General features: G+C 52.3%; 1 protein-coding gene across 5 annotated transcripts; it reads right to left on the bottom strand.

Moving 5' to 3' along the window:
- Nucleotides 1–2502: 2502 nt before the first annotated feature.
- FLT4 (fms related receptor tyrosine kinase 4) lies at nucleotides 2503–41089 on the bottom strand. Of its 5 annotated transcripts, none has more exons than XM_044262326.1 (30): nucleotides 41019–41089; nucleotides 27068–27164; nucleotides 26413–26657; nucleotides 26133–26245; nucleotides 25838–26000; nucleotides 25538–25680; nucleotides 25036–25204; nucleotides 24639–24756; nucleotides 21849–22003; nucleotides 21566–21728; nucleotides 20215–20341; nucleotides 19074–19182; nucleotides 17736–18098; nucleotides 17309–17455; nucleotides 17079–17210; nucleotides 16788–16894; nucleotides 16391–16526; nucleotides 15852–15956; nucleotides 15385–15498; nucleotides 15152–15240; nucleotides 14871–15021; nucleotides 14262–14356; nucleotides 13763–13885; nucleotides 12579–12690; nucleotides 11413–11512; nucleotides 11000–11105; nucleotides 10307–10452; nucleotides 9196–9316; nucleotides 8234–8295; nucleotides 2503–4294 (listed from the first exon to the last, which is right to left on the bottom strand). In XM_044262326.1, the coding sequence occupies exons 1-30, from the start codon at nucleotides 41083–41085 to the stop codon at nucleotides 4093–4095; spliced, it is 4080 nt and encodes a 1359-aa protein (XP_044118261.1). In that variant the 5' UTR covers nucleotides 41086–41089; the 3' UTR covers nucleotides 2503–4092. The 5 variants fall into 5 exon arrangements, with proteins under 5 accessions (XP_044118261.1, XP_044118282.1, XP_044118274.1 ...); XM_044262347.1 differs by having other exon boundaries at nucleotides 2503–4291; XM_044262339.1 differs by having other exon boundaries at nucleotides 10307–10449.
- Nucleotides 41090–60948: the final 19859 nt, after the last annotated feature.

The raw sequence follows: 60948 nt of genomic DNA, 5'->3' as shown, positions 1-60948 counted from the left end.
GTGAGTGGCTGGAGCCCTTCCTACTCCCCCAAAGGCCATGGCTGCCTGTCTCCTCCCAGAAAGGTTCTCCTGGGCCAGGACAGCCACGCCAGCTGATAGAAGATCCCCCACTCTCCTGTCCTGCGTCGTCACCACGAGGGCAGTTGGTCCTGGCCGGGGCTCCTCTGGGAGCTGAGATGCAACCATCCCAGTGGGGCCTTGGAGTGGCTTGAAGGCAAGTAGGCTGGGAGCGGGGTGCTGGCCTCAGCTGCCAGGACCAGAGCTGGGGTGTCGTGCCCAGGGACAGCAGCAGGAACACCACCTCACCCTGGAGTTTCTTCCTCTTCCTCATAACTTGGTTATCCAGGCCCTGGGGTCCTGTGGCTCTGGGAATTGTCTCTGTCTCTGTGGGGCCTTTGCTTGGGTCAATATTGATCTGGCTTCTTTGAGTACTTCCCTCTTTCTGCCTCTTCCCTGATGGAGGCCCCGTCCCCGTAGAGCCCTGCTGCAGGGAGGCTGGGCAGGGTCAGTCGCCGGCCATATGGCTTTGGCTGTGTGGGTTGGAGGCTTTAGTGAACGTGGCGGAAAAGCTGGCCTGCACGAAAGTTCCGGGTCCCTGGATGGCTGTCTGCCCCAGGCCTGGGGCCGCAGCACCAAGCTGCCCACCATGACGCGTGGCTGCGGGGGGCCTGTTCCACAAGGTTCCCTGGGTCCCTCCACTCCGAGTGCTGTGGTGACCCCGCAGGTGGCCTGAGCCATGTCCTGTATACACGTAGATCCCGTTTTCCTGTTTCAGCCTGGGCTTGAGTGGGGCCCTAGCCTCCTGGGACCCAAGGTGCTGCCAGCCGTAGTTCCCTAAATGGAATGGTGTGGGGTGAGAGCATGCCGGCCTTTCCTCCTCACCTCGCCCTACCCCCTTGGGCCCTCTTTCCTTTTGAACTGATCCTTGGCTACAAATCTTTCTCCTGCTTACGTGTCACTCCTTACGGCAGGGACTCTGGGTTATGAGTTCTGTGGGGATTGGGGCTCTGCCGTGTCCCATGGCGTAGGATAACGGGTTGTTCCCTGGTGTGGCCCCTCAGCCTGCAGGGATGATGTCAGGATGGAATCGGGGCACCAAGGGACATGCCAGCGTGCCCTCGGCCTGATGCCTCCTAGAGAAGGTGAGTCACGGCTGATAGGAGTGTGGGCCTGGGGCAGAGCGGGAGATGGGGTGAGGGACCCCAAGGTGGGAAAACACTGCTGGGACGCCCCCAATGGCCCCTTGCTGGCTGGGTTCTCATTCACACCTGGAGACCTTGGTGCTCTGGGGAGTGAGGTCCTGGGACCTTGGGACAGTGAGTGCGGCCCTGGGTGTCCAGCCCAGGTAGGACCCAAGAAGCCCGGCAGTGTGAGCGCAGCCCTACCCGGACCCGCCTGTGGGCATGCATTGTGCTGGCAGCCGACCGATGGCTGACACCTGGCTTGAGGTATCCAGGGAGAGAGGCTACCTCCAACCAAAGAAATTGTCACGTTAAAATGTCCAAACTTAGAGGCGGTTTGTGTCTTTCTGTGTTCACAGATTTATTATAGAAGTAAAAGCAACAATAAACCCATAATTACCAGCTGCCTTTGTGGGGAGGGGCTCTTCCCACTAGAGTTGAAAATGAGGCCAGGACAGTGGGCCTCACAGCCCAAGGAGGGGTTGGGCACCCAGAAGGTCCCCAGCCTGGGAGAGGCCTGGATAAGGATGGCCTCTGGCTCCTGACCCTGGCTAGGCTCCATCCTATCTGCTCCCCTGGGTGTGGTGTCCCCTGGGTGCAGCCCAAATCCAGGTCTAGGGGTCGCCTTTGCGCTCCCTGCCCTGAACCCCTGGGGCTGTGGCCAGGTCACATCCACAGGGCCAGCGTCCTGTCCCCATCTGCAGCTGCCTCTATGCCAGGCACTCCTGTGTGCAGGGAAATCACACGAACATGACAGAGTTTGTGGGGGGCCCTGCTGCCCTTGCCTGGCTGGTCTCCCTGGGGAAGGGGGCGGTGATTGAGGCTGGGGTCCCAGCTCAGACCTCCCTGATCTCAGAGTCCAGACACACACTTAACCAGTGAGGTGACCCCGGTGCTCCCTACATCCCTCTGGGCCCGTCCCACCCTCCCTCGGGGTGTGGATGGGGGTGGTTGGTCAAGGGCACCTGCTGGGCCCAGTGAGACAGGCCCCTGGGTTCCTGTACTCAGGGCCGGAGGCATTTGGCTCTAGGAGGCGGGGACAGAGCTGTGTCACTTTCCCCATCAAGTGAGAAGAGAGCGGGTTTGCCCAAGGCCAGGCTGGGCGCTTCCCATCTGAGGAGGTCTGGCCTCCTGTGCTTCCTGAGTGTCCTCTGCTGGTGGCCCTGGGGAACTGCAAGCCAGCTGGGGTGGGGACCCAGAGCCCCAGTCCGTTGGGGTCCCTCCTGTGGCCTGCCCAGTGGCCTGGTGGGGCTGACGATCCCACGGGAGGACGGCTGGAACCCAACCTTCAAAGACAGGACTGAGCTGAGAACCCATTCACTGTAACTCAAAGACTGGCATCAAATTTATTATTATCTTTTGTTAAATATTTTAGATCTTTTCAGAACACGTGGTCTACAAGGCCATGGTGGGTTTTCTTCCCAGTACATTTTTGTGTATGTAGTTAAGTGATGGGGGAGAGGTGACGTAAACAGGTGGTATGCATGGAGGGAGGGCCCTGGGGGGCCGCCCCTGTCCTTGCCTCAGGAGCCTAGCTCCTCTCGGGGAGAACGGCCTCTGGGCTTCCACCAGCTAAACCTGAGACCCAGGTCTCCTGGTCCGGTGACATCAGAGGAGGAGGGCCACTGGGGACCGTGAGGGTTACAGTCACACATGTGTTCAACATGTCTTAAAGGCACAGTACACAGGGGGTGGGGGGGTGTTCTGCTGGGCCAGCCCCTGCTTGCTGCACGGCCGCCTGTCCTGCAAGCGTCTCGTGGGGGGGCTTAGGGGGGGTGATGTCCTTCTCCATGGTGCTAACTGGAGAAGGGTTTCTCCGGCCAGGGGCAGTGGGTGCTGGAATGGGGGGGGTTGCTGGGCAGAACAGCTCCAGCCTCCAGAGGGCCCTGGGCCACTCCCCTGGGAGGGCAGAGGCAGAACATCAGGCCCAGACTAGGGGGAAACACACACTCTGGGCCAGCACCAAAGACCTTCCTCAATGGGTCCCGCGGTGTTTGCTCTTTAAAGGGCCATTCACAGCTTGGAAGGTGTTTGGGTGGCAGATCCAGGCCCCCGAGGGAAAAACCAGCCATTTCTCACACTAGGCCACTTGGGACCATCCGTGGATTCTTCCTGTTTTGGGCCAGGAAGGTGGGGCCGCAGCAGCCTGGGCTATGTCGGCACCTGACTGGAGGTCAGAGGTAAGAACCGTCTAGATTCACAAAGACCTTCCCTGGGCTCCCCTCAGACTAAAGTTTTGAAAAATACATTCTTCACAGCAGCTCAGAGTCTCTAAAGTTCTAATGAAAAACCATCTGTTGGATAGTTGTCAACACCCAAGGGAAGGTACACTGTGATGCTTGGCCCAGCAGAGACCATGGCCCCTGGAGGGCAAGCTGTTTGGCCGGGCTCAGGAGAGAACACCCCACCCCCCAACTTCTCGTTCATCGTTTGAGATGGAAATATGGCGCCTTCTCTCAGCCTTGGAGAGCCAAGAAAGCCATTCCCACGGGAATGAGTGGAGTGGACAGTGGGGCAGGACCTGGGGTCTGCAGCTCAAGTCTGGTTCCATGTCCGTCACTGTGACTCTCAGACCCTCAGAGTCCTTCTCAGAAAATGGGGATCTAGCCCCCACCCACCATGGTGGGAGGAGGCAATCAGGACTGTCCCCATGGGTATGGGGCTGAACGGAATCTGAATCTTGAGGGAAGAAAGTCTCAGGGGATCTGCAGGGTGGCCTAGGGAGGCAGGTGCAGTGATGGAGTCTGGGGGAGCCCTGGAGCCTGGGTCTTGCCCTTCCTAACTAGGGAGGAGGAAACATCTCCTATCCAAGCTGAGGGAGAAGAGTTCCTAGCCCTCTGGTTGCCTCTGGGCACGGCCCCCACCAGCTGTCACACCCGGGGTCTTGGCGGCCTTGCCCGGGGCAAGTAACTCAGTAACTATCATCTGCGAAGAAGGGGGCGCGGGCAGACGGGGGGCGGTCGCCCTCATCCTGGGGCCCCGCCAGCTCCCCGTACTCGCTGTTGTAGAACACCTGCCCTCCCCGTGTCCCCCGGTCTGGCCGCCGCCGCCGCCCTTGGATATCAGGGTGAGCCCTGGTCACGTCCACGTTCCGGCCCGGTCCTTTACAGCTGCTGAGACAGGGAAGGTGTTGGTCAGTGAGACAAAAAGAGAAGAGGGACAGGACCCTGATCGGGGTCCGGCTGGAGTCACCAAAGACAGCACTGGAGGGCTAAGCGAGCCCAGAGCCCTCAGAGACACAGACTTGACTCACACAAAGAACAGGACTGATGGGAGTGCTGGCAAACCCTGGAGCTTTCTCCGTACCCCACCTGGGTGCGGGGGACAACGGGAAAGGCCCACTTCATGCCCGCAACCTGTTTCTCTCCTACACTCACCCACCCATCCCTATAACGTACCGACTCTGTGGCTCAGGCCCCTGGGCATCCTCCTTGCTCTTCCCTTTCCCCAAACCCCTCACACCCAGTCCATACAGAAGTCTTGTCTGTGCTGACTCCGGAATGTGCTGGGCTGCTCTCTGCGTGCCCTCCTGCTCCAGGCGAGCGCCCACCTCCGATGTTCCCCTGGCCCCTGTCTCTTCTCCCAGCCCTCCTTCAGAGATCCTTTCTGCCGGAGACCATCCTTCTCCCCATAGATCCCCGTTAGGGCTCTTAGGTACTCTCAGAATGAGCACCGGGCTTCTCACCCTGGGAGAAGAACGAGCCCCTCCCCCTGCCTCCTCCCTGAAGGCCCTAGGACGCTCCCTGCTTACCTCTCACGGTCTCCAAGATTTAAAACTCTATGTATTTATGTATTTGAGAGGGAGAAAGAGCACTAGCAGGGAGAGAGGCAGAGGGAGAGAATCCTCAAGCAGACTCCTGGCCGAGCACAGGGCTTGATCCCAAAATACCGAGATCATGACCTGAGCCGAAACCAAGAGTCAGACGCCTACCAGACTGCGCCCCACCCTACACCCACCAGGCGCCCCATTCTTGGAGATTTTTGAAGACCTTGCTTCCTTTCTTCTGATGTTGTTTTTGCCATGTCTGGTGTTCAGCCTGATTTTTTTTTCTTTCTTTCTTTCTTTTTTTTTTTTCTTCGTAAATGACTCAGCCTTTTTTTGCCTGAATTCCCAGAAGGTTTACCTTGAAAATCTAACAGCTAGATTCAGACATGCAGCCGTCTGCAGTCCTGGGGCACTTTCTCCAGGCCCTCTTCTGCTGTGTCAACTCAGTTCTTTCATTTGAGAGGGTCCCTTGAATTAAAGTTCAAAATATCAGTTCTGTCCCACCACCGGCATCATTTCCCTCGGAAACTCCAAATCTTACATGTATTGGGTCATGTCCCCTCAACCGCTGCACTTACCAACTTTCTCTATGCTCTTCTTTACCTCTTTATTTATTTTGGTTTTCTTTTCTTTTGTCTTTTCTGGTCCATCTTCTGTGTCCTTCCCCGTAAGGGAGCATCGATCATATCTGTTGATCCCTGCCCCCCTCCACATGCCCCCGCCACCCAGTCTTCATTTTGGAGGGGGAGATCTGTCTTTTATTTCAATTTCTTTCCTGAATATAGCCAGCCACCACTCAACACCTTTGCACTGTTCATTTCCGTTCTGAGTGTTTGAATTTCCAACTCCTGGTACAGCTTGTCATTTCTATCTTTTTTATGGATAGTGTATGGATTTATTTTTATTTTTTAAATATATTTTATATATTTGTCAGAGAGGGCATGAGCTGGGGGAGGGGCAGAGGGAGAAGCAGACCCCCTGCCGGAAAGGGAGCCTACATGCGGGACAGGATCCCAGGACTCTGGGATCCCGACCTGAGCGGAAGGAAGACGCTTAACCGACTGAGACACCCAGGCGTCCCATGCTTATTTTTTCTGTTTGTGATTATTCGTGCTGGGATTTCTGGGACTAGAAATACCTGGTTATCCTATGGAAGTGGCTTGGGACATGGCCGATTTGGGAAGCTTCCTCATTTAGGCAGCATTACACCCACATCTTCGGTATCACCTTGAATTCCTTCAAGGGCATCCCTCTTTGCAAAGGCTCCAGTCCTGTTATGATGTGGTATTGCCACCAAGAACCAACCAGTTGCTTTGTCCGGTAGTGCTGGGTTCCCTCTCGGTGGCTGTCGTGCAGCCATGCCAACCTGCCACAAGCCGAGGGCTTCCAGACCTTCCTCTTGCCTACACACTTGGAGGAGACACCCTCCCCGCAGGGTGTAGACTGGGCATTCTGCGTGGCCTGGAGGTGAGGAGCCCATGGAGGGTGCTGATCAGCAGTTCGCAGGAGACAGGAAAGGACTGGCAGAGGGACTCTCTCCCCCTCCTCCCTCACGGAGCTGTCCAAGGCACCTTCTGTCCTCGCACCTGTTTGGAGAACGTTCCACATGCCAAGGGAATGCAGGGGCCCCTCTAGATGCTGGTCTGGATGTGTTGCCAAGGGAACTCATGTGGACAAGAGGGCTTCGTGTCGCTGCTATTGCGAGGTACAATTTCTGTAATAAATGGTTCCCTTGGGTGTGGATGTGTCTTCTGGGTTCTTGCTTCTGGAGACTCTGCTGTGACTTTCTTCTTCCTTCAGCACTAAGCACTGTGTCCCGTTCACGGGCCACGCAGAAGCAGTGCCTTCTCCAGATGGCTCCCCTTAGAGCCTCCCACTTGCCCTGGAGCCTCCTCCATCAGACCTCTGCCTCCTCCCTCATCTCCCTGGCTGGTCCCAAGGACCACAAAACACTCCTCTCTTTGGGTGCGGGGCCCATCATCCTCTCCCTCCACCGTGACTCAGGTATGGCTCTGCTGGTCCCAGCACGGAGTTTCCTACTCACCCATAAACCCGAGTCTCTCTCTCCTGCCTATGGCACAGGCATGATCTCAGGGGCTGTTTTTATGAAGATGTGTGGAGATTATAACAGAAGTAACAACCGTCCTCTGGCTTACCCTCTTAATGAATTACGTTTTTTTTTGGAGGGGGGATATAAAATACTGTTGGGTAAAGAAACGTTATCCAGACACTACTTCCAATAATGCAATCAGCGTTCATTTCCCCAAAACTAGGTTCCTAATGGAGATCACCCGATAAAATCCATAGAAACAAAAGAAGGGACCAAGATGCATGGAACAGACAGTAAATTCGGTTGGACATGTGAGCCCTCAAACCACCAGCACCCACAGTGCCACAAACACACCCTTTGTAGGCTGCTGGGAAAATCACCGCTAAGGGGTTCAGCTGCAGAGATGGTAAAGACACCTGCCAGAATAGTGGAGCCTCACCACAACTGTCCTAACGCGATACAAATAAATGTTTGCAGTCTCGGGGGAAAAAACTCAGTGACATCGTCATACATCGATTAAAAAATGGCACAGGCAGAGGCTAGGATTTGTTCCCGAAAACCATGTCAGACGAACCCAGAAGGGGGCTCCGAACAAAGACATAGATCAAAGGTCCCCTGCTTTACCAATGGAGCCCGCCAGGCACCCGCCTCCCCCATAGGTCCTGTCCTTTAAACAGCTGTATGCAAGTCCACTACTAGAGTAAGTAGGTAGATATTTAACTATCTCATCTACACCCTTAAAAGATGAAACATTCAGGGACTTTTTTGGGGGGGGAGGGGTTCTTGCGTTCTTATCAAGCTAGGACACCAGCCAACTCCAGGTCACATGATCTGTCTGGTTCTGGGGCAACTGGATCGTAAATGTGGGGGGCCCTGGGGGTAGTGGTGGCTCTTCTGGCTGCAGGAGGGATGTGTAGGCACAGTGGGCATGCTGGATCTTACTCATTTCATGGAGAGGGTGCGTTTGAGCACCTGTCAGATGGAAGAGAGATGGGGGGACCAGCCCCATCTGGGTGTGCTGGGCCAGGATGCTGGTGGGAGAGGGGGCTTCTCCAGTGGCCAAAGGCCTTGAGTCCCAGAGCAGCGTGCTTTGAACACCCAAAAAAGCAATAGGGAGCCGTGGTAGGTCTCAGGTGAGTTAGTGAAAGGCATGCCCAGGCCTGGCTTCCCCCTCCTGGCTCCTTGCAGGGAAAGAGGCTCTGGAAGCCCTACCTGAGCCCACTTTCTTGTCTGTACCTGCTCTCCAGCTGCTCAAACTCCTCGGAGGCCAGCACCATCCCACTGTCTGTCTGGTTATCCTGCGGGGAGAGAATAAGCCCGTCTGCAGGCAGCCCCCCCACCCCAAGCCAGGACAACACGGCACGGACCTCCACGGCTGGTCTGACACCTGCCCTGTGGAAACAGATCAGAAAGCAGGTGTCCATTCCTTGCTGGAGCATGCAGGTGAGGGTCACACACCCCTGCCAGAGAGGGAGAAACTGAGGCTCAGGCTGCCGGCAGAGCAGGAACACAAGGAGAACCAGGGAGCCTCTCGAAAGAATCTGGCAGCTTATGGTGTAAAAAAAAAAAAAATGGTCCTCATGGAGACACACCCCACATTTAATGGGGCTCTGTCGACCTTTGATGGTGTGTGACTTGGCTCCTGTCAGGGCTGGGAGACCCCAACGTATCCATCTGGCCCTGGGGGACATGAATCGGGGGCTAGCACTTGCTGACCAGGCCTGTCTGGAGAAAGGCCTGGGCAGGAAGGTTTCCGGCTGTGGACACTCGTACCAGGCTGAGTCTGTACTTTTGCAAAATAGGCCCATGGGCTCCAGCCTCCCAGTGCCCGAGAGGCCCATTCTGCTTGAGCAGATCTGAGAACAACGCTGTATCCCGTGCCCCGTATCCCGGCCTCCTTCTCAAGGGTCACCATCCCCTTCTCTTGGGCCACATGGCTTGGTGGCCACCAAAGGGAAGCTAATCCAACAACAACCATCTAGAAGGAGAAACTGTCTTTCCACTGGGTTTCTCCGCTGTGCAGAGGGGAGACCAGTAATGAGTGAGGAGGGCACGGGGAAAGCAGCCGGGACCCCAGCATGCCCATGTGCAATTCAGACTTGACATTTCAGTGTGGCACCCTTTCCTGAGCTGGGCCTGGACCTCCTCCCAGCTGGGAAAGCCTGTTCTGTGTGCACAGTCCTGCCTGCCCCACTTACCACGGAGGCCTTGTAGATCGTCGGGGTCATGGGAAATTCTTCGAACGTCTTCATCCTGGAGGAGTCCTGCATCTGAGTCCCTCTGGCCAGGCACCCGGGAAAGGACACACAGTTATAGTATCTGTGGGGGGAAAACAGCCTGCTGAAGGAGCATGCCCCAGAAAGCCCTCCTTACCTCTCCTTCTGGCCCCTCTCCTCCCAGAAGGACCCCAGGCCTGGGCTGTGAGTTGTGGGGCCTAGATCTGAGTGCTGGTCTGAGTTCTTCCCGGGGTGGTGGGGAGGAAACCCGCAGCCCTCCAGCACCCCCCTCCCCCGCCCCATGCTGAACTGTCTCCTCTCCTATGCAAGAGAAGAACACCTCCTGGGAAGGGCGTGGGAGGTGAGTGGAGTGCACCCAACCTGGGTGTGGCATGAGGGTTGGTGAGATGGGGGGGGACCCCTCTGTGCCAGCCACCCCCCGCCTGTGTGTGTGCATCTGTGTGCCTTGGGTGGCTGGTGGAAGAAGGCTGGTGGGCACCTGCTAGCTGGCTGTTCCTGTCCCCCAGGCCCAGCCCTGCCCCCTCCACTGTGGCACAAGGGGAAGTGGGTCTCAGAGCCCTTCTCTCGGCAACCCCAGTGGGAACACAAGCAGCCTTCCCGAAGTGTAGACAGCTGTGGGCAAGAGACGTCCAGATCTCTGAAAACTCAGGCTAAGTTCTAAATCCTGAATGCGGGTGGGTGGCTGGCCCATCCTCCTCCTGGGATCCCAAATGTCAAAGGGGGGAAGGGTTTTTGGGAGCCAAGAGTGCCAGACGCAGGGGAGGCTGCAGGGCCAAGAGAAGGTCTGAGGGGCCGCAGAGGAAGGCAAAGTCGCAGACTACATGGCCTTGGACGGGGGCCCCAAGGCTCGCCAGGCCCTCCAGGGAGCCCCAGAACCCAGTATATCCTTTAAAATCACTATGCTCTTTCCATTGGGGTACAAAGATCTCTCAAGGCCTTGTAGTTTGCTGTTCCTTGATGACTGGCGGCAATCAACTATGCTGCATCCAACCTGCTTTCTCCCTGTCCTGGTGGGGTTGGGGGTTGGGGGGTGGGGGCGCAGGATCCGGGAACCCCCGCGAGGGCGGCTGACCTGGCGGCCAGGCTGTGCCGGTGCAGGCTCGATGGGCTGTCCTCAGGGTCTGCCTCGGCCACGTGCAGGGCAGTGGTGGATGCTTGCAAGAAGCTGCCCTCATCCAAGCTCTGAGAGCCACAGGGGGCCATGCAGTCCTCCTCCTGCTGGCAGGAATGGCAGAGGCCCTGGGGGTCAGAGACCACTGTGCCCCTTTGCCCCCACCCCTGAGCTCAGGATTGCCGGTGGGGGTTGGGGGGGGGCTCCTGACTGAGGAAGTTCTGCATTCCAAGGTGCTCTGGGGACTCAGTGAGTCCGTCCAGCAAATTCTCCCAACACGCGCCCATTTACAAGCAGCAGGGTGCAGCAGGGGTCATCCCGATCCAGGGGCTCCCCTTCTGGCTCCTCCAGCTCCCAGGGCACCAGGTCAGCCCTGAGCTGTCTTTGCTCCCTGTGCCCCCAGTCACCCCAGGTGGAGGAGACAGAAGTCAATGGTGGGAAGGGTGGGTGCGGGGGACAGGACTGCAGGAAGCAGGAGGTGGAGGAACACATCAGCCTTCTCCCAGAGACAGGGGCTCCTTGCAAACTACCCCTCGACACAAAGACCACCCGGGGCTCCTCATGGCCAAAGATGGGCCCTGGCCAGTTGCTCAAGGGCCCTGGGGCTGCTGGCCAGAGGTTGTTGCAGCTAGACAGGGCGGGCAGAGGACTTACCTGTCGGCCCCCACCCTGCAGCAGGTCCCCCAGGATCTCCACCAGCTCTGAGAACGCAGGCCTCTCTTTGGGGTCCCCTGACCAGCAGCTTAGCATGATGGTGCGTCTACGGGTAAAGCTGGCTGCTGGCCTGTGGTCTGAGCACGCCCGCACCCTGCACCAGCAGATCCCAGCTCCCCTGCCTAAACCCCATCCCCCGCCCCCCCAACATCTGCCCACGCTGTGGCAGAGGGGCAAGGTGGAGGAGAGCTGTCCGTGGACCAGTGGGTGGGTCAGGGGTGAAGTAAGACACTTCATCTGCAGGTCTCTACCCCAACCCTGAGCCTGCACCCCCTCCCCACCCCGCCCCCTGCCTGTGTACAAGACCCCTCACCCATGGCAACCTTCCCCTCCATCTCCCTAGAGAAACTCACATGGCAGGAGTGGCTAACTCTGGGGCTCGCATCCTTGTGCCCTCCTTTAGCCGCTGGCAGAACTCCTCGTTGATCTGCACCCCTGGGTAGGGGGAGGCCCCTGAACAGGATGAGATAGGGGTGTGTGGGGGGGAGAGGGCACTTGCTCTTAGCCCAGCAGCCCCCCTCAAACTGCTTCTCTCCTGCCCCCTATGGCAGGGGCTGGTCCTGCTGCTCCCAGCACAGGACTAGGATGGGGTGGGGGCCCACCAAGGCACTTCTGTCCCCCAATGATAGTTCTTCATTTGGTTAAAAGGGCCCCCTAGGGCAAGCCCCACAGGATCAGGACAATCCTCTGTTCTTTCCCTTGCTCCTAGCTCTGAGTGGCTCTCCAGGGACTCAGGGTACAGGTCCTCACCCAGGCCAGCTCACAGGGGTTGCAGGGACCCCCCCTTCCTCCCCTGTTGCACCTCCCGACGCCCCTTGCCCACAACTGGCCCACCTCCAACACGTGGGGACCAGGAGCCTGGCTGTCCCCTCACCCTGACCTGCTGTCTTCTCCAGGTCGCCCGCCCTCCCTGAGCCCCTTCCTCAGCTGGGCGCTCCCCTCTGGGTCACACATAGCCCTGTCCTCCCCGTGCCCTCCAGGCCCTGGCATCTGTACTGACAGCATTCATGGTGCTGCTTTAATTTCTCCGTTTGCTCCCTGCCTAGCTCTGTCTTAGATGGGCTAAGCACCAGGCCTGCTTAGCACCAGGCTTCCTCCTGGTCCCCATGGGGCCCTGGGGCCCACGTGGAGCTCTCATAAGTAGGTACACCTGTGAGTGAGCACCAGGCCCTTGAAGGCAGGAGCAGCCTTGCCATTGACAAGCTGAGGGGTGGGGGGGCTCATCCAGGGAGGTGAACATCTGGGGACCGTGGTGATCCCGGCGACTGCCTGATAAACACAGGCTGGGCCCTGTCCCGTGTCCGATGCCAGAGCCCACCACCCTGCAGAGGTGGCTTCCGGAAGGGGGGCGGTGTGGGGGCACATGCTGGAGGTAGAGGGGAGAGGTGGAGCTCTTGGACCACTTGCCATAGAAAGACCACCTGCTGCAGGTGCAGCCCCCTGCTTCGAAAGCCTGGTGCTCTGACCCCCGGCCTGGGATCCCACCTCTCCCCTCCCCTACAGCCTGCCCCACACTTACCCAGGGAGAAGATCTCCCAGAGCAGCACCCCAAAGGACCATACATCACTCTGTGTGGTGTACACCTTGTCAAAGATGCTCTCGGGGGCCATCCACTTCAGGGGCAGCCGGGCCTGGGGGAGACGGAAGGAAGCATGTCTCCATGAGGGAGGGAAGAGAGGAAGAAGGACAGACATGTTGGTAGCTCCCTTGTACCCCCAGACTGTCCAGAACTCTTGAGGCCCAAGAAAGGCCTTGGGCCATATCTGCCCCTCGTGCCTTCAGAAGACTCACATTCCGCCCCGTCCGTGAAGGCTTCTGCCCCATTGCTGTTCTCCTGGGTCTGTCTGGGCCCCTTTCTTCCTGTGTGCTCTTTCGGGGGCACACTCGGAAAGCCTCCCCCTCCAGACTCCAGACCCAGCCTCTGGAGGAATTGGGACCCTGCACCCCCTCACCGTTCCCACCTCAGCGACTCACTTGGTCTGCACACAAGCTAGACGTCACTCCTGACTGCTCGTCCTGGGGCTCATGACGTGTCTTCCCCATTGCCTGTCTCTCTACCTCTTGGGCCCTCTACTTGGGAGCCCTGAGGGCCCTGGCCCCTACTGACCGGCCTCTGCCTTCCCCACCACACCCAGCACACCCTCTCGTCCTTTCTCGAAGCCTGCAGAGGGGGCTTCTGGAAGGCGCACCTGACTCTTCCATCTACCTACCTCCACTCACCTGTGAGATATAATGAAGTTCTAGGCTGGCAGGGTGGCCCACCTCATCCTAGACCCATCCTGCCCATTGCCCATCTCCCAAGCCTCTTCCTTCCTCCTCCGGGGCACAAACCCCCAATTAGCTTTGTGAGCTCATTCAAGTGCCTGCTTGACCATCTCTGAGCACCCTGCTCCCAGTACGCACATGCTTTTCTGTACCCACATGTCCCATGCGGGGTCTGCCTCTGATACCCAGCCCCTGTAGGGTAGGCATGCAGGGTAGGCATGCGGGGTCAGTCAGCATCCGCCTCATAGACAAAGCTCCAGCTAAAGCATCAGGGTCTTTGCTTGTTGGCTCCTGTCCCTACTCCCCCTGCCCCCATGTGCCCTGGTGGGGCCGCTCAGGTCCCTGTAGGTGTGGGCTCTCTGACCTTCCATGGAGATAGCTCTTGGATAGGAGGTCCATGCCCCCATCCCCAGCCCTCCCTCCATGGCCTGCACTCACACTGCCCTTGCGCACGTAGTCGGGGTCTTTGTAGATGTCACGAGCCAGGCCGAAGTCACAGATCTTCACTACGTCGCATTCTGACAACAAGATGTTCCGAGCAGCCAGGTCCCTGTGGATGCACTGGGGGGACGGTGGTGGTGGTGGTGTGAGGGGGGAGGGAGCACAGGTCCCTGGGGCCCACCCATGCCTGAACTCTGCTCTGTCACAGAGAGATTTCTATGCTCCCCCAGGACTCTCCGTGGTAAAGGTTCATGAAACAATGGGGACAGCAGAGGAGGCCATGGGGTGGGACAGATGCCAAAGTCCCCTCTGCCACTGACTAGCTAGATATCTCAGGGAATCACTTCCACACTCTGGGCTTTGTTTCTACCTCTGCAAAGTGGGAGAAACACGTGCTAACCACGGAATCACTCGAGGGTGAGCTAGGATAGGGCTTGCCTTGATATGCTGGTGGTCTGTACCCTCTCCCCTCCGAGGTGCCTGCTGGGGCAGTCACCTTGCGGGAGGCCAGAAACTCCATCCCTCGGGCCACCTGGAAGCTGTAGCAGATGAGGTCCTCCATGGTCAGTGGGCTCAGCCACAGGTCCTGGGCTGCACAAAGGAGCAAGGGAGGCTCAGGGGAGGTCAGCGGTGGGGGAGGTGAGAGGGAGGCTCTTCCATGGCTCCCATCTTCTACCCTTCCCCAAAGGGAGCATTTGTTCACCACCCCTGGCGTACCCTCCTGGTGGGGCCCCTGAAGCCCCTGGAATTAGTTAACAAGCCTGTGGACCCCCTCTCCTGCTCCTCAGTATTGGGCCTCTGCAACACCCACTAACCACGCCCAGTGCCAGGAATCTTGTTGTGTCATTGGACCTTTGCACCTGCTGGTTCCGCCTGTCTGCTCCCACCCTCCTCCGGAAGACAAATGCCTAGATAGCCAGTGATGCCCAATCCAACGCCAAACACCTCCGTGGAAACTGTCCCTGTGGTGTCCTCCCTTCCAGAGGAAAAGCCCATTGCACGCTCTCCCAGGTAAGCCCCTCCAGGAGGGTCCCAGGCCAGCTTCTCCCCCAGTCTCCTGATCAGCCAGACCTCTTTGGGAGAGGGGAAACCAGGCTCTTCTTACCTTCTTGGGCCGGAGGGGCCCGTCCAGCCCCGCCCTTGCCCATCAGGAGCCGGGAGAGGAGGGCCCGCTCGCTGCTTCCCGGCCTCCGCCGGTCCGCTTTGGCACCTTCTACCATGGCTCGAAAGCGCCTTCGCTGCTCAGGGGACTTCTCCTGCCAAGGCAAAAGTGGGTCTGAGGGGGGCTCCGCCACCCACAGCAGAGGCACCCCCGCCTCCCCAGCCCACCCTGGCGAACTGCGGGCTCCCGGCAGAGCTCGGGCCAGTCGCAGGGCCGCCACTTACCGCATAGGGGCTGAAGGCCTCCCGCTTGGCGCGCAAGAAGTTGGAGAGATTGCCATACTTGCAGAACTCCACGATCACCATGAGGGGGCCTGGGGCGGGGAAAGAGCCATGGGCTTGGGGACCGAGGCCAGGCGGGAGGGCCGGCACCGCAGTAACGCCCCGCCCCCGGCCCCGCCCCCACACAGCCCAACAGGCCCCTCCCGCCGGGGAGCCGGGGGCCGCGAACTCCGTACCATTCGGCTTGGTGCACGCTCCCAGGAGGTTGACTACATTGAGGTGGTTACCGATGTGGATTAGGATCTTGAGCTCCGACATCAAGGCTCGATGTTCGCTAGCTGTGGCACCCTCTGGAGGGGACATGGGTGCTTCGCGTGGGGCTGGGCCCGCCGCGCGCAGCCCCCCACCCCCGTCCCTGCGCGTCCCTCCTCCCGGCCACCGACTCTGCTAAGAGGCAGCTAGAGCTCATGCCCGTGGGAGCGTAGGGTCCCCAGCTCGTCCTGCTCGCCTCTTTGAGGCTGGGGTTTCAGGTGGAATTGGGAAGAATTCCCCAGAAATGAGCCCAGGGCCTCCATGAAGAATTCTCCATGAAGAATTCTGCTCTGACCGTCAGTTTCCCCTCCCGAAGCACAGCCCCGCCAGGCCACCCACAGTCCCTGCCCCTGCCACTCCCACCGCCCCCTCCACCCGCTGACCCCCACACCTTTCAGCATTTTCACAGCCACAGTGTCGCAGCTGCTGCCCTTGTGGATTCCAAAAGCAGAGGCTTCCACCACCTTACCGAAGGCTCCATGGCCAAGGACTCTCCCTGTGGGGGCAGGGACCCGGGTCCAGGTGAGCTGTGTAAGGGCGAGGGTGAAGAGGGACGGGCAGCAGGGGCCACCCGCGCCAACGGCCAGGAAGGAAGGCCCAGGAGGGGGAGGAAACTCGGGGGCCTCTCTGCCAAACAGGAAGAGCAGGGAGAGCAGGAGCGGGCATTGAGGGAGAGGAGAAGCAGACAGGAAGGCCTGCATCCTCTCCCAGCAGGTGTGATGGGCCCGCCCTGCTCCGAGCAGCAGGAAGTGACCCCGGGGGGCCTGAGAACTTGATTCTGGCTCCAGTTCTTGGGATGCATGCCCAGATGGGCAGGGCAGGCCAGGTGGGAGCCAGGCCTGACTTTCTGGCCTGGGATGGAGGGATTTCAGCACTTCGGAGGGAAGCCGTCTCTGCAGGCGGGTGGGGCGGGCTGGGTGATGGCCTCACCAAGATGCAGCCGCTCCCGGGGGAACTCCCACTGGCTGGCGTCATAGGACAGGTATTCACACTGCTCCTCCAGAGGCACCTCCCCGGGGTCCATGATGATGGACAGGTAGCCGGTCTTGATGTCTGCGTGGGCTGGCTGGGATGGGGGGTGGGGCAACTAATTGATGGGGCCATACCACCGTCTTGGGTAAGACTTCCCCAAAGTCTTAAAGACTTTCTCAAAGTCTCAGTCCTTTGGGACTCTCTGGCAAGGAGGGGACCGACAGACTGACCACCTCTAGTCATGTAAGAGCACAGCACAGAGGGGTCAGAAAGGCTTCCCAGGTGAGCTTTCCAGGTGAGCCAGGGCATACAGAGACCCCACAAGGAGAGGCTCAGTTGGGGGAGGAGCACTCACCCTCCTCATGTTACAGAAGATGAGGAGGAGGAGGACCCAGAAGAAGACAGCGATGACACCAGTGCCAATGAGGATCACGATCTCCATGCTGCCTTTATCCTCGGAGCCTGAGTGGACAGAAAGGGGCGAGCCTGTGTGTGTGTGCACGTGTTAGGGGCATGAGGGTGCGCTCTGCGTTGAGCTCCCCTTCTGGTGGGCACCACTTGGGGGAGGTGGCTATGAGAAGGTGCCAAGTGCAGGGGTGGGGTGGGGAGGGCAGGTGGGTGGAAGGGCGCCTGGGAGAGGCCGGACCTTCCACAGCCACGCTGGCAGAGGAGTTGACGCAGCCCTTGGCGTTGCACACGCTGCACAGATAGCGGCCCGCGTCCTCCTCACGCACACGCTGTATGCTCAGCTTCTGGTTCGAGTCCACCAGGTCTATTCCTGTAGGGAATGGCGTGTCACTTGGAGTTCAGATGGGTCTGGAGCCTTGACCCGGCCAGCCTCCGCACCCTGCCCTTCGCCCGGGTCCACCACCCTACCAGACTCTTCCTCCAGCAGCCTCTCATCTTTGTACCACAAGATGCTGGGCACGTGTGCCCCGGCCACTGGGCACCGCATCTCCAGGGAGTCGCTCACGTTCACCAGCAGGTCCGTCAAGTTCTGCGTGAGACGCGGGGCTTCCAGGGCTGGGGGTGGCAGCAGACAGGGAGCTAAGGGGAGTTGCAGAAAGCAGGGGGACATCCCTCCAGGGCTGGGAGCACAGTGGGGAGGGATTGCGCCAAGCTCTAGGAAGGATCGGGTTTGAGCGCAGGGCTGGGAGGGCTGTGGACCAACACAGCGTGGGTGGGGAGTGGGTAGGACCCTCCTGCAAGTTCAGGCTCCAGGAGTGGCAGCCCAGGTGAGCTCTGGGAGGGGAGAAAGTTTCCTTTCTCGTGAAGCGCCGCCAGCCCTCCCCTGCCGCCTCACCCTGCACTGACAGGTACTTCTTGTGGCAGTGCTTGTCGTGGCTGCGGCGGTCCTGCACCTCGCATACATAGTCGCCCTCATGTTCAGGCGCCACGCTGGGGATGGTCAAGGTGAGCGTGGCGTGGCGCGCGTCTGGCTCTGCCTCCTCCAGGTGGGCGGCCAGAGGCGTAGCGAAGAGGTGCACGTTCTTGCAGTCAAGCAGCAGCGGGTTCCCGTGGGCGTCGTGCAGTGTGGACAGGTTGAGGCGGTACCAGCGCATTTGCTCGTAGGTGTAGTTGTCAGACCGGCAGCTCAGGCGCACCTCCTGGCCCTCCAGGGGCTCCTCCGATGGCTCGGATTTTATGCTGAAGCCATCGGGGATGTCTGGGGATGGAGGGCAGGCGAGGGAGGAGGCGGCTCTGTACTGCCCCCCCCCCCCCCGATATTGCTCACCTCCCTGCCTGCCGTTTGGCTTGCTCTCCCATGCCCGACTGCCTTTGGACTCACTCTGCTCTCAACCAGAGCATGCATCACGTGTACCTGGGCTGGGTACCCTCCTCTAAGGAGCCCTCTTCACCCCTGTTCTCCCCAACACTGACCAATGGGGCCAACTCCCTACAGTCAGCTCCCTACAGTCGCCCCACGGACTCCTCCAGTCTCACCTTCTAGCCCTCTACAGGACATGCCCCATATCCTCCCCGGAGCCCAGACGATCAGTGCAGTCCCGGTCAGCACATTTGGTGCGGTCCTGTCCCGCCCTCCCTTGCTGCTGACCACACTCCACCATTGTCCTCTCTGGAATATAATCTTATCCTTCCATTAGTTTGTGGCAATGCCTCGCTCCTGATTTCCTTTTGTCCATCTGATCACACTCCCTGCTGGGCTCCTGTGGAGTCCTCTCCCCGCTGCCTCTGTCCCCATGTCTCATCTATGCTCCTGGGCCCAGTGACTGCCCTTTAATGGGCTTCTTAGCTTTCCTGGGGTCACTAAAACATTTGAACATCGGAAGAAGCTCTGGGCCTTTTCCCCAGGAAAAGTGTACCTGTGTGTCAGTTGCTGTGTTGGAAAGGGAGTGGGTGGGAGATGGAACCACAGGGAGTGGAAGGGCACCAGTGGGGATGTACCTCCAGGGCTAGGGGCAGAGTGTGCCCCTCTATCCCATTGCACCAGCACCCTGGTCCATGTGCTAATGACCTCCAAATCTATCCCTCCCTCTGAGACTAAGGAGACAAGTGTCCCACATCTTCGGAAACTCAGTGGGCCCAACCTGACCTCACGGTCGTCTCCCAGGCCTTCTCTCTGGCCTCCTGCTCCCACCGGTTTCCGACCTCCACCCCCCGCCCCTGCCCGGTCACTCACTGGTCACATAGAAGTAGATGAGCCGCTCATCCTGGCCCACTTTGTTGAAGACCACACACTTGTACATGGCAGACACATTGGCGTTCTGGATCACTAGCTTGCTCACCGTCTGCGCAAAGCATGAGCACAGGGCTCCATTTCCTGCCCAAGCTCCTCCCACCCTGACCATCCTTCCTTTCTGCAGGGAGGAGTGGGGCTAACTGAGGCCTCCAGCTGAAGAGGACCAAAGCTCAGAGACAGGACCAGGGGCAGTGAGTTTGGGCGCAGAAGGGGAAGGCCTTGTACAGTAGGGGGGCTCTCTGGAAACATCAGGGACATGGCTAGTAACAGCAGGCTTAAGCTGTGGCTGAGGTCAGAGGGCAACGTCAGGCAGGCGTCTGGGTATGGACGGGCTTGGGCTGTGGCCGCGTTGAGCAGGGGACAGGCCCAGTCTATAAATGGGGCAGTCCAAGCCAGGTTTAAGATTCGGGGTTTGGAGTAAAGGCTGGTCATTCACCCAAGGCACATTCACCCCAGGGCGGCTCACGGCCCCTCTCTCAAGGCCCTGGGTTCTGGCCAGGAAATGGGATGGGTTGCAGGTCTCCCGAAGGATTCTGGCCTGGGGAGTAGGACTCTTGGAGGCAGGGGGGAGGAGAGAGGGCCACAGGCCCTGCCTACCACCAAACAACCCCCCCCCACCCGATTCCAAGCTGGGCACTTCCTGGCCAGGCCTGGAACAGGAAGAGGCTCTGGAGGTGTGTAGGAAAACAGGAAGTGACTTTAGGAAGTGGGTGCCTTTGTTCAGTCCCCTCCCCCGCCTGGCCTCCTCTAGGCATTGCCCCCAGGCTGCACCCAGCAGCTCCGTTGCCTTCGGAGGGGACCTGGCTGGCCCCAGGCCTGACCTTCCCAGCCCTGGGGCCTGTGGGTAGCTGGGGCCCGGGGCCTGGCCAGGCTCCCTTCAATCTAAGCTTCCCAGTCTGGGAAGCAGCTGGAGATCGGGCCCTCTGCATCCACATGCAGGAAGGGGAGCTGAGGCCCAGGACACTGCAGAAAGACCACCAACTCTCAGAGCTCTGCAGCCTGGTCGAGATGGAGACAGCCAGGAGAGGGCCCCTTCCTGCCTCCATTCTGCTTCCCCGTCAGTGGCACGGCTGGTGCCTACCTTATTCTTCCCTTCCACAAACTCGGTCCACGTGTCCAGGCTTTCAATGGGATTCACGGCATCCTGCGTGGTCACTTCTCTCCAGTCCCGACACTGTGGCATGTGGTCTCTCTGCTGCCGCCGGCTGCTGGGAACAGCATGTCGGTTGATGGCTGCCGGACACAGCCTTCCCCAGTAGGCAGGAGCTCACACCTGTGGCTCTGCGGTTCCCCTCTGGACTCACGATGTGCCCCTTCCTGCAAAGTCCACCTAGATCTCCCAGGGGCAGCGGAGTCACCTCTCCTGTTCCAGAAGCCCTCTCTCTCCTCCTCCCAGGCTGCAGCCCCTTCTTGGGGTGGGTGTGACCCCTGCACTTTTGGTCTCTTGTTGGGCCATGGGTCTGGGGTTCCCAGGGAGACTCTTGTCTGCCCCCAGCAGAGCAGTGCAGGACCCCAGAGTTCTGTCCGTTGGCACAGAGCATAAAGGTAGAGCATCAGAGGGAAGCCAATTTGGAAGTGTCCGGTGGTCTAGAAGAATCTCTTACGAACCTTAGGTGTAACAGGCCAGCCCTACAGAGCCTCTTCCTCTTCTGTGATGGGGCTACGGCCCGTCTCCGGTTGTAGCTGTCTGTCTCCTCCTTGGGTCCTGAGCATCCATCCTTGCCCAGGCTGTGCCCCTCTACCCAGCCCACAAGGTTCTCTAGCTGAACAGCAAATGCAACCCTCCCACTCCCTCAACTCAGTGCCCTTCACTGCTCCTAATGCCCTCCAGATCTCTAGCCACCTTGGCACCCTCCTCTCCCATCCCCTGCTGGCCAAGCTGTCCCTGCTCGGAGCATACTCCTGGGCCTGTCTGTCCTGGTGGCACCCAGCTCAGCACAGGGGAGCACGGTCCAGCAGGCCCAGCGGTGGGGCAGGTTCTGCAGCTTACAGCTGTGACCTGGGGAAAGGCAGGTCCCCGCTCCGACCCTCCGTTGCCTCCTCTATGAGCTATCATTGTAAACAGGGCTCAGGAAAAGCTAACTGGGCATGGGTGGTGTGTCACCGGGCTCAGTACAAGCCTCATAAAACTAGCTCAGGTCCACCCACTTGGACCCCCATTCCTGTGGTCCCCCTGGACGATGCAATTATGTGTCCTGGGGGCTTAACTTTAAAGCGGTGGTTGGGTGGGGGCCGCACCATGCCCAGTGTCCAGCCCAGCCTGACCCATGCTAGGGGGAGGTGAGGCGAGGTCAGGGATGGGCTCTTGTTGAATTGCCGTAGGTTCCAGCTTAGAGCAGGGCTCTGGGAAGGAGTGGGGGCTGGGAGTGGGGCTCTTGGCCAAGGTTGGGGATGGGGCCGGAAGCGAGAAGGAACAGGCTGGAGCCACTCACAGGCTGCGCTGGGTGAAGGCCTTGCAGGGAGTCCACGGTCGCCAGTGCCACTGGACGCTGAGAGGAGGGGGGACCCCGTAGGCGGTGCAGGTGAGGGCCTGGCGACTGTGGCGGGAGTAGGTGCTGGGGGAGGAGGCCTCCTTCTCATGGATGTGGGGTGGCACTGGGGGCACAGGCAGACAGCAGGTCAGCAGGCCCCTGCGTACCACCCGCCACCCCCTGGCGTCCCCTCTTCCAGCCTGCTCTTCTTTTCCCTCCCCTCCATCCCCCTTCCCCCCCTTACCGTTTACCACTAGCTCCAGGCTGATGTTGCGCCTCAGGCCGGCCGCGGAGTTCCACAGGGCCAGGGTGTAGGTGCCCGCACTGGCCTCCGTCACCTCCTTGAGTACCAGGGCATGCGGACTCTGGCGCCCGGACACTGACTTTCTGTCCTTGTACCTGGCGCAGGAAGGGAGTTCAGTGGACTGCATGGACCAGGCTCCTGCCCCATCCTGGCGTGCCTTCCCTGCCACAGCCAGGCCCCAACCAGGGCAGCGACCATGCTGTCAGGGGAGGCAGGAGGAGGCTGCGAGTCCCCATGGGCCTAGCTCCAGTGAGCGGCCCCTCCTGCACCAGACTAGGCAAGGGTTGGGGCTGGGGCAGCTGGATCCGGACTGGAGAGCTATGGGGATGGGATGGTCTGCAGGCCTGCCCTGGTTTCACCATGCCTGCAGGCTCAGGACTGGCTACCCTGCCCAGTACGCCCCGTCTCTCACTGTGGTGCGTGTGGGAAGGATTGGAGGTGCAGTCCCCCTGCAGCATGGTCCAGACCCTTACCCCATGGGGGCGGGCCCTGCCTCACTTTCTGAGCCCAGCTCTGCCCTTCCTGGAGCTTTTCAGATACAGGAACTTCTTGCTGTCCTCACACCTGGGGCCTGGGCACTCGCTGTCCCCTCCTCGCTTGGATGCCCAGTCCTCTAGACACCTGTATGGCTCCCTCTCTCCTATATGGAGAGCAATGTTAGAGCAGCGTTTCCCTACCGCCCTAGGAACCAGCTCCTGCCCTCTGCCCTTCTTCTACCTGCCTGCCCACGAGCACCCTGGTTTTCATGCATGTGTCTGCAGACCATTTGTCTCCCCTAAGGAGTGGTGCAGAGACCGTCCCTGTACTGCCCTTGCCTACACAGCAGTACCTGCAGTGCCTACCCATATGTAAACAAATGCACGTGCAAATACATGGATGCCTTATACCCCAAACCCGGGCCTGAGCTGGGGGGCACAGCACAGCCATTCTACAGCCTGGGCTCCACCTGGAAATGGTCCTCCCTCAGACAGGGGTCTTCCCCCGCATTCAGCCAGGAAGCCGCGGGAGAGGCACACCCTTGGTCAGAGACCAACAGGGAGATGTCAGGGAGAGACCTGACTCATCCGAGGTCCCACAAAGGGCAGGTCAGAGCAGGCCTGGGGCTGTGGAGTCCGCAGGGCTCTGCTGCAGACTTCTGAGTCCACCACCTGCTGTGTCAGTGATCCTATGCCAACCCCTTCATGGCCCCGAGCCCCCAGGGTCCTCTTCTGAAGACTGGGGAAGCAAAACGAACTTTCTTGCTGGGGTCGTGAGGTTTAACTGAGCATTTAGTGTGAGCCCTGCTCCAGCTACAAGCTCTAGCAGCGGAGGACCAGCCTGGCTAGTGTCCAATAGCTCTCCATCCGTTCACTTATAACCATCACACACTTGACTTGAAGAGAGCCCTGTGGGGCTGTGGGGGCCAGTGTCTCAGTGGACAGTGACCTGGCCGAGTGCATCTTGGAGGTCGGTGTTGGTCGAGGGAGAGGAGAAAAGCCAGAGGCAGTGGGAATGGTGAGAAGGCCCCAGCTGCTTGAGCATCAGGCCTGGGTCAGACCCCAGATGCAGCAGAGCTGGGGAAAACAGAGCCTCCCAGAGCAGCTGAGTCCTGCTGGCCTTGGAGGGCAGGAGACAGAGTCCCAGGGGTCTCCAGGAGGCTGACATGCAAGGGAGGGTCCAGGCTGCTCCCGGCCCCCCAAATGTTGGTTCTGTATCAGGTACCTCCAATGGACCCCAAAGCCTGTGGCCTCAGAGGGAGGTTTTTTCCAGGCCAGGCCTGGGGCATCCTGAGGTCCTCCCAGGAGGCAAGCCAGCACAGTGAGACTGAGAATATCTGGGCCTCTGCTTGCTCAGCCCTAGGCTTTTTGAAAAGGTCATCCTGCCTGGAGGGATATACCCCAGGCTGGGAAGGGCAGGGCTCCTCCAGCCAGCGCAGCAGGGAAATGATGAGGCAGACCCCTAGCAGGGGGCTTGGAAAGCCCTCTCCCCTCCCCCACCTCTCTTTCCTTGTCTGCACCATGGGGGTCAGGCTAGAGTGTGACAGCCCAGCACTGGGCCACACTGAGGGCTCCAATGACCTGAGGGTGTGTGTGGGGTGCTATGCCAACCCGAGCTCTTAGAGAGCTCTCGGGGAGCACCTAGCAAGCGTGGAGCCACCACGAAGGGATCCCCCTTCACTGGCCCTTGGTACACCCCGTAGGGGAAATCTTACTGTCAGGTCACAGGCCAGAGCTGGGGCCCTAGAGCCTGCGGGCCTCCTGGAAAGTCTTGCTTTCTGCCACACAGCTCAGGCTCAGCCCTGAGCCTGACTCTACAACACTTTGTGGAACCTGTGGCATCTCCGAACTTCGGGGTAGGAGGGCCCTGGTGGGGGGCGGGCAGCAACGTGTTCAGAGGGAGCCTGAGGAGCCCAAAGCTGCTGCTGCAGGCTGGGCCAGAGCCCCAGGACATCCTCCTGCTGGTGGGGCCCTCTGAGATACTCAGCAGGAGCAGGGATGGGTTAGAGGAAGTCCTGCAGAGCGTCCAGCACGCCCTCACACGATGCCAGCTTGCACAGTGTCATAGCAAGATAACTTTCCCTCTGGCTTAAATGCTGTATCAGGTGCACATTCCTTAGAGTGTCTTCAGGGGTCTCAGGACATGGACCCTCGTAGCGGGGGAGGCTGCCCTTCCCGCCCTGTGGTCTGTTCTCATTCTGGGCCTCGGGCGGGGGGGGAGTCTTGCGAGAGGGGCAGGGGCCAGGGCTGGTACCATTGGAACTCTGGTGGGGGGTACGCCGCTAGCTTCACGGGCAGCTTCACCAGTTCGTCTCCTGCTGTGGCCTCCAGGACCGGACCCTTGAGCCACTCGACGCTGATGAAGGGCTTTTCTGCCGGATGGGAGGCATCCGTGTAAGGCCGGGCCTGGAGTCACTGACCTACCCTTGCCCAGGGACTCCCAGCCACGGTCCAGCAGCCCCAGGCACCAGACAATTTGCAGACCCGGCTTGCCCTGACCTCTGGGGGCCCAGTCATTGCCCTCCCTTCCCTCTGGCTGGACTCCACCCTGCTCAGGGGCACCCTGCGCTCTGACCCCCCCACCCACAGTGCACAGGGACCCTTGTTCCCAGGGCCTGATGACGGACGCCCCGCCCAGCCCCAGGCGGTACCGTGCACAATGACCTCGGTGCTCTCCCGGAATCGCTGGATGCCGTTGTTGGCCTCGCACACGTATGGGCCCAGATCGTGCTGGCTGACGTTGTGGATGGTCAGGATGCTGGAGAGCTCTGTGTGAGTCTGCTGGGAGCGCCGCTCTGGCACCCACTTACCCCGCTCTGCCTACCCACACCCAGGGAAGCCCAGGGTCAGAGCAGGCGGGCTCTGGAAAAAATAGCACCAAGGGCACATACCCCAGCCCAGCTGTGGCTCTGGAAGCCTTGGACCCGGACCCAGAAAGTTCCTTGGGGTAACCCCTTTCATCCGACAGGGGCTCTTTGGGAAGGACTGGGTCCACACCTCTTCTATTCAGAGGCCGTGTGCACCAAGCAGGTGGGAGGTGCGTGGGCAGTGAGGGGGACTCCTGCAGAGAGTGTGGGCATAGGACAGGTGTAGGCAGGGATGAGGCCTCTGGGGGTGGTTCCAGTGTGGCCCTGCAGGGGCTGTCGGCTTCACCTGCTTCCCTGGATAGTCCCAGTCGAAGGTGACGCCCGAGTTGAACTCGGCCCACACGGTGCAGTTCAGGACCAGCTTTTCTCCGACCAGCAGCTCCAGCGACTTCTTGGGGAACAGCTGGATGTCATAGAGCTCATTGCCTGCTGACACAAGCACAGTGACCCCTGGGCCCCTCACGGGATGGTGGGCACACAGAGCGCAGGGCACAGGGTGCCCGCAGAGGCCAGCTGCGGCTCCGATGGCCCCATCCCTGGGATTTGGGGGACGCCCCATCATCCCCCTGCTCCGGGCAGCTCGTACCTGTGATGTGCACGAGGAAGGGGTTGGATAGGAAGTCTTGGCCACCCCAGGTGGTCTCACACTGCAGGTAGAGGGCGTCCCGCAGCAGCGGTGTGGGCACGCGCATTCCCCTGCGGTCATCCCAGACCACCTCCTGCCCGTCGGGCCGCAGCACTGAGCTTTGCTGCTGGGACATGGTGGCTCTCAGGGCCCTTTCTCCTGGCCAGAGCCACGGCCACCTTTCCCAGGGACAGGACGGGATGGGAGGGACTGGAGCCTGGGGCGGGAGTTGGGAGGAGGAGGAGGAGGACCGTACCGATCGCAGCGTGACATTGAGGCCAGGGATGGACACCAAGCAGGGCACCCACATGGAGTCCTTCCTGTTGACCAGGAACGTATCTGGCTTGTTGATGAACGGCTGCTCCACGTCTGAGGGGAGGGGGGCAGGTTGTGGGAGGGGAAGGCGGGGCTTGGGGGGGTCCTCCGCTCAGGGGAGGGGCAGCCCCCAACCCTTCCCCAACCCGGGTCTGCAGGCTGGGGGTGGGGGTTGCAGGTGCCTGGTGCCTGTGCCTCACGGGCAGCCACGGGGCCCTCACCTCTCACGAACACGTAGGTGCTGGCGGCCGTGGTGCCCTCGATGCGGGCTTTGATGTACTTGTAGTAGCAGCGGTAGCTGCCCGTGTCGTTGGCCCGGGCCTCCTGCAGCAGCAGTATCTTGCAGTAGGGCCTGGTGTCTGTGCCTTCGCAGTCTCGCACCACCCCTGTGTCCTCGCCGTCCTTCTCCCCTGTGGCTGGTGCCTCCTGAGCCCCTGGCCAGGACCACTCAAGGGGGTGCTGCCCTCTGGCAGAGGACATGAGAACTCAAGCCCAAGCCGCAGCCCCCAGGGCACAAGCTTTGCCCATAGCTTGTCTCACCCCGAGGTTGGAACAGCCCCAATTTGGGGCACATGCCATGGCTGACAGTGGGTGTAGGGGACCAGGGGTCCATGCAGGGTAACTTGAGAGGTGGGCATGGACTGGCCTGGGGTCAGCGTGGAGTGACACAGGGCTGGGGTGGGTGCCAGGTGTCTGCAGGGCCGGGGACAGACCATGCTTCCACGCACGCACACTCAGGTGCCCAGGGATCCCCACTAAGCCTTGAGGTTGCTCTGCCCTCACAGAGAGGGGGCGGCTCCTGGATTCTCCTCTATCATCTCCTGCCTTGGCCTGGGGGCATTCAGGCCCCTGTCCCCTTGGCTGAGGACTGCATACCTGCAGGAGATGGACAGGCTGTCACTGGCGTCAATGATGTGTGTCTCCTCTGTGATGTTTAGGGTTGGGGGGGTCATGGAGTAGCCCTTCGCCAGGCCTGGGTGGAACACAGGGTTAGTATGGCGCTGAGTCGTGAGTTCACACAGTGACGTCAGTCTGGTCCTGATGGGCCTTCCCTCCCCCTAAGAGCACACTCCTCCCCAGGGCCGGGGCTGCTCTAGCTCTTGGCCCTGGGTGTACCTGCAAGGCCCCAAGACAATGAGAAATCTATAGCTCAGGCGCCCCTGGCGCTTGTCCCTGGCAGCAGTCTGGTCCCACCCCCAATGACCCCTGATAAGGGAACCCCAATCTCTCGCCCCAAATACACTGAGCTCCAGCATGAATTCAAAGGGGGGAGCCCGCAGGTCTCATCCTACACTGAGGGACACCTGGAAGGTGCGACCCTCACCGTCTGTCTCTGACATGTTGATGTGTGTGTGCCCGTGGGCTTGTGTGTGCATGTGTGTGCATGTGTGCGTGTGCATGTGAGATCCCGGTGGGGGTGGGAGCAGGCCTTGGGAGAGGTCTGGACCTGGAACTCTGGCAGATGCATCCTGCCAGGACCATCCTGAGACAACAGGAAGAGAGGACTGTGTGGCTGGAGGCCCAGGGCCGTGTCCTGTCCCTCCCCCTGTGTCCCTGTCCTCCTGGGAGGCATAGCCCACTATTGGTCCCAGCCTGCAGCCCTCTCCAGTCCCACAGATCCAGCCTCCCCGTCCTCCCCAATCCAGCCCTCTGTTGCCCAGTGTCCCATACTGGCAGGTAACTGTGGCACGTGGATCCCAGGGGCCCCCCACCGTAGTTTGCTTTATACCACCCTGACCCTGACGGCCCTAGGAAACAGTCCCAGGGCACATTCTGGACACCAAGATCTCATTTCAGCATCCTAGGGACAAGGCAGCCACTAGCCAGGGCCTAGTTCACCCCTCCTTTCCGTGCCTCCTGCTGGCCAAAACTTTCCAGGCACCACACCATTGTAGGCCAGAGGCAGAAACTCCTCACTGTGCATCTAGTCCCATTGTATAGACAGGGAAATGGAGGCCTTCCTGCTGGAGGGCACTCTCACTTTCAGATGAAGTAGGGGCACACCAGGACTCTGCCCACTGCCTTCTCTCCAGCTTCATCTCCTGACACATCTCTGAGATGCACAGAGCTCTCACCATTGGGACCAAAGTGCCAGGCTTTTCATATCTTTTTATTTTTAAAGATTTAATTAATTTATTTGAGAGGAAGAGAGAGAGAGAGAGTATTACAAGCATGGGGAGGGGTAGAGGGAGAGGGAGAAGCAGACTCCCCACAGAGCAGGGAGCCAGATGTGGCGCTAGATCCCAGGATCCTGGGATCATGACCTGAGTTGAAGGCAGATGCTTAACTGACTGAGCCACCCAGGAACCCTCAGGCTTTTCCCATCTTGAAGTCTTTTTCTTCACCTGTCTTTTTGCCCTGGACATTTGTACTTCCTTTCCTCCTGAGGATCCCCCTCTTTAGGGCCTTGTTCACTTATCCCTTCCCTGTGGTGGGGCAATCAGTGTTACTCAGGCAGCTTCCGCCTACTGGGCCCCTGGTGTTAAGAATATGTCTCAAGCTGAACTGTGGTTTTCTGGTCACATCTGAAGAGAGGCTGTATTTTCTTCACCTTCCTAGGTTCAGTACAAAGGAGAGGCACACTGAAGGTGGGGGGCATGGATTCAGTAATGGTAGGATGGGTGATGGATGATCAGATAAATAAGTAAATGGATGGGTGCTTGGATAGTTGGGAGGGTGGATGGGTGGATGGATAGTTGGATGGGTTGATGGTGGGTAGATGGATAGTGGATGGATGGAATGATGAATGAGTGATGGGTGGGTGGGCGGACAGTGGATGGGTAGATGAATGGGTGGTGAATGGATGAGTGGATTGTGGGAGGATGGGTGGATGGCTGGTTTGGTGAACGGACGGTGGATGGGTGGTTGATTGTGGGAGGATGAGAGGATGGGGGTGGATGGTTGGATTGTGGGTAGATGGGAGTAGATGGGTGGATGGGGATGGACGGGTGGATGGGTATGTGGATTGTGGGTGGAAGGGTGGGTGCTGGAGTGGGTTGATGGCTGGTGAATGGGGCTTGTAGGATCTTCCTCCCTAGAGGACACCATATCACCAAAGGAAGAATACACATCACTGTACTAAACAGGCAGACCGTCTATTGTCTTTGCCACCCTTTCATCCATCTGTGCAAGTCTCTCCCTTGTTGCTCCCCCGCGCCGTCTTCACTCACTTCCACCCAGCCCTGAATGATCAGCAGACTGTGCTGTAGACCTCACTGTCTTCCTCCATCCCTCCTGCCTTAACTGAAACCTGAAACCTTCTGAAGCACCGCTTTCCCTGAGGTAGTAGCGCTTTCCATGGTACCTGCCTGGCAGTGGAGGGCTTCCTGTTGTCATCTCCCTTCTCTGATGGTATCACCTGCTCCCCGCTAAAGCTGTCATCAGCTGGCATCCTGGTTATTTCCCCTCATTCTTTGCTCCTGGCTCTCCAGCTCCCATCAGGCCAATCCTCATGGTTTCAACATCCACACAGATGACTCACCAGTGTCCTGGCCTTTGTGGTCCTCATCTCCACTGTCCTTCCTCCTCCTCTCAGCCACTTACTTCCTGGACACACCCTGGACCTGGTCCTTACCAGAACCTACACCATCACCGAGTTCCTGCCTCCTGTCCTGCTCTCCTCATCTCCCCTGCCTCTTGCTAGATGCCCTTGTCCCACCACCGCTAAGTCCTTCAGCCTCACCAAAACTCCCAGTCCAGGGACCCCTCCTCAGATAGCCCCTCCTGGCCTCATCCCTGTCCTGGCTCAGTGGGGACCTTAGCCCATCATTTGTATTCTTTCCTTGCCTCTCACCTTCCACCCCAACCCTGCAGCACCATCATGACCCCCAGTGGCTCAGCATTCAGTACAAAGCCAGAGCTCTGTGCTGCTACCCCCTACTTTCTTATCCTGTAGGCAGAACCTAAATGGGCCCTTGGACTGAAGTTCATGGTGTTCTCTTCTCCTTCACTCTCAGCATTAATGAAGTAAAGCCATTAGATGGAGATCACCTTCTGACATCCAAACTCCTCACTCCCTGCCTGGGTCCTGGAAACCTTCTGACACTCCCCCTCCCAAGGCCAAGCCTTCTATCTCCCATCCTATAAACAACCTACCCCTGCCAAACTCCTTCATCCTCTATTTCTTTCCAGGCCTGCCCCCTTTCCTATTTCCCTTCACAGCAAAAACTCTGCTTGCTATCCCTTCCTTTCACATTGGCTCATCCCCACTCTGGGTGTAGATGTCACCCCTGTTTTATGGAGCCATCGGTCAAGGCATCCCATAATCTCCATGCTGCAGGAACCGTGGTCACTTCAGGCAGGGAGCAGGCCTATCTCCTCCTCTGTCACCTTCTGTGAGCTCACTGTCTCCTTGTCTTCCTCTTTCCCCTTCTGCCCAGCATCACATGTATCGCTCCTCACTCTCTTCCTTATAGATCTCTCCCCTAAGTGTCCAGATACCTCCAGAGTTTCTTCCACCTCCTGTCCTTCTCTCAACTCCAATCTGAAGTATCCAGTTGCCATAGCGCTTGGCCATCTTACAGACACCCCAGGTCCCACATTTCTGATGTTGAACTCCAGACTCATACATTTTTCACTCTTGCTGAGGATTCTCCTTGATAGTTCCCATATCCCCTGTGGGAGAAGCAATGGATGAGATTCTACTCACCCTGTGCAATCCACCACCAAAGCATCCCAGAGCCAGGCCCTGCTCTAATACCGGGGCCTGCTCGACAGCATTCAGCCCCAAAGTGGGTACCTGGGCCTACTCTTACCTTTCTTCAGTCTTGCACATAGTTGTTAGTTAAGAAACAGAAAGGAGCCATATCATGCTCATGCTTCAACCCCATCAGTGATTTCCCACTGCATTTTCAGGAAAATCCAAACTCGTGGCTGGACCACTGACCCCCTTTCCATACCCTTTTGGGCCACTCTCACCTTGTGTTCATGTCCTTCAGCCATCTTGACCTTCTGACTGTCCCATAACATGCATGTTCCTTCCTGTCCCAGGGCCTTTGCACATATTTCTCTTGATTTGCCCCCTCTCACATGCCCTGCATAGGCTGGCTTCTTCTCACCCTCAAATCTTAGCTTAGTCATGACTTCTCACCCCATCCAAAACCTAAGTCACCTTTTAGTATCTATTTTAACCTCCTGGTTACTTCATCCTTCTTGTTGCGATTTGTAACTAACTTATTTATTTATTTGTCTGTTCAATTTACATTCTTTTTAAAAAAAGATTTTATTTATTTATATGAGAGAGAGTCGGAGAGAGCACAAGTATGGGGGAGTGGCAGACAGAGGGACAGGAGAATCAGAGTCCCTGCTGAGCAGGCAGCCCCATGTGGGGCTCGATCCCAGGATCATGGCCTGAGCTGAAGGCAGCCACTTAACTGACTGAGCCACCTAGGTGCCCCTCAACTTATGTTTTTCCATTTCTTCTACTAGACAGTAAATTTCAGTGGGGGTAAATTTCAAAGGACCAGGACAGTCTCCTTTTTTACCCCACCCCACCTCTGGCACAGCATCTGGCACAGAATCAAGACTCTTTAAACACCTGTTGAATGAATAAATGGGTGAGTAGATGGATGGATGGATGGATGGATGGATGAATAAATGAGTGAATGGATGGGAATATGGGTGGATGGATGGAGAGATGGCTAGCTGGATTGTCTGGTGGACAGAGAGATGAATAGAAGGACAAATAGATGAGTTCAAGGATGAATGGTTGGTTGAAACAAAGGATGGCTAGGTGGAAGAACAGATGTACAGACAAATGGATAGAAGGATGGATGACGGAAGGATGGTTGATGGAAGGATGGATAGGTGAATGGATGAAAGGATGGAAGAAGGATGGCTAGATAGAAGGATAGATGGATAGATGGACAGATGAATAGAAGGATGGATAGATGGGTGGAAGGTTGGATGGATGGTTGGATGGACAGATGGATAGATAGAAGGACAGATGGATAGATGGCCAGATGGATAGAAGGATGGGTGGATAGATACATGAATGGATAGATACATGGATGGATGGGTGGATGGATGGAGAGGTGGATGGATGGATGGGTGAGTGGATGGATGCCTGGATGCATGGATGTATGCATGGATAGATACATGGATGGATGTGTGGATAGATGGAGAGGTGGATGGCTGACTGGCTGGCTAAACAGGCCTCAGGTTTTCTTTTGGGTTGGAACTATGGTCAGAACCTTTCATTCCTCTGCAAAATATATTTCCAATCTTAAAGACCAAGCTCCCTGGTGACCAGGCATACCCTAGAATGTTCAGTAGCTAAGACAGATCTGACTCAATGACTGTCTTGCCCAGAGGTTCCATGCTGCCCAGCCCCCACCTGCAAACCCAGCGAAGATGCATCCTTCCTGCCGGGCTGTTGTCTGTCCCCAATGTCCTTCCCTTCCCACAGCAGGAAGCGCTGTCATCCTGGCCTCTGCTGCACTCCCCCTGCCTTCCTGTTCCTGGCCCAGGAACTGGCTTCTTCCTTCCCCTGGCCTACAGCCCTGGCCCCCCAGCTCACTACAGAGCAGTCGGGGCAGGCGCCGGGCTGAGGTCAGGGAGGCCAGAGTGCACACCTCCTCTTCTCTGTGCTGTCAGCAGCCTTGGGCAGTGGGGACCCTGCCGTCAGCCACAGGCAGCCGGCTGTGGGAGCATCACACTGGGATCCTGGGTGAGGGGCGAGTGGCAGGAGGCGGGGGTGTGGGCAGTCCTCCACGTTAGGCACTAACCATGGCCTTGCAGTTGTTGGCTCCTTTGATCCTCACACGACCCGGGAGGAAGGGAAGAATCACAAGTCCAGTCGGCAACAAGGAAACTGAGGCTCTAGGACCCACAGAGGCAGCCGTGCAGGCGCCCAGGTCTGGCCAGATCCAGGCCTGTCCCTCCCCAGTTCCCAGTCCTCACATCTCTCTGTCTCCTTCTCTCCCAGCACGACCCTGAGTGCCTGCCTCTCTACTCTCCAGCAGTCTCCTTTCTGGCTTCCAATCTGTCGCTCAGCCTAGAGGGCTGTCGTGGTCTGGGGACACCCTCACTGGCTGCTTGTGGCCTTCCGGAGCTGTGCATGCTCTTGGCCTGGCCTCCAGGGTGAAGCCCATCCCAACAGGCCCTGTCCTCCTGGCCAGCTTCACCTCCCAGTGCTGCTGCCACCTCCAGCATCCACCAGGTCCTTGCCCACCTCCCTGCGGGCCTCAGGTGGTGTCCTTTGTTCTTTCCTGTTCTCTGTGCTTGGAGAATCGCTGCTCCTACTCCAAGACCCATGACTGAGCGCATGGTCTCTCCCCTGACCCTGTCCTTAGTCATGGCTCTGTCCTCAGGTGCAGCATAGCCAACCCAGGGATGCAGTCCAGATGGTCTGTGAGCTCAGGGGTGCCCTTCCAAGCACTGACAATTTCTTACTGCAGATGCTGTCGCGGTCACTCTGTGGACAGGGGGGACTAGGTGGAAGTCCTGCTAGTCTGATCCACAATCTCCTTAGCAGCTGTGCCCAGGACAACAGAGGCAGCTAGGGGCCAGGCTGCAGACTGAAGGCAAGCTGAAGGAGAAACATGGGGGACAGCTGGCCGGGGAGGCCGCGCTTGGGGTCTCTACGCATGTGTCCTACAGGTGGGTGGATTTGGGGAGACCTGCTCAAGGTCCCTCTCCCTTCACTCTTGGAGGGGAGGCACAAGGGTGTTCGGTCCTAGAGCATCCCCCCACCTCCAAACCCCTCACACCTGGCTGGTAACCTCTGTGCCTCCAGAGGCCAAGGCTGAAAGTCAAGAGGCCACAGTCCCCTGACCCTACAAGACTGAGATGGCTGGGATAAGAGGGGCTGTTCCCAGAGTGTGCTTGGAGACCCCCGAGCCTGGCTATGTGCCCCACAATGCCAATCTCTAGCTGTGTGGCCTCCAGGAGGGCCCCTCCTCTTTGCAAGCCGCAGTTTTCCCACTTGCAAAATGAGAATTGTCCCTAGGAAGATAGGGAAGCACACCTAACATGATAGCACGTCACAACCCACTGCAAGAACAAACTGTTGCTGGCTCATGAGCGCCCAGCCCGTGGCTGTCACCGCCTGCTGAGTGTTTTGCACACCACAGCTATGGTGGTGGTGGTGGTGGGTCAGAGAAGGCCCTACTGATAGGAGGGGGTGAGATGAAACGTGCTTTGTAGAATGAGTAGGAGCTGGCTGGTCCAGGAGAACACACAGGGCAGAGTGAGGCTGGAATATGGGTGACCTTGGGCTGCCAGGTAGATGGGACAGATGTGGGGCAAGGAGGCCACAGGAAAGTGTTGTTGGCCTTGCTTACTGGTGTATTCTCTCCTCCTGGTGATGGCACCCTGCAAGGCTCCAAGTCTACCTTTGAGCTGTTCCACCCATCCCGGCAGCTTTCCTGAGTGCCTGACATCGGTGGGGAGGGAAGGGAGGACTTTCTTCCAAAATGTCTCCGGCAGGGCACCCCACCCAACCCCTCAGACCAGACCATACCCACTGTGGGGCAGGACAACTAGAACCATAGGGCGCATGACCCCCCAAACCACAAGATGAGCACATGTTTAAAAGGTAGAGAATTCCCAGTATTGGCAAGGTTGTAGGCAAACAGGCAAATAGGGACTCAGCACTAAAGGAAGGTTCATACTCATTGACCTTCCCACCCCCACCCCATTCTGCTTACCCCAGACATCCTGTTAGGGTAATAATAGCAAACACGGATTTAGCACTTTCTGTGTGCCAGGCCCAGCCCGTGCACCTGCACACCTGCTCCCCCCCCACATGCCTTCTGAGGTGGGCTCTGTTCTTGTCATTTTGCAGTTGGGAAAACTAAAGGTACAGGGGTTAACATGCTGCTCAGAGATTATCTCTGGGGGACAGGATCGCAGGAAGCTACTCCTTACTCTGTACAAGAATAGTCTGTATTCTTGGGGTTTCTGCAGCTCAAACTATCTTTTCTGCAACAGCCCTAGAAGCATGGCTCTCCCTTCCACTATAGTTTGCCCTCCTTGTGGCTGTCACCTGTCAGGCATTTCTAACTCCACTCAGCCCCCACAGCCAACTGGTCATGAAGTCATGTCCATCCTCAGAGGCAGCACCAAAGTTGATGGTGGGGGTTCCCAAACCTGGGAGCTCCAGGTTTGCCCCTCTCCTCTTCCTGCCTGCCCCCCTCCCCAGCAAAGTGCTTCATGCTTAGACACCAAGCAGGGAACACCTTGTGCCCAGAAAGCCAGATCCTGGGACAGCCCCCGTCCAGTCCCCCACCCCTCAAACCCACTGTCCAGCCGGCCTCAACGTCCATCCTCTGGCTTGCCATGCCAGTGTTTCCCCACTGGTCTAGAGTTACCCAGTGGCTAGATTCTTTTTCTAGAACACAAGTCCTTCTCCTACCTAAAATCACTATGTTACTTCGGGGCAGAAGCTGTGTTCTTCCCACGGCCTTACAGGTGACTGCTGCTCCCTCCAATCCTAGAGCCACATGTTGAGGCCCTCTCCTTGGGTCCCTGCTGCATGTTTCTGCGGCTCCATGCAGCAGTCGGCCCATTGCATTTGACAGCTGCTCAGTGCAAGGAGGAGGGGGCTTATGCTTATGCTTGTCTTTCATGGCGGGTTCCCCAGCACGTGACTTGGCCTGTGACTGCTCCAACTCCCTGAAGGTCTGGGGAGCAAAGGGACAGCAAAGAGTGGGTGGGCAGGTGTGGAGGTGAGTGATGGAGGTGGAGATGTCCTGCAGTGAGGTAGGCACGCTGGCCAAGGGTAGACTTGGCAGAAAGGCAAGGTGTCTGCGGGGCATATGCTCCTTTTGAAAAGTCTCTGGGACAATCAAGATAAAAATGTCCAAGAGATGGTCAGAAATTTAGGCCCCCACCTGCCCACCCCACCAGACCCTTCACTGGGAAATGCGGACAACCATCTGCCCCTTCTGATCCCTTGGCCCCCGTGCCGTCTGGGACCAGATCCCCGACTCCCAACACTCCTTCAAAGCCTTGTGAGCCATCCCCACCCCCGGCCTTAACTCCTGATCTCCAAGACGGACCCAGTAAGCCGTGACACAAAGCTAAAACCTTCACATACTCTGGTGTAAAGCAGTCTGATGAACTGTTTACACTGACGTGAGGCCCCACTTCTAGATACTCCAAAGGCACACCTCTGCGCCCCTGTGTGCTGCTTTATACGGATGAATCTCCATTCAGCAGAATTTGGGGTAGCTTTGAGGATGACGCTTTAGGTTGGGTGAACAGAGCTTCTTCCCCTAAACCCACCTGAAAGCCCTCGTTCGAATGCTCTGGGGGGCACACAGCGTGTGGGAATGAAACACCCCCGCCCTGGAAACCCACCCACTCAGAGCAGTCCCATCCTCTGCCTGGAGTTCTTGGCAGCCCCTCTGAAGGCAGGGTGTATCTAGAGCAGGAGAAAGGTCATGTGCTGGGAGCTGGGGTGTGCGGTGGGTGCAGGCTAGGCAGACATGGAGTTAGGGATGCCCTTGGGACCCCGGCAGGAAGGGTTTGGACCACTGGCTCAAGAAGTTGGGCTTATCGCTGGCTGGGGGTGCTGCGGAAAGCTCCGATCTGTGTTTTAGAAAGGTCCCAGCTGGGGCACCTTTCTGGAAGCAGGGACGGAGGTGAGGCTGAGTGGGACCAGGAGCCACTAGACTACCCCCGAGGGTGGGGGGGAGGGACACCCTGGCAGAGGCTGAGCTCCCTGCAGCTGTGGGTGCAGTCTGCTGTGCCAGGCAGTTGCCGTGGCCTGCCTGGGATCAGGACTCTGCTCCACAGCAGCAGGACGGGCGGTGTTATCAGACAGCCCAGCTGGCTCAGAGGTGGCCCCCCAGCGCTGCTAAATCGGGGCCGTGGGCTCCTGCCGCAGGAAGAGGGAAACGCAGGCAGGATGTCCTCTCCTGTGGCCGACAAGTCCTTTCCCATGAACCCCTGCTGACCTCGCTGGCCACGTGGCGGGACTCCCCCACTCGCCACCGTGACCTGTGCCTGCTTGCCGGGCTCCCACACCCTGGCCTGGCTCAGGGCAGAGATGGGGGGAGCGTGGGGGCCCCTGAGGCACAGGAGACCCGGCCTGGGGACGTGCCCGCTGCTGCTGCACCCAAGCCCAGCCCTGCCAGCCCCAAATGCCCGCACCTTCCTGCTCCCAGACTTCTCCCTTTGGCGTAACCGGAAAACTGAGATCCCAGAGGAAGCCAGTGTCTGAAAAGGATCGAAACTCAGGAATCCCTGGCTCCAGCTGGACATGTTGTCGGCTGCCTTTGGCTCCAAAGTCAGTGCAGGGAGTGTGAGGGGCTCTCCACACCCCTCCCTTGGCCCACCTCCCTCACAGAGAGGACTCTCAGAGATTCTTGGGGGACAGGGAAGCCCTGGTGGGCAGAAACCTGCCCTGTGGGGGAAAGTGTCCAAACCACAGTCTGAGGAGTGTAAATCAGACACTCCCTCCTGGCTAAGACCCCAATTAATTTTCCTGGGTTCCCTGATTGCCCTCTGCCCTATTATAGTCAAGTGCCCCAAGTTTCCTCCTTCCTTATCTGACCCAGCTGTATCAACTGGGAACTCCCACCGGCAGCCCTTCATCTTGCCCCACCTGCACTCCTCCTCGCGGGGTCCCTACCTGGTTAACCACCTTCATGACCCATTCTGTGTTTTAAGCCAGAGACTAACTAGTATGCATCCCTCTCCCCCCTTCTCTCCCAGCTGCCTCTTCCCCTGCCATAGCCTCCTCGCTGTGGGCTCCCACCTTGTTTTGCCCAGAACCTCCCTTTTGCAGGTGTGCTGCTGGCTCCTGCCACCTCCAACTGCCTCACTTCCCCCACCCTACTCTGGCCCCCTGGAGACTCTAGTCTTATCTGACTACCCACAGGTCCCCATACACCAACTGGACTCTCCTACCTCTGAGCCTTGGAGGGGTTCTTGTACCTCCTTGGAATTCCCTTCCCTGGAGTCTGGAGATCTCTTCAAGAAACCCCAAGCTAGAAGCGATGCCCCCTTCCTCTGCAGCCCATGGCTACCAGTTGGGCCTCATGGGGTTCCTGAGCACTTCTGTCCCTACAATAGAGATGTCTGATACCATGTCCGTGTCCCAGCCAGGCTGGCACTCAGAAAAACTCCTGCAGGATGGGGTGGTCCAAACCCTCCCTGAGCCACTCTGAGCAGGCACCGCATCTTGTGACTTGCATAGAACTGCAGTCTCCTTCCCTGGGTCGGGGTCCCACTGCCTGGGGCAGCATGGGGGTGGCAGAGTGGGGAGCTGGCCAGATAATCCTCCTTACAGTTCATTCTCAGTCTAGTGTCTGGTCGTGTGCGCTCTGTGCTCTGAGGAGGAAGAGAGCCCTTCAGCCACAGTGACTGAGCTGGGACCAGTGGCCCACAGAACCGAGTAAGGTGGCCCAGCCCCCCACATCCTGTCTGACTGGCATGCCCTGTCCCTCCCCCACTGCCCTGTCCACATCTGGGTCTGGCTCAGGCCTGAGGAGCAGGGACAGCGGAGATCTGAATGGCTGGCCACATGAGACTCAGCCCACAGCAGGGGCCAACGTCCTCAGGCCAGGGCAACCTAGCTGCCCGGCTGTTCCTTAGCAGATCGCCCACCATCCAGTGGTATAGACAGCCACTCCCAGACTAAAGCCAAAAAGCAAAGGCCTGTCCTCTGCGACCTGCCCTCTCCCCAGAGTCACTGCCAACGAACTGCTTTTGGAACTAGACTGGGACCCCCCACCCATAAAGTCCAGCCTCATACAGCCCCTGAAATGCTTGCCCAGTACACTGCTATGCATGGGGGAAACTGAGGTGCGGGGAGAAGATGTTGCAGCCCAGACAACACAGCCAGGGATTTAGGGACCGATCTGAGACAAGAATCTGGATCCATGGCTAGCCGCGTACTTTGGAGGAGTCAGCTTCAGCATCCATGAGATTCTCACCTGCCGCTACCTGGCCACCCACCCCGTCTGTCCTAACACTTGGCTGCAACTTAAGTGTTTATGCTTCTGCTCCCGCATCCCATCCTGGGTCAGGCTGGCAGCTCCTCAGAGCAAATGCAGGGCGTATTTCCCAGCAGCTGTGCAGGGAGGGGGGCGTCTATCTGAGCCACCCTCCTCCATGGGCCCCTTCAGCTAACATCCTCTCCCTTCCTTGTCACTGCCTGACTTTGGTACAAACCACCTGGGCTCCCCATAGGATCGGCCTCATCCCTCATTCCTCCTCCATCTCCAGAGCACCCAACCCCAGGCGCTCCTGGTTCTCACACCTTGCAGAACATTCCCTGCCTCCCTGGAAGCCTCTGGCTCCCTCCCTCCCACATTCCTGTGGAGGAATCCCATCCTGGACTCTGCTCTGCTCCCTCTCCAGCTCCCCAGCCCAGACTCTCTTGAGCTTCAGACACCTCACCCAACGGCCAGCCGGATGTCTCCTCAAGGTGGGGTCTCCCACTCCTCAGCCTGACACATTTCACTTCTCTCACCACACTCATTCAGTCACTCGACAAACACGCTAGGTATCTGTGAGAGCCTGGCCCTGGGCTGGATGCAGGGGAGCAAGGAAGGGCAAAGGGGCAGCCCCTCTTCTCTGGGCTGCCCCAACTCAGAGTCGTCCTCCATCCTGCCTCTAGATTCATCCACACCTTCTTCCTCTCCCCTGTCCCCTGTCCCTCAGCCTGTGAAGGCATAGAGAACAGGTCTCTGTTATCCCACAGATCTGGGCGGACCATTTCCCTTACTGCTGGCCTTTGGAAACCTTGCAGAAGTTACAGATGTCCTTGTTCTATGCTCCCTCCTCTGTAAAATGGGTTTTTACACTCCTTGGGAGGATTGTTAAGAGACGAAGTGTTCAATATCTGCCATATTCAAAAGTAGCAAGGGCCCCCTCCAGCCCTTCCAGCACGTTCCCCTCAACCACTGCGGTCCTGTGACCCTCTCTCTACCCTCTGACTGTCTGGGTCACTAGATCTTGTGTAGACATCCAGCTCATTCTCACCCCTCCTCTGACATCTCTGTACAACGACACTTCCCTGTTTCTTTGCTAATCTCCCACACTCCCTCTTCTCCAGCCACACGGGGGCAACTTCTGGTCATACTCCTATCACAGACCATACCCCGCGTGTTTAAGACCCTTCCGTGGGTGCTCCTGCCTTAGAGTCCGAGCTCTTGAGTTTGGCCTCCAAAGTCTCACACCCCGTCAAATGCGGGGAGGGCTGGCATTCTACCTCTTCTGCCCCGTCGATCTCTCCTGGGTTGTCAAGTCAAGATTCTCAAGTTCCCCTGTGCACCTGCGCCCAATCCGCCCGACGGCGCGAGTCTCTGGTGGTCCCGGAACCCCTGCCTCCGTAATCTCTGGCCGGGGAAGGTGGACACCTGCCCCGAGCGCCCTCTGGGGGACCGATCTCGGGAGCAGCTGGGAGACGTCGGGAAGTGCGCACCCAGGTCTGCGGCCCGGCGGGGATCGCCGGGTACGGTCCCGGTTGCGCGGAGGGGAGCCTAGCGCGGTGCAGCGCCGGGACTCCTCCCGGTAGCTGATAAGCAAGGGCAGGATCCTCGCTGAGGATGCGGTGCGATGCGGCCAGGCTCCAGAGGAGCCGAGCCACCCACAGTGGACGGTGATCGAGGACCCCGAGCACCATCCCGGCACTGCGGTGCAGACGACGCCCGGTGTCTGACCCGCCTGCAGTCTCCGTCCACCCATCCCTCAGCTTGGCTGGCCCCGGCCGGGTCTGCCGGGCTCCATCCCGCGTCCGTATCCCCGGGCTCCCAGTGCCCTCTCCCCTGATGCCCCAGGCTCCCAGGGGTCCAATGCCCCGCCCGTCCCTGCCGCCCCGGGAAATCGTCCCCACTCGCGGCCAGCCGCGCACTCCTGAGGGCGGAGGGCTCACCGCGCTCGCCGTCGAGCAGTCCGAGGCAGAGCCACAGGCGCAGGCACAGCGCGGCTCCCCGCTGCATCTCCGGCCGCTGAGGCGCGGGTCCGACCTGCGCGGCCGCCGCTCGGGGCTCGGAGTGTGCGCGCACCAAGCGAGCGCGGGCGGGGTCGGGGCCCGGCGCTGCCGAGGCTGGGCCGGGCCGGGCCGGGGCGGGGCCGGGACCCTCCCCCGAGGGCGGGGCAAGGCCCGTCGGACCGCCTCTCGCACCTATCGGTCCAGCCCCCTCCCCAGCCCGGGTGGCTTGCCGGCGAGGTCAGAGCGAACGCGTCTCGCTCGGTCGCTAGAGGCTGGTTAGGGTCCCACTTCCGAAGCCTGCGGGCCGCTCCGGGTGGACGGAGAACGCAGGGAACGCACCAGTCCTCCCCTGCGCGCTAAGAAGGCGACGAACCCCGTCCCGGTCAAGACTGGAATGTCTTAGCCGCTGAAATGTGTCAGCGCCTACTTTTCTGTAATTTCCTTTCATCCATAGTGTTCAAAGTAAGAAAAAAAAAAAAAAAAAAAAGCAATGGGTACAACTTAGAGATATCGGTATGTGAGATCTCTGGGAATGTTCTGCAAGCTTCATCTTACCACCTGCGCGGTGTAGATGGGGGCTGTACGTTCGCGGGCGGCATCCAGTAGAACCACTCCCCACCCCCACCCCCAACCCCGACGCATGGCCTCTTCCTTAGATCTCCCCCGAATAGTTTTACTCTGAGCTCATTCATAAGTCCTTGTATCAGGTGACACTCTACTGTCAGACTTGGCAACCCTCTCACAGACTTCCTTTCTCTTTTCAGTTCTGTCTCTAGAATTTTCCTATTTAAGAATAAATCCCCTGATGATGACTATAGCGGCCTCCCTCCCCGGCCCCACCCTGTACGCTAAAGTCCGTTGGTCTTGGCCGAAGACCAGGACCGGATTGTTGATAACAACCATGACCAACTCTCAAACTGCGAGTATTAAGTATGATGTAAGGTTGGAACCACAAATCGGTGGGGGATAGTTCAGATGATGTAAAAAAATAATGTTGGAGGAACTGGACAACCAAACAAATGAAGGTAGACTTTTTCTCTGCCGTGTGTTGATGGTCTTCCAATAGTTTTAGTTTTAAAGTAAAAACTTACTGTAAGGTGTAACACACATACGGAAAGAAGGATATGTCAATGTGTTACGAATGGAAATTTAAAATCTGTTTCCGCTGCCCAGATCAGGGAATACAGAAGGGCATCAGCATTCCAAAAGTCTCCAATCTTTCCCATCACAAATGCCTCCCTGACTTCCAAATCCCGGCTTTATCAATTACCCTGCTTTTCTTTATCTTTTTTTTTTTTAACCCAAATATGTGTTTTGTTTTTTAACTTTTATTTAAATTGGTTCATCCCACATATATCTTTTTGCCCAGCATCTTTTGTGAGATTCATCTACCAGTATGACGAACCATGCTCTCCTCATTTTCATAGCTATGTGATAATCACAATTTATTTGTCCATTTATTGTTGATAAAAGTTTGAGTTGTTATCAGTTTCCACTTTTTGCTGCTAAGAACATGCTTATATATATTTCTTGGTGTACATGTGACCTGTTTTCTAGGTGTGTGTCCAGGAGTGAAACTGCTAGGTCAGAGAATGTGTATCTTCAACTTCTGTAGACAGTGCCAACTACTTTTTTTTTTCTTTTTGCTACTATTTTGGACTCCGCAGCAGTGTAACTAGTTCCCTATACTCTGCATCTTCACAGACATCAGTTCTGATTTTTTAAATTTAGCCATTCTGTGACATCTCATTATAACTCTCATTAGCTTTCCCCTAATTACTGTTGAGGTTGAGCACATTTTTATTTTATTTTTTTAAAGATTTTAATTATTTACTTGAGAGAGAGAGAGAGAGAGAGCCAGCGCATAAGCAGGGGCACCAGTAGAGGGAGAGGGAGAAGCAGGCTCCCTTCTTAGCAGGGATCCTGATGCTGGGCTCATCCCAGGACCCTGGGATCATGACCCGAGCTGAAGGCAGATGCTTAACCATCTGAGCCACCCAGGCGTCCCAGCACATATTTTAAAAGATTTATTTTTTTATTTGAGAGAGAGCGAGCCAGCGCCAGTGTGTGAGTGGGAGGAGGGGCAGAGAGAAAGGGAGAGAATCCCAAGCAGACTCCCTGTGCAGTGTGGAGCCCCATTTGGTGCTCCATCTCAGGACGCTGAGATCATGACCTTGACTGAGATCATGACCTGAGCTGAAATCAAGAGTAGGTCACTGAACCCACTGAGCCACCTAGACAATCCTGTCTTAACTATTTTTAGGTCCAGCTTCTTTAACACTCACATTGTTGTGCCATCATCAGCACAATCCATCTCCAGAACTCTTTTTATCTTGCAAAACCCCAACTCTGTACCCATTAAACAATAACTCCCCCCTCCCCTAAACCCCTGGAAACCATCGCGGTACTTTTCATCCATATAAATTTGACAACTCTTAGGTACTTCTTACAATTGGAATCATAGAGTGTTAGTCCTTTCACAACCGACTTATTTCACTTAGCACAGTTTTCTCAGTGTTCATCAATGTTGTAGCGTGTGTCAATTTCCTTTCTTTCTTTTTTTTTTTTTTTTTTTAAGATTTTATTTATTAATTTGACAGAGAGAAATCACAAGTAGATGGAGAGGCAGGCAGAGAGAGAGAGAGGGAAGCAGGCTCCCTGCCGAGAGAGCCCGATGCGGGACTCGATCCCAGGACCCTGAGATCATGACCTGAGCCGAAGGCAGCGGCTTAACCCACCGAGCCACCCAGGTGGACTATTATTCCATTGTATGCATATACCACATTTTGTTTATCTTTTCATCTGTCAATGTACACTTGGGTTGCTTCTACTTTCTGTCTATCGTGAGTGATGCTGTTATGAACACCAGTGTGCAAATATCTTTTTGAATCCCTGAGTTGCATGAGGGTTCTTTTCCCTTCACATCCTTGTCAATACTTGTTATATCTTGTCTTTTTTGATAATAGCCATTCTAACAGGTGTGAAGTGATATCTCATTGTGGTTTTGATTTGTATTTCCCTGATGATGAATAATGTTTGAGCATGTTTTTGTGTAACTCTTAGCCATCTGTGTATCTTCTTTGGAAAATCATCTATTCAGATCTTCTGCCCATTTTTAAATCAAGTTGTTTATTTTTTTCCTGTTGAGTTGTGTGAATTCTTTTAATACTTTGGGTATATGATTTCCAAATATTTTCTCTCATTCTGTAGGCTGCCTTCTCATTTTGCAGGTAGTTTCCTTCACTTGTTTATTTTTGTTTTTGTTGTTTTTGCTTTTGGTGTCACACTCAAAAAGTCATTGCCAGGACAAATGTCAAAGAGTTTATTGTTTATATTTTTTTTCTAGTTTTATGGTTTCAGGTTTTTTACTTGTTCTTGTTCAAGTCTTTACTTGATTTTGAGTTAATTTTTAAAATTGAGGTATAATTAACATACAGAGTTATATTAATTTCAGGTGTAGAACATGATTCAACAATTCTATACATTGTTCAGTGCTTATCAGGTAAGTGTACTCCTGGGGCATATGGGTGGCTCAGCTGATTGATCATCTGACTCTTGGTTTTGGTTCAGGTCATGATCTCAGTGTTGTGAGATCAAGCCCTGGGTCAGGCTCTGTGCTAAGCGGGGAGTCTGCTTGAAGATTCTATCCTTCTGTCTCTTACCTGCATGTTTGCTCTCTCTCTCTCATATAAATAAATAAATCTTAAAAAAAAACAAGTGTACTCTTAATCCCTTTGTTTATCTCACCCATTCCCCTCCCCACTGTCCCTATGTCAACCACCAGTTTATTCTCTGTATTTAAGTCTCATTTTTGTGTTGTTTGTCTCTCTTTCTTCTTTATCTGCTCATTTGTTTTGTTTCTTAAATTCTACATATGAGTGAAATCATGCACTTGTTTTTCTCTGACTGACTTACTTCACTTAGTGTTGGAGCTCTGGGTTCATCCATGTTGCAAATGGCAAGATGTCATTCTTTTCAATTGTCCAGTCATATTCTATTGTATATATATATACACCACATCTTCTTTATCCATTCACTTATGGATCGACACTTGTGTTACTGCCATATCTTGGCTGTGGTAAGTAATTAGCCTTTGCATTATTTTAATGCTGTTTTTGATAAATGGAAGTTGTTATTTCTAATATAGTCCATCTTACAATCTTTTCCTTGTGTATAACCTTCTATTGTATTCTATTCCAAAAATTTTCTGCTTACTCCAAAGTCATAAAAATATTTTCCTCCACATTTTTTGCTCAATATGTTAGTGTTCCCTTCTCACAGCTAAATTGGCAGTTCAGGGGCACCTGGGTGGCTCAGTCATTAAGGGTCTGTCTGCCTTTGGCTCAGGTCATAATCCCTGGGTCCTGGGATTGAGCCCTGCATTGCCCAGTGCTTTTCTGCTCTACGTGAAACCTGCTTCTCCTTTTCCCACTCTCCCTGCTTGTGTTTCCTCTCTTGCTGTGTCTCTCTCTGTCAAATAAATGAATAAAATCTTTAAAAAAGAGAGAGAGAAAGAAAAAAATCAATTTCCAGTCCATTTAGAATTGATTTCTGTATATGGTGTAAGGTAGGAGTCAATATTCATTTTTTTATATTATTATTTAATTGGCTTAGGATAATTTATTGAAATAACTAGCCTTTCTACCCTGAATTGTAGAGGCATATTTGTCATAAACAATGTTACTTACATGGAGAGGTCTGTTTCTGGACTGTTATGTTTCATTTGTGTTGTGTACTTGCATATTCTTGTCCCAATACCAAACAGTTGTAATTGCCGTGATTTTGTAACAAATTTTAATATGTGATATTGTTAGTGCTTAAAATTCTTGCTTCTTTTTCCAGAGTGTCTTACCTTTTTATTGGTTCTTTGCATTTCCATATTCTAAAATGAACCAGCTTGTCCATTTTCGGAAATGAAAAATATGCCAGAAATTTAATCAGAATTCCATTGAATAGATTTGGGAGAATTACTGTCTTAATCATTTTCAATCATGAATACACTATGTCCATCTATTCGTCTAATCTTTTATTTCTATCCCTAATGTTTTGTAGTTTTGATTTGCTATCTTTATTATAATTCAGATCACAACATTTTTAAATTTCCAGTATGATTTCTTCTGTGAATTATGAGCTACTTTGAAAGAAATTATTTAATTCATAAATATTTGGGGATTTTTTTAGTCAGCTTTGATTTTTAGTTTAGTTTGTCTTTGATCAGAGAGTGTATTCTCAGTGAGTTCAATCCAGTGAAATTTACTGAAACTTCCTTTTAGGCTCAGGATGTGGTCTATCTTGGTAAACATTCCATATGTACTTGGAAATAATATGTTTTAAGAGGTTGTTTAGTGTAGCATGGCACTACACATAGCATCTAAACCAAATTGGTTAATTAAGTTATGCAGAGCTCCTGTATCTTTAACTTTTGTTTTTTTTTTTTTTCCTTTTTTCCTGTTCTATCAGTTAGTGAAATGGGTATGTTAAAATTCTACCCAGAATTTGGGTTTGTCAGTTTTCTTTTTAGTTTGGTTAATTTTTGCCTTATGTGATTTGAATGTATATTACTATGTATTTACTTACTTATTTCCTATGGGCTAATAAAGTGTTTTTATCCTTTTTAATAGACTAATCAGGTATTTTTTTATCATTAGACTTTTTTCTTGTATTAATGTAGAGGATTGCAAAGATGGCCACCATTCTTTATTTCTCTCTGTGTCCATGCCTTTTACAATGTGATTGACAGGTCCTTCCATGTATTCTGAGGGAATATTTTTGGAGGCATGTAAATTTTCATTTGTCAGTTTTCTTTTTAGTTTGGTTAGTTTTTGCTTTATGTGATTTGAATGTATATTATTATATATTTACATATTTATTTTCTATGGGCTAATAAGGTGTTTTTATCCTTTTTAATAGACTAATCAAGTATTTTTTATTATTACATTTCTTTTTAAATTAATGTGGTAGATTGTAAAGATGGCCACCATTCTTTATTTCTCTCTGTGTCCATGCCTTTTACAATGTGATTGGAAGGTCCTCCTTTCATGTAATGTGAGGAAATATTTTGGGAGGCATGTAAATTTAAGATTGTTATAACTTCCTGTTAAATTGACATTTTGAGTTGTATATGATGTCTGTTTTTTTGTTTTGTTTTGTTTTTAAGTAAGCTCCACACCCAGCATGGGGCTTGAACTCATGACCTGGAAATTAAGAGTCGCATGCTCTACCAGCTGAGCCAGGCCAGGGCCCCTTTATGTAATACTTGTACCTTTTATCTCCTGTAATACATTTTAATGTAAAGTCTACTTGGTCTGACATTATTACAGGCACACCAGCTTTCTGTTTACTAGAAGGTGTTGGTCTATCTTTCACTATCCTTTTTCTCCCAACTTACAGTCAATTCTCCTCTAATGCATTGCTAAAAATCATCAGACTATGCAAATCCCACAACAAAACCACAGTGTAGTGGGGAAATGGGACCAGGAGCATAATACTCAAAAACGTCATGAGAACTCATTTAAAAAAGAAAAAGATAAGAACCTAGTAAAAATGGTAGCAGAGGCTCTACTTTTGGCATAGCAGCGTTAGGAGTCTGTGGACACTGGTGAAAATTATCGTAAAACAATCATTTAAAGTCTCTGGAAATGGTCCTAGAATAGAAATAGAATAGAAAATAAAGGAACATTTATTCAAGAAGACCTATAAAAATTCGGCAAAAACAGTGACAGTCTCTGGCCACTGAAGTACAGCTTGCCTCCTTCCTCCCCTTCCCGAGCTCAGAGTGATGGACATTCCACTCCAGACCTGTGTACCTGAGAGTACAGGGTAGCCTCCCTTCTAGCTCTCAATTGGAAGCCCATGGTTTCTTTCCTGGATGGGCAGGACATCAGTGTTTCTCATCCTGTCCCTTGGCTACCCATTGCAGAGGTTATGTTTTGGGTGAGTGTAGGTAGCCAAGAGGAGAGGCCCCCATCTTCTGCCCAGCTCCCATTCATAAGACAGAGGGTCTGCCTCAGCTATGGTGCACTGAGAATCCAGGTCCCTGATTACCCTCACTCTAGCTAGTTTGTCAAGTGGGGATACTATGATAGGAGAGGCTATAAAGTTTTAAAAGTGTATTTCATTTGTAATAGGGATGAAATATGTATAACTATAATGCCACAGAAAAGGGGGAAAGGAACTGGAGCTATATAGCAGTAACATTCCTATATTCTACTGGAATTACATTAGTATAAATGTGAGTAGATTCTGATAGGTCGAGATGTATGTGTAAGCCCAAGAGCAACCACTAAGTTTAGTTTGAAAAATTGTTAAAGAAAAGAAATGTGACATAAGAAAATATTCACTTAGGGTGGCACAGTTAGCTAAGTGTCCTACTCTTGGTTTTGGTTCAGGTCAGGAACTCAGGGTCGTGAGATCAAGCCCCAAGTTGGGTTCTGCGCTCAGCAGAGTTTGCTTTGGATGCTATCCCTCTGTCCCTCCCACTCATGATTGATCTTTCTTTCTTTAAAAATAAATAAATAAATAAATAAACCTTAAATAATAGGCACTTATTGTAAAAGAGAATAGAAGAGCAATAGATGAGGAAAATAGAATAACAAAAAAATATGAGACATATAGAAAACAGGAAAATGAGATGGTAAATATAAACCCATCATATCAATGATAACATTAAATGTGAGTGAATTAAATAATCCAATCTAAATGTACAGATGATCAGACTGTACAAAATACAAAAACAAGATGCAACAATAGGCTCTCTACAGGATACACACTTTAGATTCAAAGATACAAATGGATTGAAAGTAAAAGGAGAGAAGAAGATACATCATGCAAACAGCAGTCACACAAAAATTGGAGTGGCTAGGATAATAGCAGACAAAGTAGTCTTCAAAACTAATGATGTTATTAGATATAAAGAGGAACATTTTATAATGATAAAGGGATCAATCCATCCTGAAAATATAGCAATTATAGACAAATATGCTGACAATTATAGACAAATTGTCTTTTAACTTTTTTTTTTTAAACACAGAGCTTGAACTCATGATCCTGAGATCAAGACCTGAGCTGAGATCAGGAGTCAGACACTCACCCAACTAAGCCACCCAGTCACCCCTAATCCCTACTTTTAACAATGGATAGACCAAGTAGGCACAAGATCAACAAGGAAACAGAAGACCTGATTGATACTATAAACCACTTGGATCCATAGAACCTACAGGACACTCAACCTCCCAACAGCAGAAACATACATTCTTCTCAAGTGCACAAGCAAGAGTCACCTGAGGAAACCAGGTGCTCAGCGATAAAGAAAATGCTGATAAATGTAAAACAATTGAAATTAGATAAAGCATATTCTCTTACAACAGTAGATTGAGATGAAAAATTGATCATAGAGAGAAATTTGAGAAACTCAGAAACATGCAGAATTAAACAACATATTTCTAAATACCCAGTGGTCAAAGAAGGAATCAAAAAGGGAATTAGAAAACAATTTGAGGTGAATGAGGGGTGCCTGAGTAGCTCAGTTGGTTAAGGATCAGACTGTAATTTTGGCTCAGGTCATAATCTCAGGGTTATGAGATTGAGCCCCACATTGAGCTCTGTAGTGAAAATGGAGTCTGCTTAAGATTCTCTCCCTCTCCCTTTGTCCTCCCAACCCCCAGATCATGCACTCTCTCTTCTTCTCTCTCTGTAAGATAACGAAACAAAACAGAATAAACCTGAGGGGCTGAATGCCATGAATTTTTAGGATCACTGGGACTTAGGGCCTCATCTTTAAAAGTCAACTGACCCAGTACTTGGTGACCAGGTAGAGTGAGTGATAGCTGGGTTGCCACACTTAAAGAGACAGCAGCCTGCACATAGAGGCAATATAAAAATGGAAGTTGACATAATGCCAGGGCAAATGGAAGACAGATCTGACATAGAACTAGGGGGCCCAATACAAATTTTGCTAACACTGCTGCTCTGCTCCCAAGTTCCCTGGTATACATGTCCCCTCAGAGCTGGCCTGCATGGGTCCCACTAATACCACAGAGAGCAAGTATAGCACACACAGGCAAAAAGTCAGTAAGACAACTGTACTGAAAGGAAAAGTGACTCAGATATGGCAGCATGGTGTAAGCAACACACATAGGGTACTCTCCTGAAGTGCTAGGTTCTCAGTGGACACTGCACACCAGAGCATTCTAGGACCTTCTCTTCATAAAATCACTATGTTCAAGAGCAGAAGACATATATGACTTTCCTAACACACAGAAACAGGTAGAGTGAAAAAAAAAAGAGAGAGAGAGAAATTTATCCCAAATGGAAGAACAAGACAAAACCACAGCCAGAGATGTAAGCAAAACAGATAAGTAACATGACTGATACAGAATTTAAAGGAATGATCATAAAGATACTTACTGGACTTAAGAAAAGAGTGGAGTACATCAGTGAGACCCTTAACACAGAGATAAGGAATAACCTAGTAGAGATAAAGATTTTGATGAATGAAATGAGAAACATTCTGGATGGAATGAAGAGCAGGATGGGGCAAGAAGAGGAAAGAATTAGTGAACTAGAAGACTGAGTAGCAGAAAGTAATCCAAGCTGAAAAAAAGAATTACACAAAATGAGAATAGACCTAGGGAACTCAGTGATTCCATCAAACATAACTACATTCTTATTATAGAAGTCTCAGAAGAAGAAGAGAGAAAAGGGGGCAGAAAATTTATCCAAAGAAATAATAGCTGCAAACTGCCTTAACCTGGGGAAGGAAACAGATATCCAGATCCAGGAGGCACAGAGAATTCCTATCAAAATCAACAGAAGCAGACCCACACCAAGGCATACTGTAATTAAGTTTTCAAAACATAGTGATCAAGAAAAAAAAATCTCTAAAAGCAGCAAGACCAGAGAAGTCAGTAACTTACAAGGGAAAACCCATAAGGCTAACAGATTTTTCAACAGAAATTTTGCAAGCCAAAATGGAGTGGCACAATATATTCAGTATGCTGAATGGGAAAAATCTGCCACCAAGAATACTCTATTCAGCAAGGCTCTCAATCAGAATAGAAAGAGGGATAAAGAGTTTCCCAGACAAGTAAAAACTAAAGGATTTTAGTTTTTTATTTATTATATAAATTTATTTATTATATAAATTTATTTATTATATAAATATATTAGAGGGGACTCTGTAGTGGACTCTATAAGTGGAAAGGAGAGAACAAAAATTGCAGTTTAAAATTGGAGACACAAAAGCAGTAAAAGTGAATATTTCTGTAAAAAATAACTCAAGGAACTCACAAAAAAGGATATAAAATGTAATAACATATACCTTAAAAGTGGGAGGAGAGGAGCAAAGAATGGGTTCAAACTTAAATGACCGTCAACTTAATATAGACTTCTATGTGCAGAAGAGGTTATATACAAACCTAATGGTAACCCTATATCAAAAACCACTAATAAATATGCAAGGAAAAAAGAGAAAGAAATCCAAATGTTTCACTAAAGAAAAATAAGCAAATCATGAAAAAGAGCCAAAAAAGGATCTGAGAAATTCTTCAGAAACAACCATGAAACAAGTAATAAAGTGGCAATAAATATATGTCTGCCAATAAATACTTAAAATGTAAATGGACTAAATGCTCCAATCAAAAGACAAAGGGTGAAAGAATGGATGAAAAAGCAAGACCCATCTATATGCTGCCAATCAGAGAGACATAAAGACACCTGCAGGTTAAAAGTGAGAGGCTGGGGAAATTTCTATCATGCAAATGGATGTCAGAAGAAAGCTGGAATAGCAATATATCAGACAAAATAGACTTTAAAACAAAGACTGCAACAGGAGACAAAGACATATATAATCATATGTAATCATAAATGGGCAATCCAAAAAAGAAGAAATAACAATTATAAATATTTATGCATCCAACATAAGAGCACCCAAATACATAAAAAAGCTAATAACAAACATAAAGGAACTAATCAATAATAATGTGATAATGGTATGAGACTTTAATACCCCACTTACATCAATGAACAGATTACCTAAACAGAGCATCAGGGGTGTCTACATGGTTCAGTTGCTTAAGCATCTGCCTTCTGCTCAGGTCAGGCCATGATCCTGTGATTCTGGGATCGAACCCCTCATTGGGCTTCTTGCTCAGTGGGGGCCCTGATTTTCCCTTTCTCTCTGCCTCTTCCCTCTGCTCATGCTCTCTCTCTTTCTCAAATAAATAAGTTTTTAAAAAAACAGAACATCAGCAAGAAAACAATGGCTTGAATGACACACTAGATCAGATGGACTTAACAGATATATTCAGAACATTTCATCCTAAAGCAGCAGAATACACATTCTTTTCCAGTGCACATGGAACATTCTCCAGAATAGATCACATAATGGGTCACAAATCAGGCCTTAACAAGTACAAAAATACAGATCACACATGCATATTTTCCAATATCAATGCTATGTAACTTGAAGTCAATCACAAGAGAAAATTTGGAAAGACTACAAATACATGGAAGTTAAATAACATGCTATTAAACAATGAATGGGTTAATGAGGAAATTTAAAAAGAAATAAAATATTTGGAAACAAATTAAAATGAAAACACAATGTGGGGGGCGCCTGGGTGGCTCAGTGGGTTAAAACCTCTGCCTTCGGCTCAGGTCATGATCCCAGGGTTCTGGGATCGAGCCCCGCATCGGGCTTTCTGCTCAGTGGGGAGCCTGCTTCCTCCTCTCTCTCTGCCTGCCTTTCTGCCTACTTGTGATCTCTCTCTGTCAAATAAATAAATAAAATCTTTAAAAAAAACCAAACAACCCACAATGGTCCAAAACCTTTGGGATGCAGCCAAAGTGATCATAAGAGGGAAACATATAGTAATACAGACCTATCTCAAGAAGCAAGAAAAATCTCAAACAACCTAACCTTACACCTAAAGGAACAAGAAAAAAGAACAAAGGAAGCCTAAAGCCAGCAGAAGGTGGGAATTAATTAAGATTAGAGCAGAAGTAAATGACACAGAAACTTTAAAAACCCAATTAGAACAGATCAATGAAATGAGGAATTGGTTCTTTGGGGAAAAAGTCAATGATATTGATCAACTTCTGGCTAGACTTATGGAGAAAAAAAGATAAAGGACCTGAATAAATAAAATCACCAATGAGAGAGGAGAAATAACAACCAACACCACAGAAATGCAAATAATTGTAAAAGAATATTGTGAAAAACTGTATGCCAACAAATTGGACAACATAGAGGAAATAGATACATTAATGCAAACATAGGAATTACCAAAACTGAAACAGAAAGAAATAGAAAATTTGAACAGACTGATAACCAGCAATGAAATCGAATCAGTAATCCAAAAGAATCCCAACAAACAAAAGTCTAGGGCTGGATGGCTTCATAGGCAGATTCTATCAAACATTTAAAGAAGGGTTAATACCTAATTCTTCTCAAACTATTCCAAAAGGAAAAGGAAGGAAAACTTCCAAATTCATTATATGAAGCCAACATTATCCCGATACCAAAAATGGGTAGACACACCATGAAAAAGGGCAACTACAGACCAATATTCCTGATGAACAGAGATGTAAAAATCCTCAGTAAAAGGTTAGAAAACTGATTCCAGTATTACATTTAAAAAATCATTTACCACGATCAAGTGGGTTTTATTCCTGGATTGCAAGGGTAGTTCAATATTTTCAAATCATTTTGATACATCACATATATAAGAGGAAGGACAAGAATCATACGATCATTTCAATAGACGCAGAAAAGCATTTCAACATACTACAACCTTCACTCATGGTAAAACCCCTTACTACCTCAATGCAATAAAGGCCATATACGAAAAACCCACAAAAAACCCATCACCCTCAGTGGGGAAAAATTGAGAGCTTCAACACAGGGAATCCACTTTTAAACACTGTTATTCAGCATAGTACGGGAAATCCTAGCCTCAGCAAACAGAAAACAAAAGGAAATAAAAGGTACCAAAATTGGCAAAGAAGAAGTAAAACTTTGAGTATTTGCCAATGACCTGATCATTTATGATAGAAAGCCCAAGAGACTCCACCAAAAAACTGCTAGAACAGATAAATGAGTTCAAAGTCATAGGATACAAAATCAGTGCACAGAAATCTGTGACATTTTTATACAGCGATAATGAAGCAGCAGAAAGAGAAATTAAGAAAACAATTCCACTTACAAATGCACCAAAACAAGTAAGATACCTAGAAATAAACCCAACCAAAGAGGTGAAAGACCTGTACTCTGAAAACTATAAAGCACTGATGAAGGAAATTGAAGAGGATGCAAAGAAATGGAAAAACATTCCATGACAATGGAATAGAAGAACAAATGTTGTTAAAAGGCTATATTACACAAAACAATCTATAGATTTAATGCTACCTCTATCAAAACACCAGCATTCTTTCACAGAACTAGAACAAACAATTCTAAAATTTGTATGGAACCACCAAAGACCCATATAGTTGAATCCATCTTGAAAAAGTAAAGCATTGGAGATATTACAATTCTGAACTTCAGAGTCTATTACAAAGCTGTAGTGATCTAAATGTATGGTATTGACACAAAAATAGACACATTGATTAATAGAACAGAGGGGAAAACATAGAAATGAGTTAACAACTATATACTCAATTAATCTTCCACAAAGCAAGAAAGAATATCCAATGGGGAAAAGACAGTCTCTTCAGCAAACGGTGTTGGGAAAACTGGACAGCAACACACAAGAGAATGAAACTGGACTGCTTTCTTATACCATACACAAAAATAAATTCAAAATGGACTAAAGACCTAATGTACAAAAGGACACCATAAAAATCCTAGAAGAGAACACAGGCAGTAATCTCTCTGACATTGGCCATGCAACTTCTTTCTAGATATGTGTCCTGAGGCAAGAGAGACAGAAGCAAAAATAAACTATTGGGACTTTATCAAAGTAAAAAGCTTCTGCACAGTGAAGGAAACAATCAATAAAAAAAATCAATAAAACTAGAAGCAACCTATGGAATGCGAGAAGATATTTGCAAATGGCATATCCAATAAGGGGCAGTATCCAAAATATATAAAGAACTAATAAAACTCAACATCCAAAAAACCAAATATTTCAATTTAAAAATGGGCGGTCAAGAAATGGGGAGAAGTTGGGATGCCTGAGTGGCTCAGTGGGTTAAGCCACTGCCTTCAGCTCAGGTCATGGTCCTAGGGTCCTGGGATTGAGTCCCACATTGGGCTCCTTGCTCAGTGAGGAACCTGCTTCTCTCTGTGCCTCTGCCTACCACTCTGCCTGCTTGTGTGCTCTCTCTCTGACAAATAAATAAATAAAATATAAAAAAAAAAGAAATGGAGAGAAGACATGAACAGATATTTCTCCAAAGAAGACATCCAGATAGCCAACAGACACATGAAAAGATGTTCATCCATCAGGGAGACACAAATGAAAACTGCTATAAAATATCACCTCACACCTGTCAGAATGGCTAACATCAACAGCACAAGAAATAACAGGTGTTGGCGAGGATGTGGAGAAAGAGGAACCCTCGTGCACTGTTGGTGGGAATGCAAACTGGTGCAGCCACTCTGGAAAACAGCATGGAGTTTCCTCAAAAAGTTAAAAATGGAATTACCCTATGATCCAACAATCGTACCACTGGGTATTTACACACGGAATACAAAAACACTATTTATAGTTGCATTATCTATAGTACCCAAGTTATAGAAGCAGCCCAAGTGCCCACGGATAGATGAATGGATAAAGAAGATAAACCTACAATGGAATATTATTCAGCCACAAATAGGGATGAGATCTTGCCATTTACAACAACATGGATGGAGATAGAGAGTATAATGCTAAGTGAAATAAGTCAGAGAAAGATACCAAATGATTTCACTAATATATGGAATTTAAGAAATAAATGAGCAAGGGGAAAAACAAAAAAAGAGAGAGAGAGTAAGAAACAGACTCCTTGTTATAAAGAACAAACTTTATAATGATGGTTACCAGAGAGGAGGACTGCGGGAAGATGGGGGAAACAGGTGATGGGGATTAAGGAGGACATCTGTGACAAGTACCTCATAATGTATGGAAGTGTTGAATCATATTATACACCAGAAACAAATATAACACTGTATGTTAACTAACTGGAATTAAAATAAAGACCTTCAAACATAATCAAGCTCAGAGCAGAAAAACCAGCCTGAAAACTAGGCAGCTTTCGATTTGCAAGTGTTAGGAAGAAATTTGGGTTGAACTCCCACAAAGGCCAAGAATGGATGACTCAGGCCATAGAGTTTAAAAAATGAAGACACAGAATAGGGAAGTAGCTATGTGTAAGAACCATTTTCCTGGGAAAGACATGCATGTCATAGGTAGACAGGAAGAAATGTAGGGACCCAAGTCTTAAGGAGACCTTGGTCCTCAGGGGGGACTTGGTATCCCCAGTAATTGAACCTTGTCCCAGGAAGCTGGTCTTGAAATGATGGTCAGGGGATTCTTTAGGGCAGGAGGCAGTTCCTTGTTTCTTTGCGGGGTGCCTGAGAATAACATGAGACCCACAGAGGGAAGCCCATGTCCAGCACAGTGCTGGAGGCCCATAGCCTGAAGATGGTAGACAAGCAAAGGCTGAAGGAGATGCTCCAAGTGACAGGCCCAAGGCAACCTCCCTGGGGTCCCCATGCAGTGCATGCCAGGAAGGCTGAACAGACATTTTGTCTCTGAAGAACTGGTTTCTACCACGCACCCCAGCAGGTGTGGCCTGGAGGAAGGGTCACAACAGGAAGAAACAGCAGGACCTTGGCCCCAGGCCAGTTGGCTATATGCTGGTGATCACAGAAGGGGAGACCCTAATTCTGTCCAGAGCTGCTGAGGCTGGAGAGTGACCTCCAGGGAGCCTGTACAACCCCCAAACTTAGATCATCTTCAGGGAAGTGGGGAGGTGATGGAGAGTTGTGGGAGACTTGACAGACCAAGCATTTACCCAATGGAGCCTGAGTCAGCTTGGGAGGATCTGAGATTTAATCTAGAAATGGCTAAAGAAATGTGTGAGGACAGTTTGTTTACAATATCTGTGGAAATGGAGGAGGTTGCCCGATAGTAATTTCACTCAATTGTGGATAAAGAATCATGTCTGTCTGTTTCTTTCCTTCCTTCCTTCTTAAGATTTATTGATTTATTTGTCAGAGAGAGAGAGCACAAGCAGGGGCAAAAGCAAGCAGAGGGAGAAGCAGGTTTCCTGCTGAGTAGGGAGCCTAATGCCGGACTCGATTCCTGGACCCTGGGATCATGACCTGAGCCAAAGGCAGATGCTTAACTGACTGAGCCAACCAGGCATCCCAAGAACCATGTATTTCTGTGCCTCTGAGTTACAATTTGTCTACATCTAATACTATCAGGCTATATGTCTAATACTTCCACAGTTGTGAGACAGAAAAGTCCAAGAAGAGATTTAAGTAAATTAATAGAGCTCCATATCATGGAATACCAGACAACATTAAAGGAGGTGATTGTTTTATATGGATTTGTGTGGAGAGATGCCCATGAGATATGACTTAAGTGGAAAAAAAAAAAAAAGCAAATGACAGGGTAAACATATAGTGTGAGAAAAAGGAAGGCAGGCAGGAAGACATATGGGAAGGTCAGATAGATCCAAGGATCTGCCAGTTCTGCCACTGTCTCATGGTCAGTGTGCTGCTGCTCCAAGCGGCAGGGCCCACCTGAATGGAGGAAGGAAGATGCCCACGTGGAGCCCCTCCCCCCACGCACATCAGGAGCCCCGACCCGGCGGTACAGGCCACCCTATCTGTTCATCCTCATTCCCTCCCACTGCACAGGGCATGACCTCGACTTCATTCCCCCTGAGACTGGCCCACATGGGGACAGTACCTATGCTCAAATACCTAATGGGCTACTGTGGGGGCCGTCTGTCGCTGGGGGGCCAATTTAGGAACACAGTCTTTTCAAGTGGTTCCATTTTGCTGGAAATGATGTGCTTCTGAAGACCCTGTGTAATTGAAAACATATTTATCAAGGCTAATTTTCCCCTTACCTGTCTGTGTGAGTGTATGTTTTCTTGGTGCCCATTCTTTATGGCTCTTGTTGTGCATGTCTACCTTCATACTGTCTTTTCTCTCCTCCACGGTCGTCTCTTTCACCTCACAGACTCTCTGGGATTATAGCATGGCATACAGTGGGAGACATTGGGAGACGTTTCCTTGGCTTCATAACATTGTAGCACATGTGATTTCAAGCACGGATTCTTCTTTGCATTTCTCAGCTCTGGCACTAATGCCGCCCCCTGATGAATGTGGTACTCGACTGTGGCACTTCTGTGGAACACAGCTTGCAGTGTGATAAGAATTTTAAAACAGCTTAGTCACGGACAAGCAAGGAAGAAAGGGAGAAAGGAAGGAAGGGAAGAAGGAAGGAAGAAAGAAAAGAAAGGGAGAGAAAGAAAGGAAAAAAAGAAGGAAAGAAAGAAAGGAGGAAAGAAAAAAAGAGGAAAGAAAGAAAGATTGAAGGAAGGGAAGGAAGGGAAACAAGGGAAGAAGAAAAAAGAAAGAAAGAAAGGAAGGAGGGAGGAAAGAAAAGAAAAAAGAAAGAAAAGAAAGAAGGAAGGAAGAAGGAAGGAAGGAAAAACAGAAAGGTTGAAGAAAGGAAAGGAAGGGAAGGAAAGGAGGAAGAAAGAAAAAGAAAGAGAGAAAGAAAGAAAGAAAGAAAGAAAGATGAAGGAAGGAAGAAAAGAAGGAAGAAAAGAAATAAAACCAGAATAGTCAAGGCAGACCACTTGCAGGTGAAGATACAGGGTTTAGAAACCTGAGTTACAAGGTCTTAACCGCAGCAACAATTTGGTTACTGCCTAAATGGCGCCATCGTGTGGCTCTGTTGTGCCATGTGGCCACGTGCCTAAAACGGGTACCTTTATTTATTTTTTAATTTTTTAAATTTAATTTTATATTTTCAACGTTTCAAGAGTCATTGTTTATGCACCACACCAAGTGCTCAAATCACTGCCATTTTCAACGACGTGGATGGAGCTAGAGGGTGTAATGCTAAGTGAAATGAGCCAGTCAGAGAAAGACAAATACCATATGATTTCACTCATACGTGGGATTTAAGAAACAAAACAAACAAGCAAAGGGGGGAAGAAAGAGAGAGCGAGGCTAACCAAGAAACAATCTGAATTGTAGGGAAGGGGGTGGGGAATGGATTGAATAGGTGATGGGGATAAAGGAGTACACTTGTGATGAGCACCAGGTGATGTATAGAAATGTTAAATCTGTATATTGCACACGTCAAACTAACATAACACTCATTGTTAGAAGACAGGACTTTAAATAAAAACTTAGAAAAATAAGTCCAGAAACATTAAAAAAATCACTCCCCCAATAATTTTGTTTTATATTTAGAAGGATTTTTAATTCAGAGGGATTCACATGATTTTCAAAAATTGTGCACAAAGTGAGTCCTTACGAATTATTTCTAGCATGCACTTTTTAAAAATATGTATTTATCTATTTTAGAGGGAGAGAGAGAGAGCAAGAGCTGGGGGAGGGGCAGATGGAGAGGAAGAGAGAGAGAGAGAGAATCCAGACTCCCCACAGAATGCAGAACCCAATGTGGGGCTTGATCATGACCTGAGCCAAAGGCAGAGGCCCAACCGACTGAGCAACCCAGGCACTCCTGCTTTCCCATTTCTTAAAAAACAAACAGTGACATGAGAGAGTGTGGACTCTGAGAAACAAACGGAGGGTTTTGGAGGGGAGGGGACTGGGAGGTTGGGTAAGCCTGGTGGTGGGTATTAAGGATGGCACGTATTGCATGGAACACTGGGTGTGGTGCATGAATAATGAATTCTGCAACACGGAAAAGAAATAAAATAAAATGAAAACAAAAAACAACAAACAAATAACTGCCATGGGATTTTGATAGTGATTTTAAGGGCTCTGTAGATGTCTTTGGGGGAGTACTGAAATATTACCAATGTTAAGTCTTCCAAGTCATAAAAAAGGTTTTCCAATTCATGAGCATGAGATGTCTTTCTATTTATTTAGGTCTTTAAATTTTTAGCATGTTTTTTAGTTTTCAGTGTATATGTCTTACACTTTTTAAAAAAATATTTCATTTATTTATTTGTCTGATAGAGAGAGAGAGAGAGAGAGCAGAAGCAGGAAGAGATGCAGGCAGAGTGAGAAGCAGGATTTTCCTGAGCAGGGGGACCGATGCGGGACTCGATCCTAGGACCCTGGGATCACAACCTGAGCTGAAGGCAGATGCTTAACTGACTGAGCTACCCAGGCGTGCCATGTCTTACACTTCTTACATATTTTCCTATGTATTCTTTTTGATGCTATTATAAATTGAATTGTTTCCTAAATTTCCTTTTTTTGGATTGTTCAGTGCAAGGGTATGGCAATACAACAGATATTTTTTCAAGATTTGTTTATTTGACAGAGATCACAAGTAGGCAGAGAGGCAGGCAGAGAGAGAGAGAGGGAGGGAAGCAGGCTTCCTGATGAGCAGAGAGCCCGACGTGGGTCTCGATCCCAGGACCCTATGATCATTTCCTGAGCCAAACGCAGAGGCCTTAACCCACTGAGCCACCAGGTGCCCCAATACAACAGATTTTTATGTCTTTATCCTGTACCTGCTATTTTGCTGAATTCATTTATTAGCTCCAGTAGCGTGTGTGTGTGTGTGTTTGTTTTATGAATTCTCTAGTAGTTTTTATAATAATGTCATATCACCTTTAAATAGAGATAAATTTAGTTCTACACCCCCCAGCTTGAATGCTTTTATTTCTTTTTCTGATCTAACTGCCCTGGCTATAATTTCCAGTACTATGTTGAGTAGCA

Source organism: Neovison vison, chromosome 1 (genome assembly GCF_020171115.1).
Source record: "Neovison vison isolate M4711 chromosome 1, ASM_NN_V1, whole genome shotgun sequence".
Classification (NCBI taxonomy): Eukaryota; Metazoa; Chordata; class Mammalia; order Carnivora; family Mustelidae; genus Neogale; species Neogale vison.
Note: the sequence above shows the minus strand (reverse complement) of the source record. Positions and strands in the feature narration are given on the sequence as shown.

Coding starts and splice junctions, on each gene's coding strand:
- FLT4 (XM_044262326.1), bottom strand. CDS start 41,085: ATGCAGCGGGGAGCCGCGCTGTGCCTGCGCCTGTGGCTCTGCCTCGGA. Junction 26,246..26,412: donor CACCTACGTGTTCGTGAGAG/GTGAGGGCCCCG, acceptor CCCTCCCCTCAG/ACGTGGAGCAGCCGTTCATC. Junction 24,757..25,035: donor CACCGAGGTCATTGTGCACG/GTACCGCCTGGG, acceptor CCCATCCGGCAG/AAAAGCCCTTCATCAGCGTC.